Source organism: Protomyctophum parallelum, assembly GCF_964188405.1.
Source record: "Protomyctophum parallelum genome assembly, chromosome: 9".
Taxonomy (NCBI): Eukaryota; Metazoa; Chordata; class Actinopteri; order Myctophiformes; family Myctophidae; genus Protomyctophum; species Protomyctophum parallelum.
Window position 1 is genome coordinate 17,489,752 of NC_139706.1, and position 72,089 is coordinate 17,561,840.

Below are 72,089 nucleotides of genomic sequence, written 5' to 3' on the forward strand. Positions count from 1 at the left end.
TTTACACATAGAGTGACAAGGAAAATTGTGTAATATGCAATAATCCTCAACTCTTAAACTCTTTGGTCAACCACCGTTTTCCTTTCTTTTTTTCTTTTTTTTTGTATTGTCTAATAGGGAAAACCAAATTCAGCACATTAACGTTGGTGCGATTATGATGCCAATTCTCTTTTGTTGCCTATTCACATTTAGGTTCCTCTCGATGTGAAATTTATTTATTGATTACGTCCACTGACCATTTTTAGAAGAGCGAGACTTTGGATTGTATGAACGTGTATGTCACCTCGAAAGGTTGTATGAACTTGTATGTCCCCTTGAAATGTATACCTCCATGTCATCCTGTTAAGTACACCGTTGTCATGAAACACAAGAACCCCCCCCAAGGGATATTGGGATAAAATATCTCTCGTGTTCAATCTACCTATATTTTACCGACTGTAGGTTGAAGCTCATTAAACCTACAGATCTATTTCCCCCAATTCCTCCAGAGTCTCTCCGAAGAGACATAATCCTGGTGTCATATTTGGAGGAACCGGACCCCTCTGTCCTCCATACCCTTACAGCAGATACCAGGGGTCACTCACTGCACCAAAGATTAGCTTGCACTATGGGAAGGTAAAATGCAAATCTGGTTTCAAAAAGCAAACGTGCGTTTATGGAATATCTGGCACAAGATCTTTTAATTGCTCATCTGAGTTTGACAATTCAATGTGTTTTCAGTTATGTCATGCATACCATTTCATTGTTGTGATGCATGTTAATGTTCCATTTGACAAAATTCAGTCTCCTCCGTCAAGCCAACAGCACCCCATACAGGCCAAAATTGTCCACTTTCGTTTTTTTGTCCATTTCTTTTTTTAAATTGGATATTCATATCTTGCCTTAATATTCACACATGGACTGTGTAAAGAGTTGAGTGTTGTTGTGCAATACTCAAATTCATTACTTAAAAGAAAAGAGAAAAGAAGTGCTGAAAAAGAATAAGAATTTCTTAACACAATTTTACGTGTACAATATTCTGCAAAGTTGACTGCATAGCTAAACCATACAGTCGTGAAATAGTCCATCACATCTCTTTGAATTCCATACTGTAGATGATTGTGACGATTTTCTTTTATTTTGTTCATAGATTACATTCAGTGAACAAACATGCGCCGTGGTCATGGAAACCTTTTTTTTTCTTTTCTTTTTTTCTTGAGGCTTGTCTATTTCTGTAAGGAAATGAGCAGGTTGTGTTTTTAACAAATGGCCACAAACTGTATTCAAACTCTGTTTTTAAGTTGTACGGTCGTCTGCAGAACGATGTAAAGGGAAGAATGTGACATGTGCTTTGGTTGTTATTCAATAGTGGGATTATAGATATAAAAAAAAAACTTGAAACATGGACACTACTAAATTCACTAGTATTGATTACCACAGAGCAACGCAAATATCCCTCTGGCAGAATCAATAGTGTATTAGTTGGTATAGTGTCAAATCAGTGGCCAATGGACAGACATACACTGTACAATCCTTAGTGTTAATTGAACTCTCAAGTGTTTGCATTTGTACACTCGGAGTTACAGTTAAATTCAGGAGGATTTTAGCCTAACCTTTTTAACCTCTTGTCAGAATAAATGCTTGTTGCCTTTCATTAATGCATTGTTACAGTTTTGCTAAAGGAGTTATTGTGATTGCATTAGGGAATCAGGACCAAACCATCAATCAGTTATTTGTGTCACACTGTTTGGTAATGGTTAAAGGGCAGTGCCACCATTTTTTTTTTTTTTTTACATTGGGTCATGTGTCATTATCATTTGATCTGTCAGACTGCTGTTGTGTCATATCTTTGTGTTATTGGCAGTCATTTTATACTGTGTCCTTGCTGCCATTACTTTAAAATGTGTCTGAATTTTTACTTCTAAAAACGGTTTTCTCCATTACATTATACATCTTCTGAGGAGCCTCCCATTCCTCTTTATGTACGGGATTTAAAAAATCACATCACAGCTATTCAAAACAAAAATTACACCTCACTTAGCATGGCATTTTCAATTGTAGAGTTTTGGGTTCAGTATCTTCATACTGAGTGTTGCAGTGAGGTCTGTACAAAATGACTACCAAAAACATCTCTGGCTAGCAAGTAATTAATTTGAGATCCAATATCTATGATGGTGTAATTTCCCTTTTAAAGTATACATCTTTCACCTACATAGAATGCGATCATTGCCAAATCATACATAATTGTGTCATAGTATTGCTCTATAGGTTGTATTTAAACACTCATCTCGTTTTAGCTCCTATCATAACAGATCATCCAAGTTCTGTTCTTGAGTACCACGAGGCATTAAAATCAGAGAAAATCTGAAGGCAGTTGTAGTTTTACTGCCTATTGCATCAACTTTCCATAGTTTGTCAAGCTTTCGAAGTTTTACTTTCACGTGAATAGAATATTACAGATTTGGTACCCATAACCTCTTAAACAAGTGGTTGACTTGCACTAACTTAAATCACAGTCATGGGTTTGTGAAGGCGAAAAACCTCAAATGTGGCATGTTTTATTTGATGTTATGCAAAATCTAATGTCTCTAGAGTATTGGTCTGAGTTTTGTTTTTAATGCAGTATGTGTGACAATTGTAAATATTTTGTGTACAATTTGAGATGGTATATTTACTACACTGTACATATATGTGATATTGTATCATTTTGTTTTTGTAAAGCAGTTAGTTGCTGTATAATAACATACAAATTGAACTATTCCAGTGTTAGTAATAAAATGTTTTGCTCTCCAGTGTGTTTGGAACTACTGTGTGCTGAAAAATATTTTTTACGTTCATTTTGTATTATACTCTCTGACAATGTAGTGACTCCAAATGATTATGGGTATTGAGAAGGGGTTGTGTAGCACTAATACATTTTTTTTTTACCTTTTTTTTTATTACTAGCTAAATGGCTAAGACATGGTTGGATAGATGTCTGTGCTTTCTATCTAGAATGAAAACATTTCACAAATACATTATTTTTAAAATCTTAGTATTTCAGGATTATGAGTTGTATCACCAAGCGTGATCATTTCCTCACCATGGATACACTATATATTGACATAATGACATTTGGGCACCTCACTGTCAAATTGGCTATTTGGTCCAATTTTTTTAATTATACATAGCCTACTATATTTGAAAATGTGTCGTAATGTAAAGTGTTGCACGGTAGCCTACATCAGACTTAAAACGTATCCTTCAACTTCTTGATCCCCAATATGATATGTTATACAGCTTTTGTAGAAATAATAGACCTAATGTTCAAATACTTTAAAACATTTTCCAAATCTCTCTCTCTCTCTCTCTATATATATATATATAGATATATGTGTTTAACATTTTGGGAAAAATACCCAATTTCTGTAAGTTCAACACCGAGACCAATCTTCCTTGGTGCCCAGCCCACCTATCCTGTCCGTCCTCCGTCCCGTCCCGTCCCGTCCCGTCCCGTCCCCCCCCCCTACACACACACACACACACAAGCCACACTGGCACACTTTACACCTGACCTCAGAAAATTCCTGATGCATAACATTAGCATTACAATAATGTATTGTTATAGTACCGTACGACACGTGTTACTTTAGGATGGTTTCGGGTTTAACATCCATACATATTTTTTTTTAAATCTAGTGATTAAATTAGAGTGAATAAATGGAAGATTGGAGCCGTGGGTCCATGGGCCGCGCAGTTATCGCGAGGCTTGATCAGCTGTTTGGTCTGTTTTTAGAGTGTTGGGACGGCAACACGTGGGGGAAGAGAGAGAGAGAGATATTAGACAGTGGCTGCGTGGGACACGTTGGACTTGGGAGAACAGACTCGGGCCCGGAATCCTTAACATTAGCAATCACTTGACTCAATTTCACCGTGGCGGCGTTGAGGACACTAACATTCAGTAAGTAACCTGGTGGAGTGAAGGTACCAAGTTTACGTTAACTAAACATTGTAGCCGGGGGGGGGGGGGGGGGGGGGGACGGCAATAACACACATATAGTTTACACAACCGGTAGCAATGTTGCAAAGACACGTGTAGAATGTCCACCCACAAGAACCCGCTACACTGTCTAATCAAACCGATTCAACATGTTCAAAAATATCCTTGTCATTGTGCTTCATCATAACGCGATCAGCCCAACCAACAGCAGCGGGGTAGCCATGGTTAGCCTACTCCAGTTAGCAGCCCGCTGCTGCTATCCCGTTCCCGTTGTACAATGGTGGCTTTAGGCAAGGAGTGTGTGTTCCACACAGCAGCAGCAGCGCCGCGTCTGTCGGGTCTACTCTACACGGTTTGACGGCGAGGCGGTTTTTGGATCTCGCATTTAACTGTGACACGAGTGATCATGAATAGCTAGAAATCCTAAGGAATTGGAGTAAGCGAGCAGAACGGAACGGCAGTGCTGTCTGTCGTGTGACAGCCCGAGCTAACAACTAAACAGGCTATATGAGACTTAAGGTCCGACAGCAGGAGGCCCAGGTAGGTCGCAGAACACAGTTAGCTCTATATGTGACCACGCAGAACGCCCATGGGTCTCTGCTGCGACAGCTGTGCGCAACTCATGACCTCTCATTGCGTGCAATGATTTTAAAAGCACATTTTGTTCCGTGCAGAGAAAGCTGACATGGGAATATCTAACCGCTTTTAGTAAGTTAGTGTTATCGGTATGGCCGCCGCAGTACGTGTGTCCTGGCTGGACTGTCAAACTGCTAACTAACATAACCTTAATTAGAACAAGAGGGCTTCCGTCACCCAGGCAGTTGGAACTTGGGGGAGAGGGATCGCACAATGCGCCCAGTTGACACGCACCCGCACGCCCTTTTTATTGTCATTTAGTTATCTTTTGATGACACCGCAGCGGCTAACAGGGTCCATATAATGTCATCTTGCTGGCTGCTGCGGCCTAGCCAGTATAGCCACCATGCTGCTCATTACGCACCGTGTAGGTCACACACACACACACACACACACACACACACACACACACAGCTAGCAAGTTGTCGTCATGGACGGCATGCCTCTTATTATTCTACAACATGGAAACACCGCACAACAATGACGTCCTCCGGCAGTAGAAAGGCCGTGCATTGGATGTCAGACACGCCGTGTTGTTTTGGCCGTGCAGTTGGGTAGAGACAGTGGATCATGTGGATAAACCACTTGCCCCTTCGAGTTGGAGCTGCTTATCGTTATTACATGTAGATACATACTGTACGTACTGTACGGTAGCCTATGCTGTGTAATGACACAGGGCCAATAGCATTAGCGTCCAAAGTTGGTCATGTTGTAGCGGTGGTTGTTCATCGAGAAAAGAAAAAAACTCGCGGCGAATTTGGTAAATCATTGGCAGATTCAAGATGCATGGCAGAACAATATTTGTGTTTGCTTCTTTCACCACCCATCCCCCGACGACCCCCCCCCCCCGACAGTCAGTTTTAATACTGGATTAATGCTAGTCTGATAGCCAACGGTAGCAGTCATGATACAAGCGACAGACAGACAGCACGTTGCAATGAGTCTGGCTATCTGTTCTGCAGGGTGGAGGAGTGATATACTCTCTCATATCAAAGGGACGCTGAGGTTGCTTCGTATTCCAAATACAGCAACCGCTGACTGGAATAAGCAGCTTACACAGACTGGCTATTGGGCCATGCACACCGTCCGTGTTTACAGCGTTGTGTTTCTACATGTAAAGCAAATACACATACCCTTCGGGTATCTATCTAACCCTTCCAAGGTCAGTAGCCTACAGTCAGCAAGCAACCAACCAACACCGGCCGATTCACTCTAGCAGAGCTACAGTCTGTCACACTCACACATGCACCTGGGTCAGGGTCAGAGTCAGACTCAGGAGGACTGACTGGCACACATGCACCCGAGTCAGGCCTGCTGCTTTCTTGCCTGAAAGTCGTGTCACTGGGAGAGAAGCCAGCCAACTTAATGTGGGCGTTAGAGCCTCTATTCTTCTAACCTTGCTGAAGGTGAATGTCGTAAACAACACGGTACGTGTGTGTGCACGCCACTGATATGGAAGTGAAAGTAATTATCTGCATTAATCGGAGCCTAACTTTCTTTTTTATGAGTGTTACAAATATATTTGACCGCTTGTATTTGCACCCAGTCTTATGTAAATAAGTTCCAGCCAGCTAATGCAAGTCTTCCCTACCTTTTTTCTTCTTTTCCCCCCATTGTTTGACAAATTATTTTTAGTTCATTGACTACGTACACCACCACATGTGCAATGTCACAACAGCCTCTCCTTAGCTCTCATTCTCATCCCAAGTAAGTGAAACTAACATTACATAGTTGTGGAGGAGAGTGCAGGACTTGCAAAAGTCCCAGATTGACACTTATGTCCAAGAGGCTTGCGTTTTTGTTTATGGTATAGGTCAGGGGTTTTCAACTGATTGTGAACGAGGGACCACCACCATGACTTAGAATCAACCTGGGGACCACTATTGTGTTGGGTGGGGATATGGGCTAAGATTAGTGATTTTGTAAGTTAACACTGGCTATGCATCCCATGTGTATGTATACTGTACATCCCACTGTTTCTCAACCGTTGACTACTACTGGTAAAATGTCCTAATAATAATGAATGACTCAACCAGACAATCCGGTGCACTTCCCCCTTCTTGAGAATCTAACTCCCTTTTTCTGTTGAATTTCTTGACCTCCAACTTGTCAGTAAATGACTACATGGATGGACTCATCATAGGTCACCAGGTCATTCACTTCACGGTTTCTCAACTAGTGGAAACATTTAAAACAAATCAACAAATCCTACATTACTAAATGAATGGTCAGGGACCACATGCAATACCTCCACGGACCACCAGTGGTCCACGGACCACCTGTTGAAAACCCATGGTATAGGTAGCTCTGGTCCATGAAGACATTATTGGAGCTATGGACCAGACTGAGTTAACTTATGGCTGTGTGTTTGTCACTGAGGCCTAATACAGTATTGCAGGCCGTGGGCCTGTGGTAGGTTGCTGGGTAGGAAGGGAGAGCAAAGAGAGATGTGGTGGGGGGAGTTGAGGACCAGGCCACTGCGTGAGACTTCTGATTTACCCTACTGTAATCCCCTCACCTCAGCCTTGTCCCAATGATTTCCTTATCCCGCCACAACAGTGACCTGGAAAGGGCCAGCCCCTCGGGGTCAGAATACAACAAAGCACCTCCTCCGTTGTGAAATCATGAAGGTGGTTGTTTTAATAGTCTTTTTTTAATAGTTTTTTTTGGCAGGCCTGCGCATTGTATGGGCGTGCTGCTTTTGTGGCTAGCTTAGGTGTTGATTATTTAACACATTAGAGAACCGTACACCCTCAATAGTAATCTCTCCCTCTTGTATTTTAAAACAAGAAACTTGTGGAGCATGATCGAGTGTGCAGACGTTATTTTCTTAAGATATTTTAGACTGTTTGTCCTTTTGTTTGGATGCTCCTTCTTTGTTTACCTCATTTACTTGGTATTTTAAAACACAGATGTTTCTTTGTTACTTAAAGTAGAAATGGATTGACTGTTTGCAATCTCAAAACCAGCCATATAATATTCATACCGATACCGTGTTTGAGAAATTCAAGGCATAACCTTATATTGTTTTGTTTAGTTTAAAGTCAGCGGTACTATTTTTCATGCAAGTTTCAAATTCGACAACGCAAGTGAAGTACTAGCTACAAGTTAACATTGACTCTCACTTTGCATGAAATGCATTCCTTAGACTTTATATTCAGACGAAGCGTGCCTGCTCAATCATGAACATCATCTCTTGCCTCAACAGGGCTGGTTTACCATTCGTGGTCTTCTACCTAACCTGTTCTAATCGTGCATCATTCATCACTTGAGCCTCTTAGGTGGAAAGCTTAATCCTGGTGAAACAGCAGCCCTCGATGAGGTTCTTCCACTGCTACATACTCTGAGAGTATGTAGATGTTGTGTGTAGTAGAGTCTTGGCAGCATAATGGTAGGGTGATCAGATCCAAACTGTTCATTTGAGGGACAGAAGTATCGCTTGTTTGAAAGTGGGGCGGGGTTTAGCAACGTATTACTTAAGTTGCTTGCAATTCAATGCCTAGATGTCATATTCGACCGTAGGCCTAATATTGCCTATCGTTTTGTTATGAAACCCAATTTGTTTTTAAAGTGCTAATTTTGGTCATGGGTGGTAGGCTATGGCCGACTTGGTACTGTAGCCTAGGCCCTAGGGGATATTTCTCATGTTATTATAACGGGCTTAAAAATACATCTTGCAGGAAAAGAGACAACGAGAGTGCTTTACAACAGAAAGCCAACTATTAGGGGGCCATTTGAACACTGACTGCCAGTCACAATGTGAGACACGGTGTCAATTTGTGGGACGCCTGAAAAGTCTTGGAAATGAGTGACTCACTGTCCCATGCAGAGGGGGTCACCCCCAAATTAGTGCCTGTATTTGGCTGTAGCCATGCATATTTCAACACGGCGTCGGTGACCACAGAAAGGTGCTGGAAGTTGCATCACAGTTAACCCCTTTTGGTGTTTTAAACATTATGTTATAATTTAGCTATTGAAAAAATAGCAGATCTACAAGCTCGAGCTTGTAGTTCTGCTATTTTTTTTAAAAATCGTGAAAATGTGGCGCAAATCCTGACAGAAAACTGTCAGGATTTAGAAGACATTTAATATTTTTTTTACGTCGGGCCTAAATGGGTTAAGTAAAGTTAGTTACTGTCACCTATTGTTTTAGGCAATGATATGACTGAAGACTTTACATTTAATTAGCTCCATGTGCTGTATGTTACATTTGATCCATCAGTAAGACCGTGCAATCTGATGATGTTTCACTCTGCAGTGCAGGGCAGGACAGCCAGACAGTCAAGCCTGTAGAGGTCAAAAGTCCAGGTTTATTTTGCACACACACACATGCTGTAGTCAGTGTAGTGTATGTGTGTCCGGGATCAGGTGCTAGTGGAAGTCCTGACTGCCACAAGAGTGCGACGTGAGGGAGTCACCCATGTGACGCATTCCTCCCTTGTAAAGGCCGGGTCGTGCAGGTCCGTTAAGGAAAGGCATGTTTGGACTTCCTTTTTTAACATGGAGAGGGAGTCCTCTCTATCCAATCAGCAGAGCACTGTTCTGTGCTGTTCTGGGCATGCTCTGTAGGATGGCTGGAGGTTAAGGCATTACCCCACCCCACCACCACCCCTGCACTACAGCTGACACAGTTAACACAACAGTTGCCTACTGGGGGAAAAAAGGCACTTTCTCTGTTCTGATCCCCCAACAACGACGACAAAAGACACCCCTTCATACGGACTTCTTTTTTTTTTTTTTTTTGGTTGGTCTTATGTTTCCATCGGGCTGTAAGCTATTTTTAAATGGCCTTATGTGAACTTAAAACAGTCAGGTTTCCAACAAGGCTGTGAATTTTGAAGTTTGAGTATTCTTATTTTTATTTATTTTCATGAATTTATTATAATTTTTTAAGTAAGTGTAGAAATGTCACAATCGACATGCTAACTATTACAATGATAAACGTGGCCTGGTTGAGTGCAGTTCAAGACGGTTTTGGCTCTTTGAGACAAAGCTATGGTTAAACCAGCTAAAACATAGTACTTAAATGTATTATTCAGTTTTACTATTAACTGCAATTCGTTTTATTTATCTGTTTCAGCCAAGTTTAAGTCTCTTTCACAACCTAGTACTTTGCAGTGTAGCTATGTCAAATTCACTCTGTCCTGTTCGGTGCAGCGGCAGAAATGGTTAACAGTAACTCTGTAGTCCGTGGGCCCCATGTCCCATTGCCTGGACACTGGGGATAAATTAACGCTACAGACACTTTGAATTAAGCATGAGGTTATGTATAATGTATTAAAACTTTGGACTAAATCGTTTAAAGGGCCCGTTTCTGACAAGCTTACCACCGGTCATCACAGAGACTAGTTTTCTGCCCACACCATTTGTTTGTCGGAGCTGTGTGTGAACACGTCTAATGAATTTGAGACCTTGTTGAAAGTGACACACCCTGCCAATTCCCTCGATGAGGTCTGCACTGCACTCCCATGTGAAATGTACTGTAAATGACTCCATAGAGCTACAGTGTCCTGAGGTGATCTAGTCTGACGGCTGGCAGACCTGCCGGTCTGGACATCCCATTCCCCAGACCCTCTGGACTATACTGCAGTTAGTGCAGTCATCATGTTGGACAGATGACTAATGTACAATGCAACTCGTTTCAAAGGTTTTCCTCATGGCCTACTATGGATGTCCAATTAGATAAGTCTTAGGGCTGTATTTTGCGTGTCTTAAGTACCAGGTCTTATTCCCTAACTTGAGTAAACTAAAGATCTGGAGCCGTGATCAATGCTCTTTGGCCACTCAGAATAGCCAAATGGCATTGATCAGTGTAGTGATGCATGCAAAATACAGCCCTTAGTGTCTACAGGAACAAGTCTGTTTACCAATGAAATGCCAAAGCATAAGGTTTAAGCAAACACATAACCACTTAAACTCTAAGTGGGTAAGTACTACTATTTCTGGACTAGTCAAGTCTTTACTTGTTTGGTCTTCATTAGCAAAGACTTGACCATTAGCAAATTTCAGTAGCGTTCCCTTGCTTGGCTTTCTTTCTATTATTTATTACAAATAAATGATGCTTAATATAATTATCCACAATAATTGAGATCATGATTCTCACACTATTCTCATTTTTCCATAAATATTTATAAAAAAAAAAAAAAAAGTAAACAAAACCTTAAGGGTAACTAAAATGTATTGGACAGCCCACTAGTGCAGCATGATTCTTCACAAAATGAGATTGCATACAGTAGGTGGCTGAATCTAGATCTCCATCTTTTTTTTCGATTACCGGTAATTGTTCAGCACGAGACGGGAGTGCCCAAAATGTCACATCCGCACAATGACTAAGGACCAATAGAAACATTGAAAGCCAATCGAAAATCCACCAGAAGGACATCTGGAATGAAAAGGGTCTCACCCTCAGGAAGTTTTGTTATTAACGGTGATGAGATGACAGGTAGCCTAGCTGTCATTTCCTCAGGTAGCCTACATTGCAGTATGATATGATCCATATATCCTATTGCATCCTATTGTGTCTTTCAGCATAAGCACCACTGAGGAGACCTGTCTCTTCCTCCTGACACTAGCTGGATTGCTGTTACAGAACGCTGTGTAGAAAACAATGTACTGTAAACTATAATTATGTCCTCTCCTCTGTCCACGCTAACATTATGAATCAGTAATTCTGGTCTCTAAACTGCCTTCCCCTGGTCAGCTGGGGGTGCCTGATGGAGGGGAAGCGTGTTTCTTCCATGCACTACGTCCTACCAGGGAAACTAGTCTTCAACAAAGTAGCTGCAGTGCCTATGTCAGGAAGAAGAGTTTTGGTCACCTGTGGTCACCTGTCACCTGTCACCTAACCTGTGGTCACCTGTGGTCACTTGTCACCTGTGGTCACCTGTGGTCACCTGTCACCTGTGGCTACACATGTCAACAGATTTACTAATGTAATCTAAATGGACCATTATGGTTAAAATAGCGCTGAGGGTTTTACTGTGTAGCTCCCTCCTGTTGTAAATGTGCTGCTTTTAATAGCTTCTGATATTCATTTATGTTTTACTTGTTTTAAACTGTCTCGCTGTAGGTTTGAAGTGGGTGGATAGGTTAGGGTTTGGCTGGCTTGTGTGAAAATCTCTACCACGATGTGCCATTATCTAATATTATCTCAAATTGCGTCGATACACTAAGGCGCGATTCATACTCCTATTTTTAGAGCCGAATAAAAGTCGGTTCGGCTCTGTAGAGCCTACAATGTGATGTCATTTGAGGTTCGGGGGGGGGGGGTGGGTACCGTCCTAAAGTCGACTCTTCGGTGCTACTGAAAATGTATGACGAGCCGAAATCATTTCGTCACTACAGCGGTAAAATAGGAGTATGAATCGGCCCTTAGTAAGTGCTATGCTCAGAGCTGTACATGGAATTCACTAAAGCATGCTCTATAAACATCATGGATGAATTAATGGCTGTTGGATTATGATTTTGGTAAGTTCATATCTATAGAAAATATATTGGTGTCCTTACCAGTGGAATATTAGTATCTGGGTATGCACCATTGTTCAATGGCACAGTCCTTGATATAAGGATTAATTTGTTAAAGGACCACTTTTCAACCTATCTTCATATACCTGTAATTGGTCCTTAATACTAATAATCATGATAAAATACCACAATTCTTTTCTACTCAGTTTGTGTCATAAGAGGACCCTTCAGAAACCAGTGTCCACCAGTGACATCATTGTTAGGCAGATCTTTCTTTAAACGAGATAAATATATATATTTAGATTATGGTGAGAACGATGGCTTTCTTTATTGCATTGCAAATTTTCAGTAATGGAAAGCCTGCATTTTTAATTGGCTTGGATTTCCCATTGATGATGTCACTGGTGGACAGGTTTCTGATCTGCCCACAGCCCTCCTATGAGACAGACTGAGTAGAAGAAAAATATGTAATTTTTAGTGAGGACCAATTATATGAAGATGGGTTGAAAAGTGGTGAAGTGGACCTTTTAATGTAGCGTTCTTTGTCGAGTATGGCGACAAGGAATCTGTAAGAAATGGCACAGGGGTTGACACTAATGGCACTATGGAGCGGACAGCGGAGCGCGCTGCAGAGGTATTTAAGAAAGTCCAGTCTGAGTGAAATTCACATCGGACAATGAACCTAACGGCCCGTTGGCCCGGCCCTGGGCCTGGGCCTGTTGGTCAGGGACAGAAACGGCCCTGGGCCTGGGCCTGTTGGTCAGGGACAGAAACGGCCCGGCCCTGGGCCTGGGCCTGTTGGTCAGGGACAGAAACGGCCCGTGGGCCCGGCCCTGGGCCTGGGCCTGTTGGTCAGGGACAGAAACGGCCCGTGGGCCCGGCCCTGGGCCTGGGCCTGTTGGTCAGGGACAGAAACGGCCCGGGCCCGGCCCTGGGCCTGGGCCTGTTGGTCAGGGACAGAAACGGCCCGTGGGCCCGGCCCTGGGCCTGGGCCTGTTGGTCAGGGACAGAAACGGCCCGTGGGCCCGGCCCTGGGCCTGGGCCTGTTGGTCAGGGACAGAAACGGCCCGGGCCCGGCCTGCGACGGTGCTTGCAGGGCTCTAGGTCACAGTGTAGCCAACCCTATGGTGACGTTGAGGTTGTGCCATGGCTCCCCCTAGTACTGTATTACACTATGGCATGGCTCCCCCTAGTGACCATGTATGGTACGTGCACTGCACGCTCCAGTGCCATGTGCACAACCCTGTGGTTACAGACTGGGCCAATGGGCTCTATATGCATACACTGCGCTTTGGGCCTAGAGTTCTCAAACTCTGCCCGAACCGGACCCGACCCGACGTTTTAGGGCCAGGCTGGGCCTAAATTGTATGCTAAAATCAGTAGGGCCAGGCCGGGCCTCGGGCCTGATTAGTTAGGGCCGGGCCTTAATTTTCGGGCCCGATGAGAACTCTACTTGGGCCCCTTGGCTTCCCTACTTGGTGTTACCGATGACGCTAATTAAGGCTCTGTTCTATTCTGGTCAGAGTCCAGCATTCACACATTCACACTGTACGCCAGGGAGGAGTACAGTACAGCACCACTCACTTCCTTGTCTTGTGGTTATTTGCCTTGTATGACCCTTTTATGACCTATCCAGATACAAAAATCATACTGTGGCGTGGCGCTGGTCATGAATGTGTGATGGCCCGCCACACACTAATGCATATAGGGGCAACACTGGAGTTGGGGTGCTGCTATTGTGCATGTTGGCTCACTAGAGAGAGAAACACTCTTGCTACATTAGTGGGTCTCTATTCTCTAAGGCCCCATTAACGCTGGCAGCCAAATGTGACGGGTCCAATCTGGTCACTTGCATATGAAGTGTGAACAGTTTGGCAACACAGGCCGATGGGTGTCTGGATGGGTCTATTTCACTGGAAGCGGTTTGCTGGTTTTGCGGACTTGCAAATGCGTGGCCATTTGAAAACGCCGTTCCCACAGGGAGGGGGAGGGGCTGCCAAATTGCCAGTGTGTATATCTTTTTTCTTTTTTTTTTCAGCAGCTAGACTGGGCAATAGCTCCATTGACTGGGCCAAGGCCCGGGCGGCCCAATGGAACCTATGCTTCTGTGTTAAACCGAGCCAGTATCTTTAATACTTAGTGAGTGGTGATGAGGAGAGACGGGAGATATTGAGACAGCAGGTGATGTCTGTAGGCTTACAGTGTTGTTGCTGAACCAGCTACAACTACGTGCTCCCAAAATGTAGAATGTTCAACTTCAAAGAACTTTATTTTTCCTTTCGGAAACTTATTTTGTGCAGTGGTCAACAAGACAACAAGAAATCACAGTACACACATACAGTACACCGTTGCTATATAAAAGACCACAAAAACAACTTTTTAAGAGAGACTACTTAAAAGCACAATATATTAAAACAATCTGTTCTACAAGTACTAATTGAAAATCTAAATATATACTGTATGCAACCTATGCCTTCACTATAGTCCATCAGGCGTTCAAGAGTCTGATGGAGGTGGGCACAAAGCTAGCTGAGCCCCTTTTAGTGAGTTTTGATGCTCTGTATCACCGGCCTGAGGGCATTTAGTTCCTAGTGGTTATGGAGGGTGTGTGTGTGTTGTTGTCCTCAACTATTTGAGAGGCCTTCTTTATTGCCTGTTTTTTATGGAGTGACTCCTGGTCCCTTAGTCCCAATGTTCTTGCCGCTGATCCTAACCACCCTGTCGAGAGGGTTCCGTTGCAGCTGGCTCCTCTCCTCCATCAGCAAAATAAAATTTATTCCATTTAAGTCGATGGAAAGTTGGGAACTTGGCCTGACTTGACACTTGATTATATTACCCCTTTAGTAAACCTTTTCATGGCGGACTTGGTTTTCCATTGCTAGTTTCAACTCTTCGTTCACACGGCATGATATGCATTTTTGTAAATGATGGTCCCCTTAATAATGTAAACGAGCCCCCTAGGGGATTTTCCTGTTTTGCTTATAGCATAATATTTGACTGTACTGCCTCCCATTTTCAACCCGTCTTCATAGAACTGCTCCTCACTAATGCTCATGTGTCTGTAACGAAGGAGGAAGTCGAGCGTGGAATTACATGGACGAGCATTTGTGAATGCACTACGTTGAATGTTGAATAGTCTTTGTTGTTAACCCATTCTGGGTGGGAACCCGTTTTGGTGTTAGCATCATGTTATGCTTTAGCTATTGAAAAATAGCAGATCTACAAGCTCATAGTGCACCGCCGAGTGGCGCGCTACGATCTTGTAGGTTTGCTATTTTTGAAAAATCGAAGACATTTTTAGAATCTGATCTCGGGTCAGAATGGGTTAAACTAACATGGTTTTCTTTGTGTGTGTCTCCTCCATTTTAGGTGTAGCTGCTAGGGTCCTGTGGAGATGCCGCTGAGGTTCCGCTCTGTTGTCCCCTACACGCTGCCTGGTGTCCTGGCGCTAATAGGTTGGTGGTGGTACATCTCGCGCAAGAAAGAGCGAAGCATCAGCCACGACACTGCAGAAGAGACTCCCCCCGCCATGGGCCTCTTGACCTCCCCGACGGCCGGCAGCAACGGCCTGGTGGTGGAGAAAGGCCCCATATCCCCGACAATCGACACAACCCCCAGCAGCACCCAGCCGCAGGCTGGTAGAGACAGACCTCAGTGTGTCAAAGAGCAGAGGTCCACGGAACAGGAGGTCATTGCCCAGGTTCATATCCAAGCCACTAAGACGTCACCTACACAGGACCAGTGTTTTGAAATAGAAGTCCTGCTCAATGACAAAGTCCGAACGGACCTCGGAAATCACATCAAGACTGCAGACGCCAGCCGAGTGCCACCTAGCATAGAGGAGCTCCAATCCTGTCGGGTACCAGATAAAGACAGCAAGGACCTAGATAAAGGTGCATTACCTACCACGGTAACGCAGCATGAGAAAGGCGTAGTTCAAGAGCCCGTCTCCGCTCTAGAATGTAGAGCAGAAGCGGCCTTCTCGTCCTGTCGGTCACCCCAAGTCGTCCGTCTCACGGCAACGGGCCTCACTAACGCAGCGAGGCCGGAGCCAGAGGGTGAGATTGCGACGCAAGAGTTGTCCGTGCGCTGTGCAGCCCAGCCCATCAAAGATCCACATGCCGCCATCACCACCACCACCAAAGATGAGAATGTCTTTTCTCCAGCCACCCTGGCCAAGGCCCAAGAAGAGGACTCCACGCCCAAGTCCCCCACATCGACGCAAAGCTCCTATCACCATGTCCTAACCAGCACACCCATCTCTCTAACTCCAGCCACAGCCTCTGCGGTCGCCCAGTTGCCAGTCCAAGAAGAGGATTCCCTGGTGTCCCAAGGGCAGCAGGAGGAGAGCGGTGCACGCAGCGAGGAACAGGAGTTGGAACAACTCGCCGCCGGCCTGATCACCGAGGTGATCTCGGCGGCCACGCAAGAAGTCCTCGGCGCCCTGAGGTGCCAGACGGACACAGACGGCAGCCAACCCGGCTGCACCAACGGTACACCACTGGCCAATGGTGGGCCATGCTCTCAACAGCAACAGCCAATCACGAGGGAAATAGTGGCGGAACAGCACTCGCTCTTACAGGGAGGTCCCTCTCCGATCGGCCCCGACTTGAGAGAGAGCCAGTGGGAAGAACAAGGGCTGCCTAACGGATGCGCCTCTGCACTAGTTTGGGAGCCCGCTGAAGTTTGCCATCGGGACAGCGAAGAGGATAATGTACAGAGTAGCCGTTCGCCCGCGAGCTCACACCAAGCGGCGCAGGGCGCAACAACCACGCTGCCAGTCCTCCTCGGCAGACTGGAGGGAGACGAGGGGTCGGCAGAGGACTCGGCCTGCAGCACTTTCCACTCCTCGGAGGGTGTCAGCAACAGGAACCTTCAGACCAGCGTGCCTGAGAATCAGGTGGATTTGATACGGGTTAAAGACATGTCGGAGGCGCCCCTGCTGCTGCCTCAGCTCTCGGCTGAGGCCGCCTCGGAGGCGGCGGCGGTGGCCTTGACGGGGGAGGGGCACGGCATCGACGCCGTGTGTGAGATGAAGAGGCTCAACGAGGTGGGCTTACGGAACGGAGCGCACGCCCCGAGCGAGACGGAGACCGACCAGTCCGGAGGTGAGACCTGTGATTGAGACCTTGTATGCTTATAATAGAGGGTATGTGCATGCATGAAGTGAATGGCAGATCGAGTGGCAAAGTGAGTGACAAAGTGAATTTAATGTTGTTTAAAGTCATTTAATGGAATTGGATGACACTCGCATACCCTCTATTGGTGTATCATGTTACAGGGGTTGACACTCAGAGAGGCACTTTCCCCCTCGGTGCAAGTACAGGTCATGTTCTACTTGGCCCAAAGGTCATGCCCACTTGCCCCGAAAAGTAAATTTATACATTTATCAAATTTGAATTACTGTTCATTTTAACACTTTAACAAAAAAAAAATTCTGCTGCTGTCCAATAAAAAATGTCAAACCTCATATTTTTAAGTGTAGCACAAGTGTAAACGGCATATTATAGGTAAACGGTGCTCTTTATTTTACATTCCACAGAGCAGAAGACGGAGCGCTCTGTTCACGTTCAGGTCTTTTACACTTGATATCTTGTGTTGTGTTTATTGACGTTTGCGTCCCTCTCAAATGAGCACTTGCCTGGTCGGCGGGCAACCTGAAAGTAAACTCCACCTGCCCGAAAGTGTCAAGACCTGATATTGGTGTAAAATATGCCCAGGGCACAACTGGCCTAGAATTCTGAAAAGTTTTACACATTTGATCCTGCTTTAAAAGGAACCCTGGCTAATATGACAAATATGGCTTAAAACATTATACGTGCCCTCTATAACTAAAATTAAAAACACTTATATTTTATTTCTTTTATAAATGGAGAATCTTTCACTCAATAGGAACTGCTCCTGTCGCAAGTTGATGATGTCATATGCCCATGTGTGGTCCAGCCCTATGGAATGCACAAGCTAATACAAAAGTATTTAAAATATTGCTTTGATTCTCATATTACCCTTAGGAAGCATAAAGTTGGTTTTTATTAGCATATGCACTCCATACATTCCATAGGGCTAGACCACATGGACATATGGCATCATCAACTTGCGACAGGAGCAGCTCCTATTGAGTGGAAGATTCTCTATGGAAAAAATACAATATTTAAGGTGTTTTTTTTTGTTTTTTTTTAGTTGTAGAGGGCAAGTATAATGTTTTAAGGCATATTTGTCTTATTAGCCAGGGATCCTTTTAAGGTATTTTCAAAATTCAAACTACTGTTGTCTTCATCAGAATTTAGCAGAGATTTTGGGTGCGTTCGGAAATGCGCCCTGAACGCACTGGTGTGCTCTCTTGTCGTTCGTTTATTCAGTGCACTCGGTGCGTTGTCGTTGAAAATCCAGTGCGCTGCGCACCGGGTGTGCCCCAGTGCCCGCACTGAATGACCCTACCCTGAAGCTGCGGGGGTGTCCGGTGTCGGCGGTGTGAAATGCGTCACAGCTGTGGTCGTTCGTAAATAAGGCACACTGTGACGTCACCGCCCACCACACTCAACAATCTGACCAACACATTCCTGGTGCGCATTTCCGGATGCACCCTTTAACTCATTTAGACAGGGAAGCCCTTTTCGTTGTTAGACCTTTCAATCTGGGAACCCCTTTTTGAAACATTAGCTGTTGAGATATATATATATACCGGTGTGTGTATATATAAAAAAAAAAATTGTTGTTTTTTTCCCCTCAAAAGTTATGTCAGGATTTAGCCCCCTCCACACAATTAACTGTCACTGTCATTATGTTTGTAGTTGGCATCAAAGCCATAGTTTTAAAATAGAAGCTTTATTTAAGGTAGACCTAGTCAATACTAGTCATGTATGTTAATCATTTGTCGTTTTACAGTGTCGCAGAAGCTTCAGTGAGAGAAGCTCACTTTAATAATGCTGAAATACCACAACCTCTACATCATACATAGGGCTGCAAATGTTTCGCTATTAACCCATTTTGGGCGGGAACCCCTTTTGGTGTTAGCATTATGTTTTGCTTTAGCTATTGAAAAATCGAAGAACGACTGACATAGAAACCTAGCTTTTTCAGAAAACTGTCAGGATGTAGAAGACAGTTTTAGAATCTGATCTCAGGTCAAAATGGCTTAATCTGTTTGCACTATGAATGTATTTCTATTATCATTATTCATACACCGATTGAACACGAGTCTGCGGTTTATCCACCTGGTTTTGTGATGTCCCACTTTGGCTGGTGGGCTCTGATTGCTCACCCACAACTCTGGAGTGAATGAAATCTAAACGTGCCAGATCAATCTGACATATTCTGAGGCTTATTGTGTTTCATACAGTGTTGATTTCGTCGACTAAAACTAAGACTACCTTTTTCCACTGACGAAGACTAAATGAAAACTAAGCTATGATGACTAAAACTAAGACTAAATATACTGACAATTTCGTCGTCAAATAAAAACTAGACAATTTCTTTTAGGAAGGGACTAGTGGACAAGAGATCCAGTATTCATTCAGTCATTTAACACTTGAACACTTGCTGAAAATGGCCGACGCGTTGTGAGCTTGTAGATCAGCTATTGTGTAAAATATGTCATTACGACGTCATCAAGGCCCGCCACAACACATTTTAGTCGACTAAAACTGTAGATTTAGTCGACTAAAATCTTATGATATTTAGTCGACTAAAACTAGACTACATTCCAGGTGACTAAAATGTGACTAAAACTAAATGAACTATTCAAGAGACTATGACTAAAACAGAAATGTGCTGTCAAGAACAACACTGGTTTCATAGCTGTGGCAGATTAGTCTGATTTCCTAGGCTAGCTAGCTTTTGCCTCGAACCTTGCCTAAGGCATTCTACAGTAGTCCTCATGCTCCCTGAAGCCACCACACACACACATTTATTTGTATTTTTATACATATAATCAGGCCCCCCCCCCCCCCCCCCAAAACGGCCCCCAGGTTGAGAACCCCTGCTCTAGCTAGCACTGGCTTCAGGCCAACATATCAACAACGATGAAGTTAGTTGGTGTGACAGAAGAGGAGGCAGATGATTCGCTGTGGCGACCCCCTGGAGGGAAAAGCATCCCATGGGTGTTCGGAGATGTTCTTTCGTCTTTTTATCTGAGGGCAGACTTGTGATGCCATGAAAAGGGTTTAGAGAGGGCATCCAAATGTGTTATAATTATCTATCCGTCCATCCAGTGTCTCTCTTAGAAGTCATTTAAATGCTTATAATATATATTTGTAAAGCCTCTGTTTATGCACCAAACCCCTATATTCTGCAATACGCTTAATTAACTGCCGGTGTGTGTCCGGTCTTGTTGAGGTGACTGATGTTAATGAGTGAATGACTCTTGTGTGTGTGTGTGTGTGTGTGTGTGTGTGTGACCAGGTTCTGATGTCAACAGTATGGACTCTGTGGACAGTGGCTGCACTATGGGGGCTGGGGACAGCTTGAGCAGTCAGACAACTGGCCAGGGTTCAGAGGTCATCATTTGGGACATTGAGGTGCCAAAGGTGAGCATTAAGAACCACAGAGAAATAATTTCCATTTTGCGTCAAAACCTTCCCATTGTGGAATTTGTTTTGATCCTACTGCCAGAAAAAAGATGGTCCTCGTTATTGACACTTTTAACGTAACTTTTCGAAAGCACTTATCGAAGCCGGTTGTCACATTGTGGCTACTTCCCATATAGTTAGGTAAAGTTAGCTTAAAGGACAACTTTAGTTTTTTTCAACCAAGGTTCATGTTTTAGGTTGTTATTAGAGAAACTAAAAGGTGAGTGTTCATTTTCTTTCATTTGCTGCTTTCTTCCGTTTTAGGGATTTTAGCAGTTTTTGACAGGGGCGGGGGCATTTGAGCATGGGGCTAAATTTGTATTTTTTAACAATTTTATGGTGATTTATTTTTTTATGGTTTACTATAGTCCTAATAAACGCCAGGAAATTACATCTGGCCACAAAAGATCACAGGATCTATTGAATGTGACAAACTGACATATTGAGCCTATACACACAGTATAAGCCTTCCCCCAGTAGGCTACCTTCACATTCAGTAGATCCTGTGATCTTCTGTGGCCAGATGTAATTTCCTGACGTTTATTAGGACTATAGTAAACCATAAAAAAATAAATCACCATAAAAACCAAACCATTGTGTTAAAAAATACATATTTAGACCCATGCTCGAATGCCCCCTGTCAAAAACAGCTAAATTCCCTAAAACGAAAGAAAGCAGCAAATGAAAAAAGATTAACACTCATCTTTTACTTTATCTAATAACAAACTAAAACATGAACCTTGGTTGAAAAAAAATAAAGTTGTCCTTTAAGTTGTGGCAAATCTGCAAAAAAAAATGCTTACCACTAGCTTTCTTCTCAGATGTGTTCATACAGGTGTCTACTATAACAGAAAAATGTGTTCCAGCCCAACTCCCTTGGGAGAATTTGTGACAGCTGCTGAAAGTCGGGGTACCATTATCAACCAATATAAGGCAAAGAATTCCAAATTACATTATACTTTAAGTAGCATGTGACATGTCAAACTAGGGGGTTTTCATCATGTTGAATCCATTCCAAGCATGAGTTTTGCATGAAAATACTCCTTGGGCCAAATTCGGGCATTTTTAGGCAAGGGAGTGTTTTTTGTGCAAAACTAATGCTTGCAATGGATTCAGAATTTTGAAAACCCCCTAGTTTGACATGTCACATGCTACTTAAAGTATAATGAAATTTGGATATTATTTTTGTCTTAGATTGGTTGATAATGGTACCCCAACTTTCAGCAGCTGTCACAAAGTTTCCCAAGGGAGTTGGGTTGGAACAAATGTCTCGGACAGTAGACACCTTTTATGGACACATCTGTGAAGAAAGCTAGTGGTAAGCATTTTTTTTGCAGATTTGCCACAACTTAAGCTAACTTTACCTAACTGATACTAGGGTTTGAGTGTACTGTGTACAGACCCTTATTGGACATAATTTGCCGTATGATTGAGTCTTGATGGACCAGCTGCAGAAATAGTCATATTCAAGCCTCAGTGGTGCCACTGTTAGACTTCTGGAGTCGAGTTTGATTCCCAGGCCCTGCTTAAGGAACTGCATAAATCAAGTCAATGGAGTCTTGTCTGTGTCTGTCCAGTGAGCCTATCGCATAATTAATCATTTACCAAGGCGAGGTGAGGCCTGCAGATGGGACAGAGATCAAGGGCAAAGATTACCACCTTGAGTGGAGCTGATCACGCCACTGTCCCCTGCTCCCACGAAATGATTAAGTAGTTCTATTTTAATAGAGCGCACGTTAGATTTCTCTGCAGGATTTACAATAACTTTTCTCCAAACATGGGACCAGTGGAAGGGAAGCCAAGCCCTCCACATATGTGCTCTGGTGAGGGTTGAAATTAAGGATGTTGTAGGTCACAGTGAACACATTAGGGGTAAATTAATGATTGATCTGATCATTGATTACTATTTTTTGTTTTACTAGATTATAGTAATCTTAATAATCAGTTAAGTGATGAATTATGTAAACCTAATTCATGTGCAATTTACAAAATCTACACGACGTGTTGTAGCCTATTGCCGGTTAGTTTTGTTTGACCACTTCAAATGCTCTTTTAACCGATTTCGGGCGGAAACCCCTTTTGGTGTTTTAACCAAACTTTAGCTATTGAAAAATAGCAGATCTATAAGCTCATAGCACTGCACAGAGTGCCGCGCTATGAGTTTGTAGGTCTGCTATTTTAGAAAAATCGTGAAAACGTGGTGCAAATCTTTGAATATATATTCTTTCACATAGCGAATGTTTTTGTTTGCTTCTGGGGGTCCCTGGAACAATATATTTTCAGATGGGGGTCGCCCTACACGTACATATAATTCTACATAATTATAATCCTTGACATGAAAATGTTTGAGAACCACTGATATAGAAACATGGGTTTTTCAGAAAACTTAGAAGAGATTTGTGAATCGTCCTCAGGTCTTAATCTTCCGGAAAATATAATGATCTCAGTTATTTCATAAAAGTAAAGTTTTAAACATTCAATTCCATAATTTGATATGGCTACCAAAACATAATTTGACATGGCTGTGTTTGGGGCCGAATGACTGCTTACATTTAACATCAAATGTCTATTCCCTGGAAATGTTTCTGCTTCTCAACAGCATCTGGTTGGACGGTTAATTGGGAAGCAGGGACGATACGTGAGTTTCTTGAAGCAAAACTCTGGAGCAAAAATCTACATTTCCACCTTGCCTTACACACAAGAGTTCCAGATCTGTCACATAGAAGGTGAGAGGAAAAATCTGCCCTTCGTTTTCCAACACTAATCTTTGTCTTTGTTATCTTACCATGGAATAACATTTTTTTTTTGTCTGAAGCTTTCTATGTGAATACAATTTGACATTCATGACACCTTGGGTCTTCATCTACGGCTTGTTCAGTCGTAACCTACAACTGAACCTGTTCTCACACTGAGTGAATTTGGTTTCAATGATTCTCTGTAGACATTTTTAAAGCTCAACTCAAGACTCACCTCTTTACTCTTGCTTTTAGTTGAGTTTTTAACATCTCTGTTCTGACTTGATTTGCTGTGTGCTTTGTTCTTCCTCCATCTATGTTTTTATGCTTTTCTTTTGTATGCTCTGTACCATTGTTTTATCTTTCTAACTGCTTGCCTGCTTACTGTGTTTGCCCTGTGAAGCACTTTGAGTTGCATTTATGTATAGTATGAAAGGTGCTATACAAATAAAAGTTTATTATTATTATTATTATTATTATTATTAGGTGCAGCGTACAGTTGCGGCATACACGAAAGGGAGCAGATCATTTCCGCGCCCGATGTAGCCCGGTTCTTACACACCAGTGTTTTTAAATAAGGGTCAGAGTAAATGGTTTTCATTTGTTTTGTTGTTTTTAACCATCCAGGCACCCAGCAGCAGGTTGACAAAGCTCTGTCGTTGATTGGGAAGAAGTTTAAAGACTTGGATTTGACCAACCTGTATGCCCCTCCACCCCCGCCCCTCACCTTACCCTCGCTGCCCATGACATCCTGGGTAAGGCTGCTTGCCACTCCACAACACCACACCACCATGAAATATATGGACTTTCCTTTCCTTTCTTCCATATCGGTAAAAAAGAATCTGCGAATTGAAGACTAACCTGACCCAGGAAAACCTAACCCAGTTAAGTTGCAAAATGAGAGGAATTAGATTTGCCTTCACGGATTACGACATGATCGTGAGCTCAATATTGGCCATGTCAACCATTCTAATGTACATGCCATGTAATAACCAAATAATCAAGGGCCTTCAATATGACTACGGTACACATTCCACTCCAAATCATATTATCCAACTGATTATTCATCCTTTTAAAGGTAACATCCCCCTAAAGCAGCCACGATACCAAGCTTGAGAGACTGATGTGAAATTCTCTAGCAGGGCATGTTAAGTGTGTTTGTTATGGATTTGGTCTCTCTCCAGCTGATGCTTCCCAGCGGCGTGACGGTGGAGGTCATCGTGGTGAACATCGTGTCGGCCGGCCATGTGTTCGTCCAGCAGCACACTCACCCCACCTACCACGCCCTGCGCAGCCTGGACCAGCAGATGCTGTTCTGTTACTCCCAGCCGGGCACGCCTGCCCTGCCCTCGCCAGCAGGTAAAGGGAGCCATGAATGAATGCCATGTCTCTGGGCCCGTGGCGCAGCGGTCCAGGCACCTTGGCCGGTATAGTCCGATAGTCTGGCAGTGTGCCGCTGGTTCGACTCCCGATCCCGACGGCATTTACTGCCCCATTTCCTGTCAGCCTACTGTCTGTCCCTCCTATAAAAAATATAAAATAAAGGCGAAACCGCAAAAAAATGCCATGACTGTGTCTTTCAAACAGAATGACACGGTGAGACCGCCACGCACCGCTTTCAGTGCACCCCGTAGTTTTGTTATTAAAAAAAACAAAACATTCAAATAATACACACATCCATAAATTCACATTTTAGATACCTTGTATCTTTCATAATTATTGGCGACCCGTAGGTCGCGGGATAACTGAAAACCTATCCGTCAGTCAGGTCACACCTGACCATATATGGTTGTCGGTCCATTACGCCTCGTGACATCGCGCCTCGTGACATGGCGGATGCGTGCACGCGCCCTCGCCCTCCGGGCGTCTTACTGGTAGTAAACATTAGAGCAGCGTTCCCCAATTAATTTTCCTCAAGGGCCATATTTTGACTACGGTACCAGGCTGGGGGCCGAGTCGGCACGCACAAGGTCGAGGTCTTGCCCTGAAATTAATGTTCAGGGCAAGACCCCATTTGAAATGGACCCCCAGTTTGACATGCAGAAGCTACTGACCCCAATTTAATGCCATTTATACCCCCCCCCCCAAAAAAAACCCTGCATTAGAGGATGCACACAAGATGCCGTTTATTGGTAAGAACTTAACTGTGTGTGTGTGTGTGTGTGTGTGTGTGTGTGTGTGTGTGTGTGTGTGTGTGTGTGTGTGTGTGTGTGTGTGTGTGTGTGTGTGTGTGTGTGTGTGTGTGTGTGTGTGTGTGTGTGTGTGTGTGTGTGTGTGTGTGTGTGTGTGTGTGTGTGTGTGTGTGTGTGTGTGTGTGTGTGCGCGCGCGCGCATCAGTGGGTGTGATCTGTGCAGCTCCAGCATTAGAAGGAGCCTGGTGGAGAGCCCAGGTCATCACTTTCTACAAAGAGACCAACGAGGTTGAGATCAGATACGTGGACTACGGAGGCTACGACAGAGTCAAGATTGATACGTTACGGCAGATAAGGTAAACCACCCACCCCCACAACTCCGTCACACACAAGACGATCTGAGAAATCTGGAAATATCCAGAAGATGGACTCAAATGTATGCCTAAATGGGTTTCGTTTAGTGATCGAGTGGTTATATATTTTTCAATGGCCAGAGAAACTAGTTCCTTTCCAGCGAAAGTCTGCAATGTAACGCGGTTTTACAATTTATTCAATGTTGCAGTTTTCACCGTGCACTTATTTGCATGACATCTTGGTTATTGACGCTGTGTATATTAAAGACCAGCAGATTCTATTCTGTCGGTTTGTTTGTCAAATTGTTTAGATTTTTGTTTAGTTCTCCCATAGCCTCTGCTCTGTCGGTTGACCATGCGTTTTGAAATTCTGCGCCCTCTTGTGTTCAGTCTAGGGATGGGTCCTAGAACCTCGTACTGAACTGAACATGCTTTGGTACCGGGTACCCATTAAAATAATTCAGCTACAAATGTATTTATTTATTTATTTAACAGCTAAATCTGTTATAACACTGTTGTAATGAGATGTATATAGAGTAGATGCGTGTCTCTGTAACAATGGAGGAGACGCCTGCTGTCGCTGCTCCGAGCCGAGCACAGCTCTGCATTCTCAAGTTAGTCTCAGCTACTTAAGTAGGAAGAAAAGAATGAAATACAACCTTGTAACCAAGCTTTGCTGTTTTCATCCTGAATTAACCAAACTAAATCCACATGTCGTTCAGAGGGTAACGTTACTTGACCTAACTAAATAATTAACATCAGCTGTAAACGATCGCCTCGATAAGCGGAACCGCTATCGGACTCGCAAAAATCCAAACGATACTCATCCCTATAGTTACAATTTAGGCATTTAGCAGACGCTCTTAATCCAGAGCGACTTATATTTAGCAAGAACAAAAAGCATGGCAATACATCACATACATAAAAATAAGTAGTTACCAGTCTCAAAGTTGCGACGCCATCTTTGGCTGGAAAAACTCACTCTTTCTGTTTGTTTATTTCATAGGTCGGACTTTGTAACTTTGCCGTTCCAAGGGGCTGAGGTATTACTTGATAACATCGCCCCACTTCCAGGTAGACGTGCCATCCTTTGTATTCATATATATATATATATAGAGAGAGAGATTTTTGTGTGATTCAGTTTAAGCGGCTATACATTTAACATCTGTCAACAGACTCACTTTGTAACTTATGTGCTCACAAGGCCCACCTGTTGTCTTAACATGTGGAATAACTCCCCTTCACAACAGGAGAGGATAGGTTTTCGACGGAGGCCAGCACAGCGCTGGAGGAGATGACCAGAGGAGTACCACTGCTTGCACAGGTAAACCCCAGCCGTTCACCACTGAGCACGCCTGTACAACACGGTCAAGGTCATCAATTTGTTGACTTGGCATTTTGCTCTTTCTCCTTGTGAAGGTCTCAAACTACGATAACAACACGGGCCTCCCATTGGTTCAGCTGTGGAACATGGTAGGAGATGAGGTATGTGTTTTTGGAGTGCTCCTGCAATGGTCCTCGGTATCAACCTCAAGAGTGCGATTCTGGAAGTAAATGTCCCATTCATTTTCTCCAATCCGCGGCCTGGATTTCTTTCAAAATAGCAGCTCGGGGTGCCATGCAGATATCAAGGTTCAAGGAGTTTCTATCCCATATTCCATACAAGTACAGAACGAAATTTGATTACCTAGGTCCTGGTCGGGCATAAAATAAGTAAAATACAATACGTCTAGATAAAAAACCTATAGTATCCACTGATATTGCACATGCCCATAAAAAGCAGCAGCACTAAAAACTAAAATCCTAATATTTTTCTTTCGTTTAATATCCATAAAAATGCGCTAGGACGTGTGTACAGTACACGTCCTCGCAATCCGTCGGTTGGATTAGCTAGGACGGCTCCACACATCCTACACTCTAAATGGGTTAATGTAACACTCTGTTGACTTACCACAAGTGTCCTACTTGTAAAACTGCTCATGTAAGGTCATGGAGAAATGACTAATGACTATTAAAATGAACGCGTTTAATAAAATACTAGTCAAATAAAAATGATTACTTTACTAACGTATTGTGTAGCCACCATGTATCTGAGTGGTGTTTACATGGAAACACCCCCCCCCCCTATTTAGCTTTTCTCAAATGTCTATGACGAAATGAATGGGATTTCTACCTCAGGCGCCAGTGATGGTGGCAAAACATGGCAACGACTGTTGGGCTCTATTGTGGGACATGTCTGGTTCTGAAATATAATCTTTCTTTACATATCGTCTGGAGAGGAAACCAGTGAAACTATTAGTGCTTCTGACAAAACCTCTTAACTTCATTGAACCCTCAAAAAAGCGAAAGCAACTAACTCCACCACCTCTCCCCCTCTCATGCAAGTAATTGACAATATATAGTCTCAATAGCATATTTGAGTCCGTATTGCTTTGTTTTGAAAATATATGGTTTTCTTCCATTTCCTGCAAAATATAAAAGTTTCGTTTCCTGGAAATAAAATTGGAGTTGGGTGGTTTCTGCCTGACAGCATGTACAGTATGTTGTATCTATATTTCATGTTTTGTTTTTTTCTTAAATAAATGCCCTATTATATACTTGGTCATAGACAATATTGTGCAAAAGTAGCAATATGTCCTATATAGGCTATTAACTAACTAAATTGGCTATTTCTTTTTAAAGTAATAATGTTGGGCACTACCGGCTGGCAGCTGTGGGTCAAATTTCTGGGTCAATTGCTCTGATAATGAACAACTGCATTTACCGCTGTCAAACTAGAGACATTGGTCTCGTTTAGGGGTGCATGTTATTGAAATTATTTCCACGTTCATATTAGCAATATTGCCTTCCTTGTATGGCTAAATTCCACACCACAGACATTGTAAGCAGTACATTAAACGTATCAATCTAGTTGGCACATAATGATCATATTTATGTGACATATTGGGGAATCATATTTATCTGTCCAATACCAATAATGCATTATGTAATTATTGCATCCCTAATTGTTTCGGTCAATGTCGATGTTGTCAATGTCTGTCATTGTCAATGTGTGTCGATGCTGTCAATTTACGAAATCCTTGTAATGGACACTGGTTTTCTCCCTGCAGGTGATTTTGTTGAATCGTACGTTGGCAGAGAGAGGGTTTGGAACCTGGGTGGACAGCTTTTGAACAGTCCCCCACCCATCCCATCTAGCCCTCCACACCCTCCATCTTCCCTCTTCCGATTCCCGTTCTGCATCATTTCTGACCTGTGGTGATGAAAGGGTCTGCAACCCCCATTACCCACCAGATGTCTTTCACAACACCTCAGTGGGGACATGACTACTGGATATGAGATTGTTTTGTTTCTTTTCGCTTTTTTTTTTTTTTTGTTTGTTTTTTCTACACCACCTTTAAAATTAAAAAGTTATTGTACGCAGGAAAAACCTATGAGAACCAAGTACTGCTTGAGAATATGTCTGTACTTTTCTCTGTCCCTCTCCCTACACACCAAAAGAACTTAAAAGGAGAAGAAGAACAAAAAAACCAAGTACTTGTACATTTTAAAAACAGAAATCTATATTGTAACTAAATAAAGGTAAATCAGATCATTTTTTTTCTCTTCCCCCTTTCCGTCCTACCTAAAACATCCTTCTGGACCTCGATAACACTATCCGACTGGATTGTCATGCTATGGATCTTTATCTCAACTCTAATATCTGTGTCGGTCAATGGAGAGGACCTTCATTGTCGTCATCTGTTCCGTCACCTATACACACACGTGTACAGTGACAAAAGGCAATTCACCTCCATGTTGTACAGGAGATTCTTTTTTTCAGACAATAGTTCTATATGTGAGAGTCTTGTACGTAGGTCGGTGGCCACTTTGCTCGTTCGTCTCAAGATGCTGTCAGTGTCTGATGGGTGATATAGCGGTTCCCTGGGTTCTTCCAAAAAAAAGTGCGACATTCTGTCGGTCAATGGTCATTGGATTTGTCTGCAGAGAGCAATTGTCCCTTTTTTTTTTTTGACCGACAAGTGGTGTGGTGAAGCAGAAGAGTGTGGTGAGTGCTGTGCCCTCTACCATGCCCTGCCTCTCCCCTTTTTGTTTGACAAGGGCGAGTGCAGGAGACGCCGCGATATCGGTGGAGTTGCCCTGGCCTCCTTCATACAACACTGTGGCCTTATGGAGAAACAGGCTTCTGCCTGTAGGCAGAAAGGGGAGCAACAAGCTGAGCCTTCTTGCTCGTTGTTCCTCGTGGTCAAACCCGGACTGCTCTCGTTGCACCGAGAACCACACGGCCATTTGCTTACGACGTGATGAGGGGGGCTACGACTCCCTCCTTCCGCCCTGTTCTCCAGCCCTCGCACTGAAATTCCCAGTCTAGCTGTCCCAAGGACTAGGAGGGGACAGAATCCACATGTTATGTTGGAGCACTACAGGTCATGACACTCGACCTGACTGGAACGCTAATCAACTTCTTTTGAGTTGATCTTGTTATAATCGTACTGCAGTACACTGAAACGAACGCCCAATGCATCTACATCAAGTCCACTCTGTGTCTCCAATATGCATGTTAAAACCCGCCCAGGAGTGACTGTCCTGCAGTATTCACTGTGTCGAGGCCTACCTACTTCTAGAACCCTGTGTGTCACGCTAGCAGGTATTTCTGTTGCACTCTGCGCCACATTCTGTTCACATTCAAAGTCGAGGGATAAAGGAACCAAGTATGTCAAAGGCGAGGAATCCGTTAGGGGCGAAAGTCTTTGTCGTTTGTGTGTACATTGTGATGATTGAGGTCCATATCCACCAAAGGGACAGCCCTTTCTTAGGTCAGTGGTGTATTACATTACAGTACAGAGCAGATAAGCATAAAGAACAAGTCATACTACAGGAAGCCTTTCAAAACCTAGCTTGTATTGTTGAGCATTTTGTTTTTGTTTTTGAGTTTTGCTTTGGAATTTGGTTTTCACACTTTTTGAACAGAGTGTACATAATGAGATTTATTTTGGACACATTGAATGATAATGCCTAGTGTGATTTATTGGAAGCACTGATTTCCAACTTCCCCAGTTTTGGACTGCTGTTATGACTGTTAGTTTCGCTTTCTATGTCGTAACCGTAATTCTAAATGAGGAAGTTGTTTTTGGGACGACCGAGCTGTTATTTGCTCAACATCTGTCATATTTTTATGAAGTATTTTGTTTTTTTCAATGGTTCTACCCCATAGACAAGAGTACTAATCCTACACTAGCAATAAGGCAGCTTTATTTTGATTTAGATTAACTGGGTGCTAAAGAAGAAGAAACTATTTCAATTTATTTTCACTTTTTTGTTATACTGTTAGACTAAGGACTGGCAGCTTTAGAAAGTTGAAGTACACAACTTTTGTCAACATAACACAGATGAGTTGCACTTTCTCAAACGTTTACTCTTTTAAATGATGAACTAAAGTAATCATTTGACTCGGTCACTCTCGGATGAATTTAAAAGTAGAGTGTCTGTGATCCTTCCCCCTCTGTTCTATAAACTTCAGGGCAGGAACAATCACGCTAAATACATGTTCTTATCATGTCTGTCCTTAGAAACCTTTGAAATAGGACCTCTAGTCTAGGAGACTGACATACCTCATCAAAATGTCTCATTCAAGAGATGTTTTGGTGTTTGCAAGAAACCCTCACAACTGAGGAATAGGAACATTAATATTTCCATGTCAACTACTGTTGCTTCCATTTCACTACATCCAGTACCCCCCTCTCCCCTTCCCCAATTATAATTAAATTAAATAAGCCCCGCTTGGTCAAACTAGAACTGTTGACTTTGTGCAGATCTGTGTAAATAAGATATTTCACTGTACTTTTGTATAACACTGGAGAGAGATATGGAAACTAAAGGGAACATTATTATTATTTTTTCTGATCATCCCGACGCCTCTTCTGGTTCTAAAAGCCTGAATTATACTCCGTAGTCTGACAGTGTTGCCTGTGTTTAGCAAGCGACACGGTCGTGCAACGCAGTATAAATCAAGCTAAAGCCACGCAATGTTCTCTGTCTGTAGGACCTGGTGTGAAGTGTTTGCCTAGCTAGACATTAATCATTTGATTATTTAAATGAGTGTTAAAGCAATCCTGCCCACAAGCATTGAATATGTACCGGTCAGTTTTTGCTAGGCTCAAACGGTTTGAATTCATGGTTGTACAGATCTATTGGAAAAAAATAAATAAAATAAAGTTATTAAAAGTTCTTATGGTATGCTTTCGTGTCACATCTTGATGGTTGAGGGTTATGGGTAACGAGGAAGTGTAGGGGTACAATAATAATCAAATGTTGCTTGGTGTGTTTATTTATTTTATTTATTTATTTTAAGCATGGTTTGGTGTTGCCTTGATTGTTTATGGTTGGGTGCTGTTGGTACTAAATGTTTTGGATTTGGCAGCTAGTTCAGTGGCCTTGTAGGTTAGTGTCCACCCTGAGATTGGGAGGCATGTGTTCTTCAAAACCCTTGGCCAGGTCATGATACCATAAGACTATAAAAATGGGACCAAATGCCTTCCTGCTTGGCACTCAGCAGTCATGTGCAAGAGAGGGTGTACGTGTACATTCCATGCTAGCGCCATGTGCCCGTCGGTATACTTTTATAGCCCCCTGACACTACAGAAACACGAGATGGGCTCATGCCCAGTGGAGCACGACAGACATGCCTCGGGCTACTTCCTTGCCTACGGTTGACTTCGGGGCTGTTGGTATTGGGTTAAGTTTAGGCTGTGGATTTGGTGTGTGTGGGGTATGCAAGGTTTTGGGACTTTCTGCAGTCACTAGACTTATATCACCTCTAGAGGGCACTACATTCCTGTATGATGATTCCAAGATTTAACATTACACCACCCAAGGACATTGGAATATTTTAATGTAGGCCATGTTCTCGTCTATCTGAAATATGCACAGAAGTAGGGTTACGGTATTTACATTACTAGTGTATTGTGTAGCCACCATGTCTCTGAGTGGTGGTATTTACATGTTTTTGGCTTGTTTCATCATGCTGGCCTTCAATCTATGCATGGTATTACTGAGAGAAGATGAGTTGGCAGTAATATGTAAGTATTCCAGATAACCTCTGTGTTTATACTGTACAATATGCATGCGCGCACACACTGTGACATGCGCGCACACACAGTCACACACGCATGCCTGTCTAAAAGCAGCAGCTCATGTGCCCAGCTAGCTTCTACTAACGTGAGGCTGTATAATGGAGATGCCAGGACCCAGACACGCAGGTCGGTACATCGTGAACAACCTCCCCTTCAGCTTCTGCTGAGGTGGAAGCAAAGCAAGGACCCTTCCATTTAAGATTCATGATTTAAAGAGCGGTACTCCCTTTGATTTGGGCTGCCTGTGAACTTTTTTTTCCTCTATTATAGGCGAGCAGTGAGGTGGTGCAGTCTGACTGGTTAAGTACAGCAGTCCAGCCAGGCTGAATAAGTGATTGATTCACTGCTCTGAGGGGAGAGAGTGGTGCAGAATTGAAAAGCGGCAGTGACTGACACTTAATATAATTCAGTTCTCACTGACAGAGAGTCCAAAAGTAGGAAAACACATTTGACACCTATACTGTTTTATAGTTGCAGACCACGTAGGCTAATCACCATAGTTTTTTTTTATTACATTTTTTTATGGTATGGATTTTAGGTTATACTGTTAGTTGTGTCAAACAACTTCTGCATACTTTAATTGAGTTGCCAGAAGTGTCATTGTGTTTGTCATATTATGTTTCATATATAGACATATTCATGAGTTTCAAATGTAGTCCTACACATGCCTTGGAGACCAACAAACAGGTGTTGTAAACTAATTAGTTCTACGCCAATCAGACTGTCCAGACAAATTCAGGTGTATGTAGGACTACATTTGAATAGTAGATAGACAGCTGCAACTGTCCTTATGTTAACACAACCAAAAAATCACCACAAGAAGGAAGTTGAATAATTGTGTAATTGTAATACAACTGAGTTCATACAATACAAGGAATTTGTTTTGGTATTTTGCACAGAGATGATGAACACAAGTCTACTCAACCTCAATATGTATGCATGCAGGATTATATAGACTTCAAAAACAGGGGCACCATTTATTTTATTTTAAGTCTTGCTAATATAAGGGGGTCTTTTACCAGTTTGTTTCCCCTAATATTGGGGTAGGTACATCTGATGATTTAAAGTGAGATATTATTATTTGCTGGAAACTATAGTGTAAGCTGCTTTACACCAGATGGCACTAGATAACCATAATGACTGACTAAGCTGTGTTGTTCTATGTTATAGATCTATGAATGAACTATTTCATTTTGGTTCAGAAACGTTCACATTGGTACCACTCGTGCGTGTGTGTGTGTGTGTGTGTGTGTGTGTGTGTGTGTGTGTGTGCGTGTGCGTGTGCGTGTGCGTGTGCGTGTGCGTGTGTGTGTGTGTGTGTGTGTGTGCGCGTGTGTGCGCGTGCGTGTGTGTGTGGGGGGGGGGGGGGTTTGACTCTTGAGGGATATAATGAAATATCGGCATACAGAGAAGCATAAAATCATTATCCCCAACATTATCATTAACGTGGTAGTAATACTTACGGTTAGTGTGTGTAGCCTATGAAGATACAAGACTCACATAGACTACGCAGGCTGTACAGTATGATTAGGCCTATATGCCTATTCCGCTGAACAGCACTGCAACTGAAAATAGTTTTTTAAGAGTGATTTCACGTTTCTTTACACAAACATACCTTTATACTTAAGTCGTTTTATGCTTAAACTGTAAATTGTTCAAATGAATCGTTTTTAATGATTCATCTGTTTTCTCTTTCTTTTTTAGTATCAGCTGACCTAATGCTGTTGGTCAGTCACGCGTTCCTACACCTGGGACGGGACCATCTGAGCAAGCATTTTCCACCTTCAAGGTGAAGGTGCCATTATATATGTTGTCACTTTTTACTTGAATGCAAATTTTTACTCTTAAATGTGCTAACTTGCTAAATGTGCATGTTTCTAAATGTCATTTGACACTGACTTTTAATTGAGGTAGGTGTTTATTTCAGGCGTAGTTGTTTCTGTCTTCCCGCTATACAGCTGTGACGCTGCCGTACAGTCGGTAGCATGATCATTCTTGTGTATTGATATACATCCACTTGTGCCACTGCCCTGTAGCCTAGGGCCTAGGCTACTACTAGTAGTTGATTTAAAATACATTTTAGATCTGGCGCTGAAGGGCGGAAGAAGAGGAAATTGCAGGTGACCAAAAGAACACGGGTTTGTGATGTGATTCTGACTGAAATGAATATCTGAATCGTTTTTCTTGCAACATTACAATCATGTTTTTGGACAAATTAAACAGCTGTCCTAATAGACATGCATTATGCTAGTTTTTAAACGTTTTTCGTTTTTCATTTCCAGGTCGCAGTTAACTATAGAGACACACAGGGACTACACATTTAACGCCCCCCAAATGAGACAGCGGCCCCACTTCTGGTCCGTTAGAACGGTGTACTGCAGGCCAGCCCATAGAAGTCCATTAAAATTCAACCGTAGTTAGCCTACTTTAACTGAAGACTACATATATTGATTTGAAATATGTTTCCAAATGTATGAAATGTCTTTGTCAACATATATTGTTGTTTTCTCAATAGAGGATGTATTTCTCATTCAATTTACCACTTGAATGAGTTACCCATAATGTTATCAGAGTAGAGGGGAAACGGCAAAACAGAGAACCTGTCGCTTTTAAGGGACGTCACTGCCTTTACGAGGCTACGAGCGCCGACTTTGAAGAGTGGAATTCTCAATAATAAATCCCGATCCCGACTGACTTTGTTTATTCATGTCTATATTTTGAACATGTATGTTTATTTACTTAATCCTCTTCGTGCTGGATAGCACATAAGGGGCTGTATTTTGCGTGTCTTAAGTACCAGGTCTTATTCCATAACTTGAGTAAACTAAAGACCTGGAGGCGTGGTCAATGCTCTTTGGCCACTCAGAATAGCCAAATGGCATTGATCACGCCTCCAAGTCTTTAGTTTACTCAAGTTAGGGAATAAGACCTGGTACTTAAGACACGCAAAATACAGCCCAAGGTCTTCACCAATGAACGCCAATGCTGCTGTCTATATACTGCCCAGTGCTACACTTGGCCCCAGGTCCATCCGAGTTCTTTCATCTCTTTTTCCACAGATCTTCTCCAGGTCTCTTTGAGAGACATGTATGTCATGGGCTTATATATATACTCTACCTGCCGCGGAGCTCCGACGGTGTGTTTTACCGTTGTCAACTATAATTAACTTGGCTGAATAGTTGGGAAAATAACCCAGCTAAATGGAGGAGTGACATATCCTGACATTTTCATTTCAACTACCTGGTGAATTCTCCAGATATTAGTATTAATAATTAGTCTTGCAAGATGCTGTTTGGATAATTTTCCACGAATGCATAGCATATAAAACGAAACAGAACAAATATATCTGGGTATTGAAAAGACTAAAGAGAACCTCAAGGGATGCGACCGTGACGTATATATACCGTGCGACCACTTTTACTTGAGATTTACAACGCTAGCACTTTTGACACAATGATGGAGTATATTATAGTACATTGTGGGTTGTATATTGAGATGGCAGGTACCGGTATGTGACATTGAAAAGGACAAATCAAACATATGGGACACAAAATAAATCGCTACAGCCTCAGTAATGAACCAGTGAAATTAGAGTATTTTATGATGCCTCTCATAGGGATTGCATTGACAGCTGCAGTACACCGTTCTAAACAGACCTGAAGTGGGGCTCATTTGGGGGGTGTAACATTTGTAGACCCCGTGTGTCTCTATGGAATCTAGCATTTCCCCGTCAGTGTGTGTTTGGGTTGGTTGGTCACCCCAGGCAAGCCCCCATAGGCCTATATGGTGCCCTGCAGGTCATCGTGACATCAGGTGACATCAGCCCACATACGATGCCCAGGTCATAGTGACATCACGTGACATCATCAGGGATTGGATATGTCATAGTAAATGAGACCTGCTGTCGCAGTTAAGCCCATATATGGAGATCCCTGATGTCATCAATATTGGCCAGCAACTCTACATCTGACCTCAAACCCTTAGATCTCCTGGATATATGTCAGAACCTGTTCTGACATTCCATGTGTTGATCCTTCCCCATCCATCCTTCCTCTTTGATCTCTCCCTGTCCATTCAAACTTATACCTGTCCATTCAAACTCTAGACGGGCCTGCCCCAAGGTTATTAGTGCAGCCGCAGCCGGCGAAAACTAGAGTTCTCAACAGACCCGAAATGAGGGTCCTCATCAAACCCGCTACCACCCTTAGACACCCATATACTGTATGGCGCTGACCTGTTCTGACATTCCATTATGTTGATCTGACTCATCAAACCCTGTACACTCAAGAAAATGCTCCTTATATGGCCAGTACATAATTCATTCCATGTTGACCCCCCATGCCAAAGCGCCAGTGCTCGCCCAGCAGTCTGCCGTCAACGAGGCGGATGCCTGCATGCGACCTCGCCCTTTAGGGCACCGCTTCTCGCCCTCAGGTGTCTTACTGGTATTAACTGTTTTTTGTTGTTGTTGTTGCAATAATCTGTCGTCTGGTGGTTGTCTGTCTGGCCAATAATTTCATAATGTTAGTAGTAATGTTAGTAGTAATAAGTAGAGCGCATACAAAGTTGTACACAGATTGGTGGAGTTATAGGTGAAAACATGAATTGGCCTGTTATAGCGCCACCATGAGGCTGATTCGATTCTTTTAAGTGTCATTTCTTCCTCAGCCTAGTGGGAATGTGAGTGCATCATTTTACGGAAATGGCACGCTGTGATTTGAGGCATTTTGTTCAAAGTGGATAGATCCGGCAAACTTTGGAAGGCAATCTTAGCCAATGGGGATGGAATATGGGGAAGTGGACAGGTCCGTGTTGATCACATGAATATGGGGATTTGCATGATGTATGGATACAATGTGTATGAGTAATATAGTGTGGTACGAGGCGTCAAAAAAACAGCTCCCGTAGGATTTTTGTGCTAAAATAGATTTTTTTGCAGATCTTGGTTCTATAGGGTCCAAACTATGAGAAAATGATGGGGTTCAAATTTTCCCGACCCCCACCCCGTTTCTGGGGGGTCATCTATTTGGGACCTCCCAGAACAGTATGCCAGCCAGTTAATGTCCGATTTTCATAATATTAGAATTGTTTAGTATGTTTTAAAACATTCTGAGTTGATTTCTTAAACTTTTAAAGTGGTCAAAATAATCTTTTTTGACTTTTGGTAGGGGTGTTTCCTCACCTGGGACCTCCCGGACTGACCCCTGGGCCTATCCCAGTTCTCATTACATTCCTTGTTCTGCTCCTGGTCCAGAATATTGTCAAATTAGATCATAAATGAAGCATAAAAGTATTTGTAGCTGGGCTTTGATATAAAAAAATAGTAGTAGCCAATACCAGGGGTCTTCCACAGGGGGCCCATGACCCCCAGGGGGTCCTCAGAGTTACTATACAGGGGCCCACCAAATCATTGTGGGATAGGAACTTACATTAAACCACTTGAACCATAGCATCCCTTTTCCAAGGAGAACTTTAGCCAACAATAGCTGATCTACAAGGTTGTAGATTGTAGATCAGCTATTTTCAAAGTAAGGTGCCTCAGACCCAAGTGTAGCAAATATTGCTGCTAAATAAAGATCAGCCAAGATCAGCCAGGCTGCTGCTGTCTTTCTCTTTTCTCTTTGTCTTTCTGTTGTCGCCGTCGGTCAGGTGACTGGGAGGGCTACTTGTCATCCAGAAACATGGAACGCACTGAAGTCAGGTGAATTTGTGGTGGCAAAGTCAGAGATACCGTTCATCTCTTCACAGATCAAGCCCTTGAGCAGGAAATCAAGAAGCTAAAGGGACATGGTGGCATGGTTGGACTCAGTAGAGATGAAGCAGCTCTGGACCGACTACTACGACTAGTCACTACCACACCTCATCTTTCTGGTCTAGTGAATCAATACCTCAACAGCTTCCCAAAAGCTTCCAGGTCTTCAAGGAAAGAACATTATCAGCTCTCAGGAGAGATTGCATTGAGGTCAAGAGAAAATGCTCTCAAGCAATGTAAATTAATTGAGTTGCACTGTGGAGGCAATCTGTTCAAAGTGAACACACCATTGAAGAGTCTGGTTTCATCAGCGCTTGTGTCAGATGGGGCAAAAAATGACATTCTTCCTGGGCCTACACAATTTTCCTGGGCCTACACAATTTATCTGGTGCTGACTGGGTAGGAAAATTTGTTGGAATCTCCAAGAAGACATGGGTCAATGCCTACTTGAGGCTTGATGATGATGATCCTGCCATTAACTGCTTCAAGGACCTTGGAATGGTTTCCATTCCTCCTGAGCAAGCTTCCATCACCATTGGAGTCATTGGAGCATTTTGCATGCCGTGTTTACAGCCCAAAAGGTCCAACAACCTTGCCATTACTAGATGGGAACTATTTCGGTCAAAGAACTTGGAGGGTGAGATGCTACCTCCAACTTGTGCTGCACTGCTACCACATATCCTCTGTGCCAACTACATCACAATGCGGGATAAGTCATTCATACCTGACAAATTGCCCTGAGCTTCCACCAATCGAACAAAATGGATGGAATTCAGATAGTGGAGGGTATGTTCCAGTCAGGTGTCTTGCCCTCCCTGCTCCAAAGGCAGTACTTGGGCTCATCACATGTGGTTGCAAAGCAGGTTGCAAGGGACGGTGCAGCTGCTCAAACAATAACCTGCCTTGCACTTGCAAATGCTATGGTGGAGACTGTGTCAACACTATCAGGGAGGACATTCAAGATGATGATGACGAAGATGAATTGATCCTGCAAATAATGTATTGTAGGCATAATTGACCATGGGCTCTTTAAGAGGATAGGTGTGTGTGTGTGTGTGTGTGTGTGTGTGTGTGTGTGTGTGTGTGTGTGTGTGTGTGTGTGTGTGTGTGTGTGTGTGTGTGTGTGTGTGTGTGTGTGTGTGTGTGTGTGTGTGTGTTGTGTTGTTAGTGTGAGTGCAGTGTGTGAAATAAATGGACACGTTCTGCATGCCCAAAGTGAGAAGTTGCAATACCTTTATTCCCTGCAGTAACATCTGTCAACAATAATGGTAGAATACTAACAAACTATCAAAGTACTTTCAAAGGTACATAAACGCAAGATATTCTAATAATATTCTAAATACTTGCAAATCACATATATGGGTGCTGTGGAAGACCCCTGGTATTAACTACTACTCATTTTTGTAAACTTTTAATGCTTAAATTATTATCTAATTTGACATTGTTCTGGAATAGGAGCAGAGCGAGGAATGTAATGAGTACTGAGATGAGTCCGGGTGAAGAAAGACCCCAACCAAAAGTCAGAAAAGATTATTCTGGCTACTTTCAAAGTGTAAGAAATCAACTCAGAATATTTAAAAACCTATAAAACAACCCTAATATTATGAAAATCGGACATTACTTGTCTGGCGTACTATTATGGGGGGTCCCAAAATATATGACCCCCCAAATAAGGGGTGGGGGTCGGGAAAATTTTAACCCCATCATTTTCTGACAGTTTGGTCCCTATGAAAGCCAAAAAAGCAAAAAAATTACTTTTAGCAAAAAAATCCTACGGAAATACACCTCGTACCACACTAATACCAGTAAGGTGCCTGAGGGCGACAAGCGAGGTCACGTGCACACATCCGCCTCGTTGACGACAGACTGCTGGGTGAGTGCTGGCACTTTGGCATGGGGGGTCAGATCAACTGTATTGGCTATATAAGGAGAATGTCTTGAGTGCCAGGGTTTGATGAGGTCAGATGAGAATCATGAGATCAACATGAAATGTCACAACAGGTCAGCTCCATATATGGAGATCTAAGGGTGGTAGTGGGGACATTCTCTTGAATGTACATGGTTTGATGAGGGCCCAGGTAGGGCCGGGCCTTAATTTTCGGGCCTGTTGAGAACTCTAGTTTTCACTGGCTGCCGGGCGTGGATGCACTGATAACTTTGGGGCGGGCCCGTCTAGAGTTTGAATGGACAGGTATCAGTCAAAAGGGAGACATCGAAGAGGAAGGATGGATGGGGAAGGATCAACATATGGAATTGACCGGAAAGGTCTTTGTCAACCATGCAAACGGGCAGGCCGACTTGACGCTGGAGGAGCTCCGCAACCTCTTGCATCTGCGCGGCACAGCCGCTTGGAAACGTGCATGACGCTCTGAGCTGCTGGACATGATGGACGCCAAGGGCCTCCCGCGTTTCTTTCTCACTTGGAGTTCAGCTGACATGCAGTGGTATACCTGCTCCAGCAGATGCTGCAGCAAGCGACTGAGCACGACATGAGAAAGAAATGCGGGAGGCCCTCTGAACCACTGCTGAACCACTACTACTGTGTAGTGGCTCTGTTGGCTTTCAAACAAACCTCAAAACTCACTGATGCACCCTTGGCTTGGGCTGTACGCAGGCATGAAGAAAATCATTGTCCACACGTTGAACTCCTTCTAGTCGCCTTGTTCATGGTCGCATGTACCTCTAGTTTCCTTTATGCTGCCATTTGTCTTTCTGTAATGGAGAAGGACGCCTATATCTCCACTGAGTGGCTTTCTCACTTCTCTACTCGGCCTCTTTGTGACGGCTGATTTAGCCAAACTGTTGCTGATCATGGCATCCTTCTTGTGCTCATCTCCCTCAGACATCTCATCTCACCGCTTCAAATGTGACGCCGAGGCCAAGAGCATCAGATGTGACACCAAGCTAAGCTCCTTTTCCTTTCTTCAGATTGTAGCTTCCGACTGATAATTTTAAGTTCAAGTTCATCATCCAGATCCCACAATGGAAGTTGGCACCATGCAGTCATCCTGCTTGTCTAACGCATTTGCAATTTCCCCTTTTACCACACAATAAAAGTGCAGTGCATACATAAACTTCAAAAGAAGCGCAGCCGTGCTGTTGATAGTTCAGTGTCCGCGGTTCAGGTGCAATATTGCAAATGCCCAAAAACAACGAGGCGTGTCTCTAATAAAAGTCCGGCAGTGACAAAAACATCAATAATAAAACAATGGACAGCAGTCGGCAGTGCAGCAATTGCCAGCAAACGCGTCACCAATAAAAGGTAGCAGTGAAAAACACGAAAATTAAAATAACTCCCAATAGTTATTGCTGTTTTCCCGTACAGCCTTTTAATTCCGTTTGTTTGCTACTTACCAGCTGACTCCTAGTGTTGCGGCTTTGTGCTGTTGCTTTGTCTTTGTGCTGCGCGTCCAATTGTTATTCAGTTGAGTTTGTTGTCTTGTTGTTGAATTCCTTGCAGATTCCAATTCTTGTTCCTTTGGCCTTTTCCAATCCTATTTCTTCTTGTTTCACCAGAATGTCCAGTTCCTGGCTCGAGTCCTCTTTTTTGTAGTGGCTCTGTCGGCTTTCAAACAAACCTCAAAACTCACGGATGTGCCCTCTATGTTATGTTAATTTAGAATATTTTGCACTAAATGCAATTTAAATTTAAATTGTTAAATGTTATTTTTGTATTGTTTTAGCGTTGTTGTTCATTCACTACACTGTGTGTACATGCATGCATTTTGGTGGTTGCGCTGGGAGTGTTTTGGGGAGGCCACCCAAAAAGAATCTTGCGTAGGGCCACCAGAATTCTAGGGCTGGCTCTGATTGATAATTGTTTATACCAATTCAATTTTTAATTCTAATAGTCTACTAGTAGTTTGGCGTTAGCTAATGAGGTTGTGTAGTATAATGGGCAGAAGGGGGTATCATGCACCCCCGGAAATATCTATAGACAGTATTTCTCGGTTGGAAAAAATGTGTACAAAATGATGATCTATGTTAAAAAGTTGTCAACATACCATTTATATGAACATTTGTGCCGCCACTAAAACATCTATTTTCAAATGAGCCAATATTGCACATAACTGAACAAATAAGGTGTTTTATTAAGGGTTAAGGATCACAATTAAACTATTCTGAAAGTGATCACATGTAGGCCTACCTGTGGCATGCTGGTGTGCAAATGAGTTTGGTTGGAACTTAAGTAATTCTCTACTTTGATTAGCTCCCACAAAATTTCCCAGAGGAGTTCGGTTGGAAGTAATTAAGAGGTGTTAGAAGACAGACACCTTTATGAACACATTGAAGAAAACTATTATTTAGCACATTGCTATAAAAGTTGTCAGGATAATAATTGGTAAAAGTAAAAATAATAATGAAGCTTTTATTATATTATTTATTTATTATTATTTTATGATGGCAGCAGCCTTTTGCATGCCACAAGGTAGGCTATATGTGATCACTTTAAGGCCACATTTACTGCAGTCACTCACATCCAGTCAAAACCGAAATCAGATTATTTTTTCTCAAATCTGATCTTTTGGCCCGATTACCCGTTAACAGTAACACTGCATTTGCAAGTGACCAGATCGGATCTGTCACAGATCTGTGTTCAGACTGGCATTCCAAATCCAGCCTGAATCAGATCTGTGCCACATCCAGATTGGAATCTGATTTGTTTAAATACGTCTAAACACAAACAAGTCACATGGAATCTGTTCAGACTGTTTCCTGAAATGTGATTTGAATCAGATTTGAAACCACCTCTGAATGTGTCTCAAGTCGGATTTGTAAAAATCGGATTCCATGTGACTTGCTTACTACACCACAACCCATGTACCTGTCAAACTACTACGTCCACAAACACAACACCAGAGGGAGCTCCACAAATCACGTTCAACACAGATTTAGCTCAAACAAGGGGTTAAATTAATTCTACTGCAATGCCACTGTAAAATATACCCACCCACCCCAAAACGTTTACTGTACATATTTTTCTCTTTGATTAGTACTCGTTAATTTGCAACCGTATAGATCGCAGTTTACTATGAAAACCTGCAATCAGTCAGTCCGCCATGCCCCTGTGATACGCTCCATATATGGCCAATACAGAATTAATTCCATATGTTATCTGACATTATCTGACCTCATCTGACCTCATCAAACCCTGTACACTCACGACACTTCCCCCGCTGCCACACTTAGATCTCCTATCCTGTTCTGACATTCCATATGTTGATCCGACCTCATAAAACCCTGTACACTCAAGACACGCTCCATACATGGCTGTTGTTCTGACCACCCATGCCAAAGCTAGGTCACTTCTCGCCCACAGGTCGTCTTACTGGTATATTTGTCTATCCCTAAAGGTTTTTATGAATTGAATCCTCAGGTCTCCAATGGAATTCTTGCTTCAAATGTATGTATTTGATGTGAAATCTCCCATATAAATTAAGAAAAAAGTCCTGCCACACTAATAGCCAGCGCAACACCCCGTCCTTTGTCCGCCTTCTCCTACCAAACCACACCGTTTGCACACATCTCACCATGCACAACACCAACAGCATGCCTGTCCAGACAACACGCACTACTTTGCATCCACAGTCCAACAGTCATATTTACTGTACAAAGAATTATTACTTTTGTCAGACACACTGTTATTGCGCAACATTTCGCTGTGATGCAAATTACGTCACACACACACACACACACACACGCACGTGCGCACACGCACGTGCGCACACACATACACAGGGCACAGCAGTACAGTACAGTACAGTACAGTACAGTACAGTACAGTACAGTACAGTACAGTACAGTACAGTACAGTACAGTACAGTACAGTACAGTACAGTACAGTATGTTATGGTAAGGCACAGCACAGTGCAGCATAGTATGGAACAGTACAGTAGCGTACAGTACAGTACGGTACAGTATGGGTACTATATGGGACAGTATTGTATAGTATAGTACAGTATTGTACAGTAACGTATAGTACATTATGGCACAGTTCAGTATGATACAGTACGGTCCAGTATGCTACAATACGGTACAGTACGGTACATTATGGTACAGTACAGTACAGTACAGTACAGTACAGTACAGTACAGTACAGTACAGTACAGTACAGTACAGTACAGTACAGTGGAGTGGAGTGGAGTGGAGTGGAGTACTGTACTGTACTGTACTGTACTGTACTGTACTGTACTGTACTGTACTGTACTGTACTGTACTGTACTGTACTGTTACTTTTTTGCAAACTGTTAATAAAGTATTCAATCAATCAATCAAAATGAGACAACTTCTTTGTTCAGTTTGGTGCAATATTGGCTGATAGTGAAAAATAGATTTTTCGATTATGCACTAATTTGCATATAAATGGTATGGGGAATTCTAACAACTTTTGAACATAGCTCATCATTTTGTACACATCGCTTCTCATCTAGAAACACTGATTAGTGAATTTGAGTATTAGGACTGTATTTGCACCCCCTTCTTCTCCTAAAGTGTCGCCAACATATCATCAGCCATCTTCCCCACTGACTGCATGTCTCTGACCCCCCAAGAGATAGTGAGGGCTGTAAGCAATAAGCATGCCACTTGGACACAGGCCGTGGTCTGTTCAGCCATGGTCGGGTCGCCTGGAGGATGTCTGTTGCAAGACCCAGAAACATCCAGTGATTCCAGATTGCACCACTGATGACGTGGTCAAGTGTGTGCATCAGTAGATGTTTAATTTATGGTCATCCATGCCATGTATGATGGGCCAGATTGGATTTCTGTGAACTACTGGGGGTCTAGTCTTTCAATAAGACCCACGATATCAGACAGACAGAAACCTTGGTAAACAAAGCGGGGGGGGGGGGTGCTTCTGTTTTGCGGTGTTTTTCGCTGTACTTATGTGTCTTGTTATGAGCTACAAAGCAGTTAGGATAGCCTACGTATGGGGCCGTCTCTGACAGCTGCTAAATGAAGCTGTGCCTTTGAAGCCGCAGACCCATGGCTCTTTGATGGAAGTTCATTATAGAATGAGAGCTAACAGCTTTTGTTTAAGGGGACTCCTTGATGTGCCTGGCCTGTGAGGAGGGGAAAACGGGATCCATTTTTATTGTAACTCAACATGCCACTTTGGCGTGCCTGTCATTGCACCAAAGCAGTATAGCAACAGGCGTCCCTCGACGCTGACACACCATCACACTGCAGTCAAAACAAAAACATCAAACAGCCAGTCGACTAAAGCGTGCATGTGATGTGATACGGGCTCCCCGTTCTCATTCATACATTAAATGTTGTTTTAATTGGAAGCTGTCCCTTTTTTATTTTTAAATAAATATCTGTATTGATCTGAAGAGGACACACAATGTAGAAGGGTGCTTGCTGTGAGAGGGCATTCAGGCATTTAAACAGGATGCAGAAGTCTCTGTGGGCAGACTCCCCTGTGGGCTTTGCAGCTCCTGCGTATCTCTCAGTCTCCTTCAGCACGATGCAGGTTTGTATAAAGTCATACGCTGCTGCAGGAAATGCCCACTCGTCTGTAAAACTGACATTTTATTAATATGTTTGTTGTTTTGTCCTGGTTTACCTACCTAGGTTCCATCCTGGAGACTAATCTTTCTGGTGATAAAATGGCCACCTACGTAATCAAAAAAGTCAATCAAGGAACAAGATTCCTTTACAGGATCTCCTCACTGGTCAACAAAAACACCTTGAAGACCTTAACAGGAGCCCTCGTACAAGGTTTCTTTGACTATGCATGCAGCTCTTGGTACCACAGCACCTCAAAGGCCCTTAAGTTAAGACCTCCCAAAACAAACTGGTCAGGCTCCAACTTGGCCTCACCCCCCGAACCCACCTCACCCCTGCTCACTTTGACAGGCTGGGATGGCTTAGGGTCGACGACAGAGTAAAATCTGAATCCCCCCCCCACCGCCCCGCCCCCCCTTTTCCCCTCACTGTATATGTTTCTTTTCCCTTTTTGCTTCCTTTATGATGAATTCCTGTTCTGTTCTTTAACTATATAGAAGTGTCTATTTGTACGTCTCTAAATGTTTTGATGAATTGAACATGGTGGACCCTGTTATATACAAGTGTAATGCTTAATTGGGTCGTCCACTCACAGTTAACAGTCTTTGTATTGAGTTTGTGCTTGAAAATGTACTGTCATTCTGCAATAAATATTTCAATCAATCAATGTCACCTCTTTGGTTGGTACACCAGCTGTCACCTGCGTATAGGAGGCTGTGTCTCACTCTGGATTCATTTGTCCGCTTGTGTTCTTTGGACAGTATGTCGCAAACAAATACCAAAACTTTTACGATTCTTTCAAACCTGATTTCCAATTGACCTTGAACTTGACTGATGAGTCACTGGAAAACTGTCCACTGCCTTCATAATATGATAGTGAATGTTGTGATTTTGGTTGACCACATACCTGAGTGGTCCCTTAAGAGTCTCCATCTAACAAGGGGTGGTGAGTGATGTTACAGTTGCGTGGAAAACATCAGGCAGTATAGTATCACACGACACATTTTGAAGTTTAATATAGGCTACACAGTATATATACAATATATATACAGTATATACAGTATTGGAGAGTGGACACATGACGTGACAGTCATGTGTCAGTCTCTGATAAAGTAGTTGATGGTCATAGTATCATGGATATGCTTACGTAGATGAGTGATACAAGCAAGCAGATAAAGGTCATAAATCATGACAGTGAACAATAGAAGTTAAATAGTGAATAAATAGTTTCTTAATTGAGTATATTAAATATTGTAGAAGCAGTGTGCTAAGGAAAAGTTGGAAGCTCATTGGGATCTGGGACCAGGCACTGTTGTCACTACTGTCAATATTGACACGATTGTGTTTGCCAAAGCAATCCGACTAAACCCCTAGAGATTTTCTGAACAATCTGTCTTTCTAAGACAACTAATTGTATTTCTATGGGGGGTGGATTTGATAATATGGCGTTTGGCTCTGACAGACAAAAAAATGTGCGGGGAAATGAAGTGGCTCTTCAAAGACCCTGTTGGTTAATTAAGTCACAGTTTGTCTTCTCTTATTATCATTGGATTTGATAACGCCGGTCCGGTCTCCTCGGAGGAAAAGGGAAAAGTACTTGGGGGATTCTCTTATCTGCGTTGCTTGGCTGGATCTGAGAGAATGGCTTGTCGTGAAAACATTCCAATAGCTGCTTCAATTTGCCAGAGATCTCTGGGGCTTCAGGAGTCCCCTAGCGTGTAAGCTTCAGTCACAACTCCAACTTTCTTGTTTTATGCAAGCTTGTCTGCTCATGTTTAGCTCTTTGGCTCGATGTTAATATACGTCTGTCAATGAAACCACACAGACACAACAAGCAGTATGTGTACAATCTTAACTATCTGCCAGTTGATGCATAGAACCTGGATGGAATTCAAAGTGAAGAGACATCATGTTCAAGATGTTTTCAAACGTTGTATGCATGTCATAGTAGGCCTGGCCAATAAACCACAAACGATATTTAGAACCAATAAAAGACTTAATCTTGCTCATGTAGGTTAATCGAAAAATTAATTATTTAAAATGTTTAAAATGTCTTATATCAACAAATAAGTTACACAAAACTAAATTGATTAGTCTGATTAACCTCTTAACCCTAATTATATATTTATTTATTTTTACAAAAATAGGCTTGTAGATCTGCTATTTTCCTTTTTTTAAATATTTGTTCATTAATCATAATCAAAGGTTGCAAAAGTTTGAAATAATCATGATAATGATTTAAGTCACATCGCCCGATTCGCCCAGTCCTATTTCATGATCCCAAAATTGTCTTTCATTAGGCCATGAAACCCAAATGTAAAACACTAATATGAAAGAGATGTAGCACTATGTCTTTTTCTTCCTCGGATACTTATTTTGTATCCATTACACACCTTGAATTCATGGAGATTGTTTAGTTTTTGACGCATTCCTATAAACCAATAATTTGATGACCGGCAGAGTCTCCGATAAGAGGTTGTTGGAATGGAATGCTGCCCATGCAGGCTATAAAAAGAGTATAGTCACTCAATAAATGTTTTGTATTGTAATCATTTGTGGTGAATTGAATCAAGTAAAATGTATCTACTTCTCTTTTGGCGGAGGAGTAGACTCCTGGGGGTCCCTGCAGACCCCACGTGTAAACCACTGGTTTACAAGTGTGTATGACTGGTATGGTTCAACTGATCTAGGTTCATTTTACCTATACGTTTGTTATACCACGTAGTGAGTGACTCAATGGCCAAAGCTGACTTGAGATCAGCCTTCGTGGTCTCAAAGAAACGGATCAATAGGAGTGCAGGGGTATCTTTTCAGAAGCAGGCCTTAAAGGACAGAAGTCCAGTGGTGATAGGAAGGTCACGTCGACACGTTTGAAGCTCAAACCCACACAGATATACTGTAGCCTACAGCTCGATGGCAAGTGAGCTGATAACTGCAGAGTCACACTATATACCGCTGATTGTGATTCGCCTGCGCAAGGCGCCTAAAAGGGTGGGCTATATAACTGACAATAACAACAATGATGTGAGCATCCATGCTGAATAATGATAACATTCTGAACATAATGTTCTGTTGAACGTGAGTGATGTATTGTATGCGCAACACCCTGCAAATTCAGATGGATTTCGATTGGCTGTCATGTGTTTCTATCATTCATCACATCGCCCTGAAAGTGATCCCCGACGATATCGTTCACCACTGTCATTATGATTATAGTTGTGCAGGTGTGTGCCGCTCCGCAATCCACTTGAGTTCCAATGATTTTTAAAGTGACATATTTATAGTTACTGTTATAGTTATGGTTCTCGGTGTGGTTGTTAAGCCCCTTACACTTTGATGTTGGACAGTAACAGTTTGCAAAAAGGTACAGAGGCACAGTTATACAATTATTCTGAAAGGATAACACAAAAAGCCTTCGGGGCTTGTTTCCATTGTGGTCCTATATGTATTCAATTCATCAAGACATATGAAGACATACTAGTGTCATGTTGCTGTTGTCTGCCTAAAGCTTTATCACTCCTTTAGTCCTTTGTGTTCTTTAAATCCTTATGGGTTTTATGCCACATTTAAAATTCCGCATGAAAAATGTCAATACTTTCAATGAATCTGCAGTGGCCTAAAACAGGGGTTTTCATGTCACAAGCTGTCCAAGCTACCATGTTAGGAAAAGACGTTGAAAGGCCAAAATGTCATAATTGTACATATGAATACATGCATAATGGTGATATTGAAACATATTGTTATAAGGTCGCTTGTACAATTGAGTACACAATTATGTTGCAAAGAACATATCGCTGTCGCCAGTGCCAGATTTTTCTCCCGGCGCCCGCCCCACTGTCCCTCCGAAATAAGACCAGAATATTTAACACTACGTAAGTCAATGTTGGAGCTATTCACTATTTTGTATTTCACATTTATTTGTTGGATTTGTTTGGTAGAATTATTGTATGCATTATTATTTCAGTCCATTTGAAAAAGCTTTTATTTTGAAGGTATTGGGCAATTGGTTGTGCACAGGTGAAATTTATTTAAGAGGCACTCATTCAGATTGGCCCCGGGAAGGTGCACAAGTTTTTACCAGGGTGACAGGGTGTAACGGCGGACGCGGTTACTATACCTAATGCAGATGATAACACAATTCTACATGTATGGTATAATGTAAATAAGGACACACATTGTAACAAATGCATTTATTGAAGTTAAGGGGGGGTGCGGGAAGCTCAGGGTTATACAGGGGGGACACTGAGTTGTCGGTGATTCGTTGAAGTGGCGGATCTCCTCATACACCTACAAATGAACAGATATAAGGCACATTAGTTTAGGAATAAAGAGGACAGCATACTTTCTAATTGACCAGCATAATGAGAAGACTTGTGAAGAAGTTATGTAAATCTCTGATGTCTAAACTTACCTCTGTTTACTCTCATCCTCCTCTCAGGGTTGTGTTCGGGCAAATGAGTTCCCTCTGGGTATAGGCACCCCTTTTATAGTTCCGGGAGGGACCAAGTGGGAAATGGATAGCAGGGGGGATTGGGATGGACTATAATGAATGTAATCCTGTATGTGTTGTGTATATATTTCTATGCTAACTCCTAACTGTGAATAGGTATTGAGGGTGCATATACATGGAGTAAGTTTATATAAAATGGCATGGTGTGATTCTAAGAGTGGGGAATATTGTTATTGTTACCTGGGGAATGGTATGGGCTAACCAGGTAATGGACTGCCCTATAAAAGGCAGTCAGTTGTCTTTAACCTGAGTTATGACAGGTTGTCTTTCATATGACTGTCAAAGTGATTGAGAAACAATGGAGAAATAAAGCCTTATTGAAGGTGCCCTGGACTGGTCTCTATTCATTTGTTGCCTTGGCCGCTCGACACTCTCACACAGGGTCAAAGCAAAGCAGTTATTTCCATCATTTTTGCCATATTTGTCTGTAAAGGAAATGGAATAAAATATCACCAACCTGCAAGAGCTGTTTGGACATTGGACTAAATATTCCCTGCGTATAAGGTCCACTATACCCGGCGCCTCAGTGGCCTTTTGAGTTTTATTGTTGTTGACAAATAGCCACTACAGTCAAGTCAGTTCTCCTCTATGGATCAGAGACACGGAGACTGAGAGTGACAAATAGTCAAATACTACCACCAACAAACTCCAGACCTTTGTCAATAGATGCCTGAGACACATTCTGAACATCAGGTGGCCAGAGAAAACGTCAACCTGTTGGAGAAAACCAACCAAAACTCCATCAGCCAGGATGTGAAGAAGAGGAAGTGGGGATGGATTAGACATGCCCTCCGAAAACCTATACTGACAACATCACTAGGCAAGCACTGGACTGGAATCCACAGGGCAAAAGAAAAGTGGGGAGGCCAAAACAGACCTGGAGAAGATCAGTGGAGACGAGAGTGAGGCAAAGACGACCGGACTATCGTGGGCCCAGCTGAAGAAAACTGCTCAAAACAGAGTCCGGTGGTGGGGTGTGTTCCACCGAAGGAGCCTACAGGAATAAGTCAAGTAAGTCATATATATAAAAGAAATGCATGCTTGATGGGTGCCCCCCTCCCTTCATGGCTGTTGGTGGCACGCATACTGTACACACACACACACACACACACACACACACACACACACACACACACACACACACACACACACACACACACACAGTTTGTGGTTTAAGGCAACTATAAACAGCGTCCTCACACTTTGTAAACAGTCATGACGTGTAAAGACTACCTCCTGAAGTTGGTCAACCTGTGACCCACCCATAGGCCATAGCTACTACTCACCTGCGTACAAGCTGGGCGTATAAAGAGGACAAGAGGCAAGAGTTTAAGAGAGAAGATAATTTAAAGTGAAAACATGATAAAAATGTAATTAGAATGTGAACACAATAACAGTGGGATCCATCGGATTCCCATATGGAAGGCCATTCAGCACAGAGGATTTTTAGATGGTCCTTCCGGGTGCTTCAAAACGCCACTGAGCAACTTCCACTGACATGAATAGTGGAGGGGGCGGAGCTTCGCGCCAGATCAGCCTCTATCCTTCTTTATACTCTATGAGCTCAACACGTCCAGCATAATATCAAAACAGACGTCCTCCCAAACCAGGAATGGATCGTCGTATAGTGGCGACGGGAGGTCTATACCCCCCGTACAGAATCTGGGGGCCTGGGTAAAGGAAAAGAATGGCATGTCCAGAGGGGGTGCCAATTACCCATGCGTTGGAGCCGCTGCCCCACTCCCAGTCCTCAGAAAACGCAGCCGAGAACAATTGGTCGGCCATGCTTGAGATGTCGAAGGGGACTTTCAGTCCTGGAGGAATGAATTTAGGAGCAGGACCAGGGGAGCCTCTTCATCATCCACGGGAGGGGAACCGATACTCCTCATATTTTCACAGGATCGGAACACAGTCTCATCGACTTTGATATATCAAATATCTTCTAAATCCTAACAGTTTTGTGTTGCTACTGTATGTCAGTGGTGTTCAAACGTTTTCATCTCAAGGACCCCCATGTATTTGTCCACGACCCTCATAGATTTGCGACAATTTTCAAGATTTGTCATAAGTGTACAACACCGTGTACATTAGAAATACATGTATAATGGTAATATTGAAACATATCATTAGAAAGGTCACTAAACATTTTGTATTGTAAATTTAGGTGAATTGAATTATAGTTAAAGTAAACTCCTCTCCTTTTTTGGCTGGGTACACACTGGAACTCCCTGAAGGGCCCTGGGGCCTTACTTTGAGAACCATTACCATAATGGAACTGTAAAGGATTGACCCTGCCTTTGTATCGCAAGCCTGTACACTCTTAGAGAGAGATGCGATGGATGCTGAAGCTAAATATGATTGTACTAAGGATTATGTTCCAGTGATATGGATCCACTAGGTCTTCCTAATAGTGTTACTGAAATGTGAAGCTCAGTTTCATGTAAAAATAGAGACCACCACCGCCATCATGTTAGTCCTCACTCGTTCACTTTAAATAGCAGTGGTTCTCAAAGTGGCATCCGGGGACCTCCAGGGTCCTTGAAGGGGTAAACAGGGGGTCCCCAGCAAATTACTTTTTTTTATGCTTTGGCAAATTTAGGAGAAATAAAAATAGAAAATCTTTTTCGGATGGTCTGATTTTATAGTTTGAAAACAGGCTCTTCATTTAAAAATCACACCTGTGTGAACTGAGTGGTGCAACTCTCCCCCCCCCCCCCTCCTCTCTCTCTCTCTCTCTCTCTCTCTCATTAGCAGGCAACAGTGCAGCACTATCTCTCTCTCAGTTTCTGGCACAACAGCGCCCCTACTGGTACTCATAGTCATACTGATGCTCAAGTCACATAGGTGAACACAGACATTGCTGTTCTTTGGAGTGGTTGCACCACTCAAAATATCGTACGCCACATCTAAATATCTCACACTTAGCTGGCAATAGGCCAGTAACATTGGTTTACAGAGCTGCCTGGACATTTTATTGTTGCTGTTTAGATGTTGGGTGCCAACAGCGTCCAGTGATGCCAAGCCAAAGCAAAGGCAGTTAATCTATACAGTAAAACCTAATTCATCCCAAATAGTTGGCACCACTCAAAATGTGTGTGGAAACAGCTTTCACACAGTGACCCAGTACTAGTCCAAATGTTTGCATAGTTCTATTCATATACCACTGTACCACGTGAAGGTTTTGAATCGCTTGGACAATTTAGTACACATAATAGTTTTATGTTGCAGGCTTTAGTTTACAGTGAACAGTTTCGGGTGGAAACCTGTCCAAAACTTTTACTTTTCAGGAAATGTAAAAGCAAACTTGTGTCCCAGTGGATCCAGTGTAGTTATTATTTAGTCACAAGCCCCAGGCTGTTAATACTTTTAATTCTATATCTATAAAACACACACACTTAACCACTTAAAAAAACCCCGATATAATATAGCAAAAATAGCAGATCTACAACCCGACGTGTACTTTTGTGCAACACTGTAGTATGACGAAGTAGGGCACTAATTTATGGGACCCTAACCCTAACCCTAAAATATGGAGATACAACTTAGGTTTCTGCCCAGGGGGGCAGTCAGCCAGATATTTCGTGAAGCCTCATTTGAAATCGGTAGTTCATATAATGGCCTGTTGTGGCGCTGGACTGGACCCAAAAAGCCCCATAGCTCCATAGAGGCCCATGTATTTTGGCCCAACTTCACCTAGACTGTATTACCTTAATAAACATGGTCATGAATACTTTCTTCTTCCAGTCACTAGTTTAAAGTCTCATTTCTAATGTCATAATATTCTTTTTGGAAAATTATGGTCCCATTAATTAAAAGAATGACCATAAAGAAAAAAAAACATCGCGCATGTTCTGAGGGGCGTGGCTACCGTTACAGTCTATGATCGGGATTCCCCTCCCACTCGAGTCAAAATAAAAACCAACAGAGAAGAAGGGGGGAAGTCCCGCCTCGTTGTCTGGGCAGCCAATGGCCAGCTGGTCCAAAACGGAGCCAGCCAATGGCCAGCTGGTACCAAACGGATCTAGAAAGATGGCGATTTACAGTGCAGGAATAACAGGCTTCATTTTACGTCCATGTTAGACCCGGCGAACGCTTTGTCCATATTTTTTACAGTCTATGTTTCTGCCTGACTGCAAAGATATACAACTGCTCACTCATGCATTGAAGGAGGCATGAGCTCAGTTTGGGGCTCACCCCAGGTTGACAGAGGGAGAGTAGTGCCCAGGATTACAGTTTAGGGCACTGGTTGAAAAAGGCATTCCAAAATCGTGGGATAAAAATGTAAAAGAAAACATGTAGAGAGGATCAAACGACAACAATGACAACAAGCAATAACCAATATATCAGAGGTCAATATTTCAAAACCCTCCAATACTCAAATTTTAAAGTCCTCTTTAGTTCTGTTCCATTCGCATGGCATGAAATGGTTTTGCCAAGTTTTAAAAACAAACTAATTAATCCTGTAGCCTAGCTAGTACCATTATATGCATGAAAGCAATTAAGGAGCAGAGAAATTGGGACATTTCATAAATAGAGCCTTACATGTAGATAAATAAAATACAATGCCATTCCATTTTCCTAGTCAAAGAGGGCCAGCCCACTTTTTCATAATAAATACAATGAGTGAGCGAGTAATTTGTTAAACAGCCCAGAGATGTCACAGTCTGAAAGATTTGTGAAATCTAGTGATTTCGTTACTCAATGCAACACTGAACTTTTCATCATTTACACTCCTTTGCTATGTGCAGAGTCTAACATCCACTGTCAGTGAGTGAGCATTTGCTCATTAGGTTTCATGTGGGGGAAACCACTCATTTCAAATTCACTGCAGTTCCATTTTGCCACACACTATGACTGGCAAATTATGTTGTTAGAATTAATTGATTCAGAACAGTTGAATGTCATTTTCTTCTCTAAGGCTAAAATTAACGTAATAATAGACATATCTAATCCAAAAGGATCAAACACTGAGAGCTGAAAATCTAATTTCCAAATTGTATTGGCCCTCCATTGCCAGAAAACACCGAGGTCAATGTTATGAAAGCCATTGAGATTGACTGCTAAATTAGTGACATCCCCGAGCAATTTACTACTTGATGCGTCGCTACTACTATTGTTTCTTCTTTGACTGACCACGAAGCCAAGCCTCATTTAAATTTAATTTAAAATGTAATGAGTGGTAATAGGTGCTCTGTGTACTACTTGTTTATTTCTCATTTGAAGCTCATTTTCAACAATGACCACTGGTCCACTAGGCATGCATAATGGAACTAAAATCCACAGTATGTTTGTGTTTAGCTCATGTCTACTGCAGTGTCAAAAGGCTCTCATGCATGAGACTAGCAAAGTGAGCATCTCGTCTCCAAACAATTCACTTGTGTCATTCTGCAGACAATTCTTTTTCAAAGAATCTTGAAAGAAGTTTGCCAGTCGAGTCACTGCTTCCTTATATCAACAACATATTCATGGCAATATGCCACTTCTGAAACACGCAGAGCTGCTCATACTAGTACTCAATATTTTGCTGGGATGATTGATTGTCGTGGTGAGCTATAAGCTCAGTTACAGTTTGCAGGCAGACCCGACCCATTGGTTATGCTCCGACATTGCATTTTTGGCAAAACGCAGCCTGCTGCTGCCTTGGTGGGAATATTTGATGTTTCTCATGAAACACTGTCACCTATAGGAGCCTATAGTTTACTAACACTTTACTACAGAGAGACGGCTCCTGTGATGCTATAGCCACTCAGGTGAGACAGCTGCCTCCACACGTCAATCATTCTGTGCCATTTAAGTTGGCTTAAAGCTCCCAAAACCTTCCTCTGTTCCCTTTGTAGCCCGACTACACAGTTAAACTTTGAGAGCTGTGCTATGGGTAAAGCAAAAAGAAAATCATGATGGGCCAAGGGTCTCTCTCTCTCTCTCCCTCTCTCCATCTATCTATCCCTTTCTCTACACCCCCCCCCCCCCCCTCCCTCCCTCCTTCTGAGAGGGCTTGAGGAGGAAATAAACAGCAATCACTGTAGCATGACAAGAAGCCAGTGAGCACCCAGCCTTAATTGAGCTCTCACTTTCAGATTCCTGCTAGCTCCCCCAGCTGCCTTCCGCTATTGTGGGCAGATATACACAGGCAGCAACGTTTCAACAGCCATTTTGCTTTTAGTTCTACATCAGTGATATAGTAGCAATGCTACAGTATGTGCTTCCATAATATGTCTATACAATAACATCAAGGTTTTTTGCTCAATTCTATTGCTTATGTACAAGTACAACATGTAGTGAATAGTGTGATATATTAATTGATGATAGACTGTAAGTAATCACATTCACTGTTATCCACTGCTCAAGGCCTGTTGACACTTGCGCAAGTAATTACAGGTGTAAAACAATAAGTTGGTAAAATGTGTTTTTGTTTGTTTCCTGAAAGAGAAGAGGGGAAGGGGGAGGGAGGAAAAAAAACAAAGACATTCATATACAAAAAATAGCCTATACAAAATAGTAAGACTGTTGAGAGTCTGTACATAAATTCCATTACAATGACGATAGACTATGCATATATTCACTAGTGATAAATTACAGTAGCCTACAATTATACTTAGTAGGCTACTATACATGTATTGATAGAATGACTCATTGCAGATGTCTATTATTTTATTTTGTATTTCATATTATCTCTCTAATCAGCTCTTCCCTGCAGGCTGCATCTATCCTGTATATACATACATTACATACATACACATACATACAACAAATAGCAGCATTTTTTGCAGTCACTTATAGTCACAGTAGACACTGCATTTCAACGAAAGTATGGGTCAATACAAAAACTGCTACGAGGATAAAACCAGACAAAAGCATTAAGACTTTATTACAATTACAAGTCAATATTCATAACCACTCTAAAAACACTGATATCAGACGACCAGAACGTGAATGTAGGTCTATATCTATCCGACGTGACACAGTTTGGTTGCCACCTGTGAAATGTAAATACACGATACAAACTAATGTAACGCTGAAGTAATTCTTGCTTATTTGAATTCAAAGACATGCAGTGGGCCGATGATGACTTATCTAATGGTTTCATTTCAACTAAAAAAACATAATGAGCCTTGAGGGGAGTTATTTACGCTCCAGGCAACACGAGAGCTATACTGTCAACAAACAAGAGGCTCACTGGTGGTACATCCTTATGCTGCTTGGAGAAAATAGGTCCAGTAGGAGATTAAATATGAAATGGCTCTAGCCTAGTAGCGCACACACACACACACACACACACACACACACACACACACACACACACACACACACACACACACACACACACACACACACACACACACACACACACACACACACACACACACACACACACACACACACACACACACACACACACACACACGCACGCTATACCAGTAGTGAATTCATTAGCTTACTGATGATGTAATAGGTCCCTTGTCCCCCACAAAAAAAAGACCACTTTACATCTGTAGGCGAGGTGGGCGGGGCAGTGGCCGATGACGTCAATGGGGCTGGTTAAGGTGGGAGGGGGGGGAGGGGGAGGGACCACCACAGGCTGAGCTGATCCCACGTGTTTGTGTGAAGGCTGCATTCCCGGCTCCTCTCACTAAACATTCTCGTAGCGCGGGGCTCTTTCGTCCAAGCGGTCCGCTCTCTCTGTGTGTCCTGTGTGTTTGATCCTTGTAGTCACTGCCTCCTTAGTTGGGTTTTTAGGATAGATAATGGAGGGAGACGGGAGCCAAGCCACATCTGGAAGCCCGAGTGATTCGCAACACGACCCGGGGTAAGAAAGAAAAGCCAAAAATAATAATAACGGGGACATTTTTTTTTTTAATATTTTTTTACAGCGTTTCGCGGAGAGATAGATTTATTGCCAGTTGTTATTTTTTAAATGTCTTGTTTTAAACATTGCAAGCTTCACAAGCAGTGACATTTGGGCTAACCTTCCGGGTATATATATATAGAGAGAGTGAACTACACCTTTTTGTTTGATTATTATGAAGCAAAGCGGGGCCGGCCCCTTTTCAGCACTGGCTGTCTCTTTTTGGAAGCAGCTTTTCGGGGCTGCTTCTCTCTACCTTTCCTCCTCCGCGGCTCTCTCTCTCTCGCACTGACTCCTCTCTCTTTTTGTCGCCAGCTAAAGTAGCTCCAGCTATATAGCCCAAGTAGTTAGCTCTCTGCACGTCAAAATGGCCGATCTGACATCTGGACTGACTTCTGTTCTGTTTCCCCCTTCTTGCAGTAAAATGTTTATCGGTGGCCTGAGCTGGCAAACTTCACCAGGTAAGGAGCAGCGTTGTGTGTGTGCGGGGCTGGAAGGCGGAACGTGGGTCGGTCGGGGGCTTGGTGTGTGCGCGTGTGTGTGTGTGTGTGTGTGGCGGTGGGCTGAGCGGAGCTGCATGCACGCGGGTCTAAACGCGCTCTCTCTCTCTCTCTGCGTGTGTGTGTGCGCGCGCGCGCGCGAGAGAGAGAGTGCGTGCGTGCGTGTGGGATACTGTATGTGTGGAGTGCTCGCGTGTGTGTGTGTGCGCGCGCGCAAGGTTATTTTGATTTGCAATCATCTGAAGTCCTCTATTCGACCCCTATGTTATACACTGTGACATTCAGTTCTCTCAAAACCAATATTATTCCCCGCTTGACGAATGAATGGTGGGGGGGGAAATAATTCGACACGTAATCTCTCTCTCTCTCTCTCTCTCTCTCTCTCTCTCTCTCTCTCTCTGTCCCCCCCCCTCTTGTTTATTTTTGCAGACAGCCTTAGAGACTATTTTAGTAAATTCGGAGAAATCAGAGAATGTATGGTGATGAGAGATCCAACGACAAAACGCTCCAGGTAAATAACCATGCCAGGATATATCACCCCGTCGTCCTACTCTCCTCCCCGACGTGTTGGTTTTTTTTTTAATGATTTTATGAAATAACGAGGACAGGGGAATGTGCAGTGAGTGTCCTTCAGAGTGATATTTCAATATCATAGCAGTCATTTAACTGAATTTGTCCCGGGTTGCGCTTTTTATTACAACCGATTGAATCAGCGCTTTGGAAGAGCACTAATGCTGTTTGACATTGACCAAGGGAGCTCTACTAGAGCTAGGGGAATATATATTCCCGGTAATAATAGGCTTCAACCTTGTGTATTTTTTTTTAATATAGTTTATTATGATATTATATAATTTAAACACCGTGTGTGTGTGTGTGTGTGTGCGCGCGTGCACGTGTGTGTGCGCGCGCGTGTGTGTGTACAAGCGCGTGCGCTCAAAATCAACCTAGGAAGTAATTTGGTCAGGGCAAGGTCAGCAAGTAAATGCCATCAGAACATCTTTGCAACTCACAATCCATGCATCGGGTCACATTGTGGTGAATGCTGCTGTGTTTTCTCTTTACAGGGGCTTCGGGTTCGTCACGTTTGCAGATGCTGCCAGTGTAGATAAAGTCTTAGCACAGCCACACCACGAATTAGACTCTAAAACGGTATGTTCGCTTCCTTATTTTTGTTACCTCTCTAATTCCAATGATTGCATGAGCTGACATTGTAACTGACAGGACTGTTGTTGTTTTCTTGTTTTTCATTGCCATTTTTATCTTTAGTCACTGAAACCATGTAGCTTATTCATTTTTCCCCCCCTCCCCCCCGAAATGCACACACTACACACACACACACACACACACACACACACACACACACACACACACACACACACACACACACACACACACACACACACACACACACACACACACACACACACACACACACACACACACTACACACACACACACACACACACACACACACACACAGTCCATTCAAACAAGGTTAACCCCTACTCTACTGTGCTGGGGACAAATTACATAATATAGTTTATGTATGCACTATGGCCACCAGCACAACTCTCCCCTGGACTGTCTTGTAAATTGTGTGATCAGTTGTTTGTATCTGATGTAACTATAATTGTTGCCCTGTAATAAATACATAAAACCTCTCTTAGCTTGTAGAATTAGCTGATGTGTACATAATTTGGCTTTGCTAAATCCTATTTGACCAATACTGGTTTTACTGGAGATTTAGTATTGATTGAAATTGTCAAAAATCACATGGATACATTTTATTTTGTATTTTGTATAAGCATTGATTTCTCACCTTGTCCCATCATATTTTGCCAGATGTTATCTTCGTATATATGTTTGTTACACGGTCGTGCATGGCACTTACTAAAATGACATCCATATCATATGTGTGTGTGCGCATGGTATTATCATGTAATCATCGTCATCATTATTATTTACACGGCAATGAAAATATTAGTGTGTTTGAAAGATGTGTGTTGAAAGAGTGTAAACATGCTTCCTGTGACATAAATGGAGTCACGGTATGGTGGAGCTTAATAAATTCAAGGTCTTCCTTGAAAATCACAAAGGTTTCATTGCACATAAAAGTATATTGCATTCTCATTGTGTTTTGAGTGGTTCTTCATTTCTTTGGAAGTGATATACTGTATATAATGGCAGAGTGATGCTTTGACATATACCGGTATGCTTTCAGGGCTTTTGTTTCTGCACACACTGAAATCCTGAGTGCCAATTTAACTGAGTTTAAAAAATAACAATCTGTGAGGTTCCATTTTCAGTTTCCGCCCAAAATTAACACTCAGTATTTTACTGTGTGTGTGTGTGTGTGTGAGGCAGGCGGGTAAAAAGATGTTGTGGCTTTTAAGTGTTTTGACTTTGTTAAAGGTTCAAATGGAAGGGGCAGCTTTTACAGTACTAGCTATTGTGACTTTTTCCGTTTAGTTTTTAAGATTATTTTTGACGTTATCTACTCACATTAGTTCCCGGGTCTTCTGGGACCTATTGGAGAGGGAAAAAATGAGTTATTGCCTCCTCCCGGGTTCCCCCGTTAAGATTCTGTTGCAAGTGCCTATTGGTGCCGACGGTGTATTTTGCCCGCTAAAAGAATTGATTCAGCAAGGCAGGGAGATGCCCAGCACCTAGTGTGTCCATGGCAGTGCTGTATCTCACAGCTGCTCACCTGAGACTGTCTGTTCTAAGGGCTGTGGAGTGGAGACAAGCTTCCGCTGTTATGTCCTCGAGCTCTTACGTTAACTAGTCCTCAGTTGCCAAACGCTCGGGTGGGGGTGGGGTGGGGGGTGGGATTATTTTATGAAGTGTCATTCAGGAGCATTTTGCCTTGCTGATATTTGGTCAGGGACACATTGTAAAGAAACATATTATAGGTCACCAAATATGATATTGTTCGCTGGAAGAAGAAGCAGCTATCGCCGAGCTTTCCCCCCAGTGTGATAATTTATAGTTGTACACATGGGACTTATGTAATTTTCTCTGGGTGCGAAGGCTTGCTTAACAAAGTGGGTCGACTTCGGTGTCTTGTTTAAAATAAGGCCTCTCTCTCTCTCTCTCTCTCTCTCTTGCCAGCGACGTTCTGCAGCTGTGCTAAAATGAAAGCGGAAATGTAAATAGCATACGAGTTGTTCACATCTAATGTGGCGTAATAGCATTCAGTCATTGTTTGTTTGCCTTGTGCAGATGAATAGGCAGCTTGTATGTGTGAAGTTTTTAACTCCCTCATTGATTGTGAGGACTGAGCAAGAGCACCAATTACCTCACCAGAAAGGCAGAGAAGCGAACGCACAGAAATACACAAACACACACGCTTATAATATATGGACTCTCCCCCTTAGATATAGCTTAAACATATATATATATACTGTATATATATATATATATCTTAAATTGATGGGATGATAATACCGTCTTCTTATGTATGCTTTTCATGTTAGATATGAGCTAAAGTAATTTATTGTAAGATTTTGAGATTATTGCCTCGTTGCTAGTTGTAAATTTAGGAATTCCACAGATAGGCACAACATTTCATCGTTTGTTTGCAATTGTTAGAATAGGCAGAGGCATTACACAACATACATCATACATCTAGTGCTGTGAAATCGGTCCTATTAATACCCCCCCCCCCCCGCCCTCCATCTAAACAATGTAATTATTACACTGTTGCAGTAATAATTAACTTTTCTATATACAATTGGCCTTAAGGCAGTAGGACTTATTATAGACATTGATCTACCAGGTTTATCAATGTATTGATTGGTGCAGCCAGGATGTGGGAAAAAAAAGAGGGAGGTGAAATGGAGAGGAGTTGGGCTTTTGCCTCCTTTGCCAGGATGATCTTGTCTTCATGTTGCCGTCTCAGCATCTGCAGACAGAGGTGAATGGATTATAATAATACAGCACCATGGCCTTTAACCTACACATGTTGTGGTTTAGAGCCATTCTAATTTGTATGGCTCATGTGAAGTATAGAGACAAGGCTATACCATCCACTGTGATTCGAAAGGGTGCCCCCTGTTGAAAGTGTTGAACAGTAGTTTACATTGTATGTCTTGCTTTGTATTGTGGGTGTGAGTGACCTTGGGAGGTTAACCCGCTACACCTCAGGGCAGTCGGTGCTTGTGGTGACTTGGGTATGAATACATGCTGAGGGTGATACCGCCTATTATTCTCGTGCAAATTGAGTGAAAAGAGAATCCTGCTGGATTCGGAGACGGATGCGCTATTTTTTCAGCCATGGGCTACATAACCGCATGGTCTGTGCAATAGTGACTCATGCTGATGTGCCTGTTTAAAATTCCCCTTGTATGGACTCCTTGACATCAAGGAAGCGAAGGCGCTCGCCCGCTCAAGATGAATATTACTGTATGCTGACAATCGAATTTCCTCTGACACTATTTGTGAAGCTGTCCCCAGTAGCAGACAAACCACTTTTATTCTGGCTAATGCACTCTGACACATCAGCTGAATTCAAGTCTCCACAAGTGTCAGTTTTTGTTTAGTTGCCAACAGCATGCCATCAAATTAATCACTGTTAATTGTTAACTGAGTGTGTGTGCGTTCCTGCGTGCGTGCGTGCGTGCGTGCGTGCGTGTATACATATATATATTAATATATGGTGTTGTTAATGTGTACTGTGACACACTCTCATGAAATGAAATTTGTAGTGCACGCATGCACAATATTCCACTAATGGTCTTTTACCCCTGCAGTTATGTGGCCTTTCAGTGAAAAGGTGGTACTGTAGTTCCTTTTTTCCTTTTATTTTTCCTCTACAGGAGTGGATGTTAGTGCTGCCGCATTATGCCTCATTGGCAATGTCATGTGTGTTCGTGGCGAAGGCACTGTTTTAACGTACTTCCCCTCTTGTTAGAGCTTCTTTTAAATGTGTGTCAGTGGAAATTTACTTCCATTTTGAAATGACCACACCTGCAGTCATATCCCAAATCATACATTTCTATAGTTGAAAATCGAATGGCAGCCACCCAACCCGACCCATCCTGTCGTTACCGTTAGTGCCTTTTTCTAAACGGCACTCAAACATTTCTGTCTCTCTGTAGGACATTTTTGAGTCCTTTATAGTTTAGACTTTTGACATGACGGCAAGTCATTGTCCTTCGCCTTCATTATGATGAAGTGCAAATCTGCCGCTCTGCAGCCCACAAAAGCAAGCTCTCTGCTAAGCAGTGAATTATCACTGCGATGTCACTACAAATGTTCCGTCACTGTCTTTTGTATCAGGCCTCATTGTATTCAGCTGGAATACTGTATGCCAATTAACATTTGCTGCTTTAACGCTGGTGATGCAGCAAGAATATACCTGCTTCTCTTCAGTCACCTAACCATGCAAGGTTGCAATCTTGCATGATCCAAATATTGGAAATCCATAGTTGTGAACAAAGGCTCCATATGATTTTCGTCAGCTGTATTTGCCTTTAAATGGAACGGCAGTTTTCCAGGACAGCACATTGTTTCGCCTTGAATGGCATGAAAGACTTATTCAATATGCCGTGAATGGTTGGGGGAAAAAAATATTGTATGCAGTAGCAGGATCTTGCATTTCTCCCTATCAATCAGGGCTTTCTCTTTGTGTCGTGCCACGACTGCAATTTAGTTCCAATAATAAGTTCTTTAAAAGCAAGTAGAACATAAATGTTAATTAGCTCTCTGTCAGTGTAATTTGTAAATCACTGCCGTTTTATTGACCCTCTCGCCCGTTATGAAAAGGTTTAATTTGAAGTTGTGCGGAATGGCCCTGTGATTGGGTGACGCAGTAAATAGGCTGGTAGCTCTAGATGTTATCAACCATCTTTAATGGGAACATTGATTAACTATACAGAGAGGCAGTGAAATCGCACACTCATTGACAGAGTGTAACCAACGACACACAAACTCAAACCTGATCACTGAATCACACCCCCCCCCCCCCGTTAAACACCAAATGTTCCCTTTGAATATCTGATAACGTGATAGCTTGCAAATCAATTCCCCCCCCTTTTTCCACCTCCCAGTTATTTATTTATTTTTGTGTTTGTTAACTTTGTTGTTCACAACAGAATAATTGATGTGAGAGAACAATGCAATATTCAAAGTTTAATTACAATTAAAAGTTATTATAATTGTTTTAAGTTAAATTGCACAAAGTGTACGCAGCGGGGTCACATAAATTGTACATTTTAAAATGTTATGTGAAATCTATATTTGACTACTGGAATGCATTTAATAATTTGTGCACCCCCCCGCCCCTTCAAACCTCCCCGAGGGCATAGATCAATATCATGTTCTTCAAATCAATACGAGGTAGTTATTTGTATAGACTGTGAGAACCTGGTCTGTATTGTGGGTGTATTGTCTATTCTCTTCGTCAGAGTAATTGGTATTAGAATGTTAGCAGTACAGAGAGTGCTGATACATTTACTGGCATTTCCTGTTGATTCAACTGTTGTATTTAAGAGATTACCAGCCTACGTGTTAAGATCCTAACAGTTTGCTAATGTCTGACTTCCTCTCTTTCTCTTCCTTCCTCACCCACTCCTCTTATCTTTATTTGCCCTCCCTCATCCCTACATCGTTCTTTCCTCCCCTCTTCTCTTTCAACTTTCTCTACTTTATCCATTCACCAGATTGACCCTAAAGTTGCCTTTCCTAGACGCGCTCAACCCAAGGTAAGTTGTCTTCCTGTGCTGTGTCATGGCGAGGCCCCCCAGGGTCTCACATTTCCTCCATAAAGGCAAAAAAGTATTGCATCTGTGTCAGGCATGTACGTGTAGCTGGTTTGCTGTGGAGGAGACGGCCTACTTTCTGAACACCTTGAGGATGAATAGATTAGAATTCTTACTTTTTATTTGTCAAATAAAGTGCTCTCCATTAGGCCCTACAGTACATTAACACCCAGGGAACTTTGAGATGTGATGGAATTTGATCAGCTTGAGTGAGCATACTTGTAACCACGTCGCAGTAAATCATGCATAGTTGTTTTTTCGCCCCGAAGTGGTTTGTGGAATTTTACTTGCTTTGTCACACAAAGAAAGGCATTGTTACCTTGGCAGTTCAGATTTCAAACGGTGAATTGGCAGGGCTGCTGCTACGGCTAAAAGCCAAAGCACATGCTCTCTTAAGGTTGGGTATCGCTGTATAATTGAGTACCAGCAAGGAATATGTTTTCCTGATAGTATCTCCCCCGCTTCTCTTTGAAAACGTGCTTGTTAAGGTCCGCACTGGCAGTTTTCGCCTGCACCGTCGGTGACAGTGTCATTAGTCTGGAAGTCTGAAAATACCAAAGGCCTTCCCCATCCCTCTCCTGTGCATGTGTTGTCAGTGTGCAAGCATATGCTGCGCTATTTGGCAGATCTCGACAAAGCTTTGATATTTTCTGCTCTGTCGGCTGCACTAGGCGGGGAAGAAAAGATCGCCCCCTGCATTCATTATTTGAATAAACATGAATTTGACTCAAGGACATCCGCAACTATAAAAGGGGTGTGTGCGCGCGTGAGTGCCGAGTGTATGTTTGTGTGTTGGGGTTGGGGGTGTAACAGACAGCCAATCTCTGCGGCTGGGAACTACAGTATAAAGTAGCTGTTCTCGGGGAAAGTGCAGAGCAGTGACACTGTGGAGAATTGTTGAAGGTTAAACAGTACCTGCAGTTGTCTTTTTGGACCTGGTTCTTAAGGGCAGGCTCATTAGTGCAGAAAGCAAGTACTATTTGTTTCTAGCCCTGAGTGGGGGAAATGTATCTTGTCAAAGAACCTGGCAGCAACAGGATTTAAGAAAGAGCGAGCAGCTTTGCAGGGGGCTGGGCTAGCCAGGATATGTATAATTTATGAATTGTTCCACGAGGGCAAATGGTCAAGTCCCCTAGGTTTATTCTGGCTCACTTTGTACAGCAGCGGTCAGGAACTCGACTGCGGTTTTTATGTGTTGTCCATTTCCCAATATAGACATTTACCTTGCACGCGGCAACCGTGTGTGTGTGTGTGTGTGTGTGTGTGTGTGTGAGAGAGAGCGAGAGTGAGACTGACTTTTGTGTGCATCTACAATTCAAGTGAATATATGTGCGTCTGTGACTTTGTGTGTGTCTCTGTGTGTGTGCGTAAGAGAGAGAAGCTGCCATCATGTATCCCTCAGAGTGGTACATGAGAGAGTGCCTGCAAGGGTGGCAGGTGGCCATATTGGAGCCACTTGTCCAGCAAATGGAAATGAAGAAGTTTACCCCACTCTGTCCAGACTGGACAATCACTGGAGGAGAAATGACACAGTCACTCTCTCTCTCTCTCTCTCTCCCTCCCTACTTCTGTCTGTCCACATGTACGACTATACGCACACACGCGCACGCTCGCTCGCTCACTCACTCACTCACTCAACCTGGGTGCGCGGAGCATTCTGGCCCAGGCCGTGGGGCCTGGGGCCTATAATGCTGTTTCCTGGCTCCCTGCTCCAGCTCCAGATGAATGGGGGCATTAAATCAGGCAGTTCTCAGCAGCGGCAAGAACACAGCCCTTAAGGTGTTTGCTTTGTGTTAAGCCAAGCGCCCCATAATAATAGCGTTTTATGCAAATGTTGGCCTACCTTTTGCCTCCAATCATGGGGCATTATGTTTGCCCATATTTGGAGGAACGCTGGCGTTGAATCGTCAAACAAAAGCAGCCTTCCATCACGGAGGCTCAGCTGCGGTTGTCTGATTTCCCGTCACCTCTGAAGAAGTGAAAGGAACTAGAGTGCCAGGGTCTATTTTTAACCTGCCTAAACCATTATGGCGATTGTCCTCTGGGGGCAAAATTACCGTACGCTCCTCTCAATGTTGTTTTAAGAGCTATGTCAGAATGTGTGTGTGTGTGTGTGTGCCGTGTGTGTGCCGTGTGTGTGTGTGTGTGTGAGGATACCAGGAAGTTCAGGCAAAATTCTAAAAAACAGCTTTTTTTTAATTTATTGCTCAAACCCCCAACCGCTTCTTGGAGTCATTAGAAGCTACGCAGGATTTCTTCTTGTCTTCTTCACAGCGTGTCCTTATCAGTGGTTTAGTCTTGTTCCTCAACGTGATTTTCTGCCTCGTTACTGCTTGCTGCTTGGGATTTTCTGTCAAGACTGATTTATTTAGTTTTATAAAACTGGGGGGGAGGGGGAGGGGTGGGGGGGAAATCAAAGCTAGTGTTTAATGTATGAACTCAAAGGCTTAATCTCTGCGTCTCCAAACTATAAGTAATCTTTTCCGTTTCAGTCGGTTAGAGAGAGTAGATGGAAGCTTATTGAATTTGGAATTGTCCCATGATTGATGCCTGAGTGGAGACCTGTTGGGTTGGTTCAAGTCATCTCTTTCAAGTGTTTGGAAGTAGACCGATAGCGTCTCCCATAACCAAAGTGAGTGAGAGGGTGAAAAAAATGTATTAAAATGAAAGATTCATACTCGATAGTGACTGAAATGATTAGCTTTATCTCGTCAACAAAAGGCTGTGTCTTTCTTTAATGAGCTATAATGTCAAATGAGTTGCCAGGTGTTTTGCAACTTTTTCCAAATGCTACGATATGCATGGACATACACGTGCTCTTGGTTTGGACAGGTGCAATCCCAAAAATGTGAACAGTGTGGAAAAGTTCATTTCTTCTGCATAAAGTAATTCAAAAGGTGAAACTTTCGTACTGTATATTCTCTAGATTAATTACGCACAATAGTCATTTTTTGTTCTTCTTTGATCTTGATGATTATAGCACGCAGCTCACGAAAATGATCCATAAAAATATATTTATATTACAAAAAGAAAATCAGAAAAGTATGTTCAGCTTTACTGTATGCACTCAATATGATGAAAGTAAACTTTGCATTTCATTTGGAAAAATATAAAATAATGTGCCCAACTAACTACGCAACTAATTATATAGGCTTGCAAGTGGTTAACAACAGTCAGTTCTCAGTGCTCTCAGCTCTCTTAGTTTAGAACGAGGTCATGAATAATGCATCTGCGGATATTTTTGAAGGCTTGCAAGATACATATATTTGTTGCTTACTCCAAAGCCGTGAATGACAGGTTTTTGCAGTGTGGGGCTGTGTTGCTGCGTAGGCAACTGACACTCGGTCGTGCTTTATCATTATATTGTTTAGACGCCGTGACACACTGATTACCATTTTGGTTTCGCTGTCCTGTGTGTTTTATTTGTACGTTCCTAATGTCGCGTCCTGACAGCTCGTGTCATAGACACAAGGGCCTCTCAGCCCAATCAGTCATCTCGAAGTGATCCGCCAGCCGAAGACTTGTCTGGGGTTTGCTTGGACGTTTTCACATTATTTCCTCCCCTCCCTGTTGCCGGCAGCGATCAGCAGATTGCAGTTGTGTGCACGAAAGGAAGGTGAAGGCCTATCAAACTGTGGGTGGGTGGGCCGGGGGGGGGGGGGGGGGGGGAGGGCGAGGCAGAGGAGAGAGAGAGAGAGAGACTGAGGGTTGAGTGCTTCAGTATAATGGGATCCTTCAGTTCCCCCCTGCTATAACACACGCGCATCCTGCCTGAGTGGAGACGCTTTGGCATTTACTGCCATGAGAACTGTCAAAACAGCCTCCCCTCCTCGTGCTCCACGGCAGCACTCTGCAGCACCCCGCCTACCTCACCCCCCCCCCCCCCCCCCCCCACCCAGCACCCACCACCCCGCTGTCTGACTGCCCCCCCCCCCAAAAGAAACAAACAAAAATCAGGGGATTTGGGAAGACTGCCTAGTGCCTACACACACTCACTCACTCACACACACACGCACGCACACACACACGCACACACACGCACGTGTCTTGTTTGTGTTTTGTGGCATGTTTGGGTGCGTGCTGCTGTGGAATGCCGGAGTAGGCGCACGAGGGGTCTCTGCGGGAATCGAGTTGACAGTTTTGCCTTTTACATGCAACCTTGCACCCCCCCCAGCCCCCCCCCCCCCCACCCCTCCCTCTGTTCTACACTGGTGTGTGAACGCACAGTGCACCTTTAGCAAGAGGCTTAGACAAGCAGGGATGGAGCTGCTGGGTGCCGGGGCCAGGCTTGGGGGGGGGGGGGGTATAGTAAGGGGGAGGAGGTGAAGTGTGTTGTCGAGTGTGAAAACTCCTCGGCCAAGTTTTTTAATGAAGTCCAAAGGTGAGGTTGTGTGAAGTGTTCAACCCCCCCCCCCCCAACCTTCCCTCTATTTCTCACATAACCTCTCTCCACTCTCTCTCTTTCTCTTTCTTTCTCTCTCTCTCTCTCTCTCTCTCTCTCATGTGTGCGCGCACATTGCTGGCTTTGTGGCAGAGGTGTGAGTAAGAAGCCAGTTTCCAGTCTCCTGAGTGGCCTAGCACTCCGACACCAATTAATAACTCGGCAAACCCTCTCTCTCTCTCTCTTTCTCTCTCTCTCTCTCTCTTCTCTGTTTCTCTCCGTCCTCCTCTCTCATTGGGTTGCAGCCATCTTCTATTGTTGACATCTTGGAAAGCCCCCCCCCCCACTCTTGCCCATCAGTGTTTTTACAGCAGGTGCGATTCCTTCCTCCTCTGCTGACAAAATACGACGGGACAAGGAGGCGCTATTCTTCCATGATCCCTTGATGTTTTCAGACGCTCATCCGGTGTTGTGTGTGTGTGTGTGTGTGTGTGTGTGTGCGTGCGTGCGCGTGCGTCGTGTGCACCGTGCAGATGTTTGATGCAGACACATGAAAGGTTCGAAACACAGGGAGAGACATCTTTTTCCTGCTCCTGTACAGGCGTTCTTTGATGGCTCTCGATTCGAGGACGTTGTTCTTTTTACTGTTAAGCAACCAGTCCTCACAGCTGGAGAGGACTGTAAAGGACCTATATACCATTATACATCCTCACAGCTGGAGAGGACTGTAAAGGACCTACAGTATATACCATTATACATCCAAGCCAGTAAACGTTGTATAATAAGCCCTGCAGTCACGTATCCGTAGCCTCTCTGTGCTCTTGAGCCAGAGCAGAAGGACAAAGTTGCGTTTCTCTCTCTCTCTCTCTCTCTCTCTCTCTCTCTCTCTCTCTCTCTCTCTCTCTCTCTCAGGGTGTTCTCCGACGTGTAGCCACTTTGAAGGGAAAGGGAAGTGTTTTGATGGGTCAAAACCTAGGTAATAATCAGGATTCAGCTTTGATCGCACGTATCTTTATGGTTGCTTTATTATTAATGGTGTTTCTGCTTATAGGAGAGTGGAGAGGGACATGACATATAGAGCAGTAGTTCCCAAACCATTTTAGCTTTATTTAACCAGGGTAGTAGCTGAAGGAAGGAACAGCAATGTCCGTGTTCACCTATGTGTTCACCTATGTGTTCACCTATGTGTTCACCTATGTGTTCACCTATGTGTTCACCTATGTGTTCACCTATGTGTTCACCTATGTGTTCACCTATGTGTTCACCTATGTGTTCACCATTGTGTTCACCTATGTGTTCACCTATGTGTTCACCTATGTGTTCACCTATGTGTTCACCTATGTATGTGGCCATGAGCACCAGGATGACTATTAGTACCAGTAGGGGCGCTGCTGTGCCAGAAACAGAGAGAGAGAGATAGTGCTGCACGTGCTGCACTGTTGCCTGCTAATGAGAGAGAGAGAGAGAGAGAGAGAGAGAGAGAGAGAGAGAGAGAGAGAGAGAGAGAGAGAGAGAGAGAGAGAGAGAGAGAGAGAGAGAGAGAGAGAGAGAGAGAGAGAGAGAGAGAGAGAGAGAGAGAGAGAGAGAGAGATGCAGTTAACACACAAACAGACATACACATTCAAACCTGGGAGCTGACCAGTACAACGACTGGTGGGTGTGGTGACCGTTCAGTTCCCACCCATATGTTCCTGCCCATCAGGGAATCCAACCGGCAACCTTCCTGCAACAAGGGGCGCTCCCTCTAACCTTTAGGTCACCGCTGCCCCAAAAATGTGCCGTTAGACGAGCCCAGGTGTGGCATGGGATTTTGTGACAACTACACATTATTATTGCAAATACAACTATATAC

The 72,089-nt window shown here is 43.0% G+C and overlaps 2 protein-coding genes across 3 annotated transcripts in view; both read left to right on the top strand.

Moving 5' to 3' along the window:
* Positions 1-3,786: 3,786 nt before the first annotated feature.
* On the top strand, positions 3,787-32,070 carry akap1b (A kinase (PRKA) anchor protein 1b). Of its 2 annotated transcripts, none has more exons than XM_083773875.1 (11): positions 3,787-3,919; positions 15,428-17,166; positions 20,459-20,583; positions 23,225-23,351; positions 23,988-24,115; positions 24,545-24,719; positions 25,698-25,848; positions 26,852-26,919; positions 27,096-27,169; positions 27,265-27,330; positions 28,956-32,070. In XM_083773875.1, exons 2-11 carry the CDS (start codon positions 15,453-15,455, stop codon positions 29,016-29,018), a joined length of 2,691 nt encoding a protein of 896 aa, XP_083630001.1. In that variant the 5' UTR covers positions 3,787-3,919; positions 15,428-15,452; the 3' UTR covers positions 29,019-32,070. The 2 variants fall into 2 exon arrangements, with proteins under 2 accessions (XP_083630001.1, XP_083630002.1); XM_083773876.1 differs by lacking the exon at positions 3,787-3,919 and adding an exon at positions 4,271-4,498.
* A 26,340-nt stretch (positions 32,071-58,410) lies between these two features.
* LOC310864463 (RNA-binding protein Musashi homolog 2-like) overlaps positions 58,411-72,089 on the top strand; it is a gene marked incomplete at its 3' end in the record, with an annotated part of 159,558 nt that continues 145,879 nt past the window's right edge. Inside the window, exons 1-5 of the mRNA XM_083773150.1 lie at positions 58,411-58,556; positions 59,016-59,056; positions 59,525-59,606; positions 60,160-60,244; positions 65,758-65,799. Of these exons, the coding sequence (XP_083629276.1) occupies positions 58,495-58,556; positions 59,016-59,056; positions 59,525-59,606; positions 60,160-60,244; positions 65,758-65,799 (312 nt within the window). The 5' untranslated portion in view covers positions 58,411-58,494. The remainder of the gene's footprint in view (positions 58,557-59,015; positions 59,057-59,524; positions 59,607-60,159; positions 60,245-65,757; positions 65,800-72,089) is intronic.

What these genes read in the sequence shown, in the direction of transcription:
- akap1b (XM_083773875.1), top strand. Translation starts at nt 15,453, where the DNA reads ATGCCGCTGAGGTTCCGCTCTGTTGTCCCCTACACGCTGCCTGGTGTC. An exon ending in TAACATCGCCCCACTTCCAG is followed by an intron (nt 26,920 to 27,095) that starts GTAGACGTGCCA and finishes CCTTCACAACAG; the next exon opens with GAGAGGATAGGTTTTCGACG. An exon ending in GGAACATGGTAGGAGATGAG is followed by an intron (nt 27,331 to 28,955) that starts GTATGTGTTTTT and finishes TTCTCCCTGCAG; the next exon opens with GTGATTTTGTTGAATCGTAC.